The 72089-nt window shown below is 34.6% G+C and overlaps 6 protein-coding genes and 4 pseudogenes across 7 annotated transcripts; 3 read left to right on the plus strand and 7 right to left on the minus strand.

Moving 5' to 3' along the window:
- The first annotated feature begins 1121 nt into the window (after window positions 1-1121).
- Window positions 1122-3576, plus strand: LOC120144984 (serine/arginine-rich splicing factor RSZ21-like). 2 transcript variants are annotated; one of them, XM_039158905.1, is made up of 6 exons: window positions 1122-1283; window positions 1464-1565; window positions 1754-1842; window positions 2208-2433; window positions 2825-2947; window positions 3051-3576. In XM_039158905.1, the coding sequence occupies exons 2-6, from the start codon at window positions 1477-1479 to the stop codon at window positions 3055-3057; spliced, it is 534 nt and encodes a 177-aa protein (XP_039014836.1). In that variant the 5' UTR covers window positions 1122-1283; window positions 1464-1476; the 3' UTR covers window positions 3058-3576. The 2 variants fall into 2 exon arrangements, with proteins under 2 accessions (XP_039014836.1, XP_039014837.1); XM_039158906.1 differs by lacking the exon at window positions 1122-1283 and adding an exon at window positions 1288-1371.
- A 2257-nt stretch (window positions 3577-5833) lies between these two features.
- Window positions 5834-7671, plus strand: LOC120144983 (pentatricopeptide repeat-containing protein At3g21470-like). Its single transcript, XM_039158904.1, has one exon. The coding sequence runs from the start codon at window positions 5877-5879 to the stop codon at window positions 7536-7538; it is 1662 nt and encodes a 553-aa protein (XP_039014835.1). The 5' UTR covers window positions 5834-5876; the 3' UTR covers window positions 7539-7671.
- Window positions 7672-10298: 2627 nt separating this feature from the next.
- Window positions 10299-10973, minus strand: LOC120145420 (annotated as a pseudogene).
- A 14802-nt stretch (window positions 10974-25775) lies between these two features.
- On the minus strand, window positions 25776-28375 carry LOC120145215 (uncharacterized protein At4g28440-like). The gene is made up of 3 exons (XM_039159108.1): window positions 28271-28375; window positions 27599-27826; window positions 25776-26208 (listed from the first exon to the last, which is right to left on the minus strand). Exons 2-3 carry the CDS (start codon window positions 27816-27818, stop codon window positions 26018-26020), a joined length of 411 nt encoding a protein of 136 aa, XP_039015039.1. The 5' UTR covers window positions 27819-27826; window positions 28271-28375; the 3' UTR covers window positions 25776-26017.
- A 16283-nt stretch (window positions 28376-44658) lies between these two features.
- LOC120145421 lies at window positions 44659-48039 on the minus strand (annotated as a pseudogene).
- Window positions 48040-55024: 6985 nt separating this feature from the next.
- On the plus strand, window positions 55025-57135 carry LOC120145422 (the record flags this gene model as incomplete). The annotated part of the gene is made up of 6 exons (XM_039159252.1): window positions 55025-55124; window positions 55545-55663; window positions 55779-55943; window positions 56136-56258; window positions 56421-56564; window positions 56646-57135. Coding segments are annotated over 6 exons (1113 nt in total), but the record flags the coding sequence as incomplete, so codon positions are not given.
- Window positions 57136-57653: 518 nt separating this feature from the next.
- On the minus strand, window positions 57654-60079 carry LOC120145489 (ADP-ribosylation factor 2-B-like). The gene is made up of 7 exons (XM_039159311.1): window positions 60006-60079; window positions 59370-59540; window positions 58976-59046; window positions 58696-58815; window positions 57928-58046; window positions 57763-57844; window positions 57654-57686 (listed from the first exon to the last, which is right to left on the minus strand). Exons 2-7 carry the CDS (start codon window positions 59515-59517, stop codon window positions 57681-57683), a joined length of 546 nt encoding a protein of 181 aa, XP_039015242.1. The 5' UTR covers window positions 59518-59540; window positions 60006-60079; the 3' UTR covers window positions 57654-57680.
- Window positions 59918-64418, minus strand: LOC120145423 (annotated as a pseudogene).
- Window positions 64419-66375: 1957 nt separating this feature from the next.
- Window positions 66376-67353, minus strand: LOC120145425 (chlorophyll a-b binding protein 7, chloroplastic-like). The gene is made up of 5 exons (XM_039159253.1): window positions 67252-67353; window positions 66936-67121; window positions 66789-66826; window positions 66435-66703; window positions 66376-66393 (listed from the first exon to the last, which is right to left on the minus strand). The coding sequence occupies exons 1-5, from the start codon at window positions 67305-67307 to the stop codon at window positions 66376-66378; spliced, it is 567 nt and encodes a 188-aa protein (XP_039015184.1). The 5' UTR covers window positions 67308-67353.
- A 1612-nt stretch (window positions 67354-68965) lies between these two features.
- LOC120145458 overlaps window positions 68966-72089 on the minus strand; it is a 3698-nt pseudogene continuing 574 nt past the window's right edge.

Consider the following 72089-nt stretch of genomic DNA (forward strand, 5'->3'; position numbering starts at 1 on the left):
AGTGTGGTGACAAACTGAACCGTAGTCCCAACCCAAAACTAGTTTCTTGGCTTGGGCCGATTGCTTGGTGACAAACTGGAAAAGGTATACTAATTCCAACTTCCAAGAACAAGTTTGAGGTTCTTGCTGGTTTGGGTCCTGAAAATGTTGCTGAGGGGGTTGGGAGGAAGCATAGAGCTGCGTCTCTCGGTGTTGCTACTCTGCTGAATGGGATTAAAAGTAAAAAGAAGAAACAGTTGGGATTTTAATGAGGCTATGGTTACTGTTAAGGCATGAGGTTCCTCTTCAGCTCCTGTAACATTAGTGTTTGCTTTTGGAATGTTAGATGGTTCAATAATCCTCTGAAGTATAACAGCTACCCTTTACTCTTCATTCCTCCCTTCGTAGTATAAAGCGTATTTTCTCTCTCTCTCGGTTTTTAAAGTTTCGTCTTGATTAATTCGGATTGATTCAAGTTGTATATCTAGTTTTGGTAGGTGAGTCTCTCAATGGAGATTTTCTACATACAGAAAGACTCGAACTCGATACTTGTTTAAGCAATATTAAGTTGTTTACCACTTAAATCAATCCCGTTAATAGATAGGAAAATTTTAATATTTAATTTTATAAAACTTAAAATTATTCTTTATGACGGAAAAGCATGCAGTCTTAAAGAGCATGGATTTGAGTACCTTAATAGAGGATAAAATTGGTTCAACATCATAAGCGAGCTAATTATTTAGTCAAATGCGGTACAAAGTAAATTATTTAAAGATATACGATATTTGTTATAGTAACTTGAAACTCATCACATCAATATGATTAATTGTAATAAAATATTTTTATTTAAAATTTTTATCCCATAAATTTTAATAAAAATTATATTTTATTAAAACTTATCGTGTATCATGTGGACGTGACGTGTATCTCCTGCACTATAATATTTATTTTAGATCTTAAATTAATTTTAAAAATGATCTACTATGCTAATATTTTTATTCGTCTACCCTATTGAGTCAATTTTGCCTCAATAGAGATCGTTCGACCCGATCCAACAAAGCTAAAGGCCATATATTAGGTAGATCCGACCCGTTCCGATTCCTAGACCCAGGCCTTTTTACACGCTACATTGTTTTGCCCTTTAAAACCAAAAATCAATTTACAGTTTCATGTTCTAGGGTTTCTAATTAGTATCCAACGCTTTGAAATTGGGTGCAGCAGTGCCAAATTAATCGATCGTCCACTTCAATTTTTACTGTCTCCATCTATCCCTCATCGTAAAAACGCCCAATAAACATCTCAAGGCAACTCCTAATCATATTTTCTCCCTCAACTGCATATATTCCTTCGATCGTCTCCTACAAAAGCCCCTAATTTTTCTCTGACCTCTTTGTAACGATAATATTCCTAGGGTTTTCTATTTCTTGTTTCATTTTTAAGGATTTTTTTACTTATTTGTTGATGCTATTATTTATGTTGTGCAGTGATTTTTCGGGAATGTCTCGAGTTTATGTCGGGAATTTGGACCCTCGGGTTACTGAGAGGGATCTCGAAGACGAGTTTAGGATTTTCGGCGTTCTCCGCAAGTAAATATACTTTTATTTTTCTAAATGAAAAAAAAATTATTTTGATGGTGACCTAAATAATTGTGTTTTAGTGGAAGCAGTGTAGCTTTCGTTTTTTTTCTTGTGACATTCAAATCAAGTTTACGAATTGTTTTAATATGCATGTATATATATTGTTTGATTGATTAGTTTTGATGGAATGAATTCAGTGTCTGGGTAGCTAGAAGGCCACCAGGATATGCATTTATCGAGTTTGATGACCGCAGGGATGCTCTGGATGCAATTCGTGAATTGGATGGTGAGCATACTTCTTTTGTTCCCATTTTTACTATGAACCACGGTGTTTTTCATGTTCAATTCATCCATTTGCTGCATTTGGTTTTTGCTTGATTATATCTGTTTTCCCTCTCTTTATGTTGTGCATATGCTTTAAATCCATTAACAATCAAGCTTTGATATGCATGTTAAGAGAGATTTCTTATATGATTCTTCTTAACAAGCTGGGAATTGTTTACTAGTTGTTTCAGTCTCTATTGTTTGACTCTGCCCTTTTGTTATGTGCTTCTTAAAAATTAAAATCAATGATGGATTTCTGATCCATCCTGTTTTACTGACTTTGAGTTTGCTTACTTTTGTTTACTGTTTTTAATTTTCTCCTTGAAGGCAAGAATGGCTGGCGTGTGGAACTTTCTCACAATTCTAAAGGTGGTGGAGGCCGTGGTGGTGGGCGTCGTGGTGGCGGTGAGGATTTGAAGTGTTATGAGTGTGGTGAACCTGGTCACTTTGCTCGTGAATGTCGCTCGCGCGGTTCACGGGGCCTGGGGAATGGGCGTAGGCGAAGCCCCAGTCCTCGTCGCCGTAGGAGTCCAAGTTATGGATATGGACGCAGGTGTGTTTAATGGTTCTTACTTACATACACTAATTACATTTGAGGCTGTAGGAGGATAGTTTCTGCTGAATCAGGTTTGCAAAGCTGCCTGTACAATGCAATGGTACAATACATGTTATGCCTTTTCTTTTGCTAAGCGAAGCCTTTTCCCCCTTGATTGGTTATCAGTAAGAATATTCGTTAATGAATTTAGGATGTATAGATATATATATTTTCTTGGTTTTATAATTGAGGAAAACTTGAGTTGCACTTGTGCCTTGGTCTTTTTACTATTTTTCCTTTGTGTGTGTTTGGATTGTTATGATTGTCACCTGAACAAGTGTGCGCAGATTACTTACAAAATGTACTTACTACTTTTACTTGCTAATAAAACTTCTATATTATGTGCCAGGGGCGACAGTCCACATGGGAAAAGATCTCCTCGGCACCGCAGCATCTCACCTCATCGTGGTCGCAGCATCAGCAGGTCACCTCCATATCGTCATGCTCGTCGTGATTCACCTTATGCTAATGGGTATGTCATGCCCTACCAAATTACTTGAACCACATTTGATCTTATTTTTTATACTTGCAATGTAGTTCCGTATTTGACATGCTTTGTTTAAATTCTTTTGCAGAGATTAAAACAGGACCTTATCTGAGCAATTCTGGAATAGATCTATGGAAAAGATTATGTAATAATGTTTTAGGAGCTTCTGTGAGCAAAAGAGATTTATGTTATGCTTGTTTTGTGACAATAGGGCCTCGTTAGAACTTGTGGTTTTGCATGGCTTCCACTCTACAAAGTGTTTCAGCCTCCAAAACGGGTGCCTTGGACACCTTTCTATGATGGCTTGCTTTAAGCAGCATATGGAACTGGGAAGTCCCTTTCTTCATATTGTTATCTACTTCTATTTATCTGTTACCTTCATATGTTAACTTAGTTATTATGGTAAGTGTTTTTTTGTGATTGATGATTCTAAAGGATTTTTATGTTTGTTTGATTTGTGATTTTGAAGTAAACCAGCTTCCTTTCGCCCCTTTACTGCATCTTAGTGCACATGGTTTCCTCACTATTGCTTCTCTGCACCACCTCTTCTACTGGTCGTTGCTCCTGCATGTTGTAGAAGCTTGAGTTGCATGTTGAATTCGCTAATAGTAACAGTGTTGGTTGCAACCTTGTTTGTGGTATATGCATCTTCAACAAAGCTTCTATTTTTTTTTAAGACGATGAAGCCAGTAAATGGTCTACTGTTAGCTTCTCTGCACTTCATCATCTACTTCTATGATCTATGACTGCTTCATATTCAGCCCAAAACTGAATTGTGCAAGACCCCTCCATAGTAGCCCGTCTTCAACAAAGAGCTTGATCTAGCTTTGATCTTTTCTAACATTGTAGCTGATTTTGGAAGGTGTTAGTATTACTTTTATGTTGGTCTTGTCTAGTACTATTTGTTGATGCTGGCTAGGATGCTCATACAACCTGCAGCAACTACTTTGATGATCATCTTAAGTGATGGATTATCTGCAATTATCCGAAGGTAAGCATCAATTTGCTGGTCTACCTTGTATATTTGCTTGTTCGTATTGGTCCTTAATATCAAAGTCTTTTATTAGCTGATATGGTAATGTTAAATGGTTTAACATGCCATTAAGGTCCTTTCCTCTTGTAAATTTGATTGCTGCGTGTGCATACACTTGTGGAGATTCCAGTTGAATGTAATATAATGCTAGATATAGTTCTCAATGATTTTTAGTGGTGGTTACATTTTACCAGGTGAATTATTTCTACATTCACATTTTTACGATGGGAGAAGGTTACACAAATCAGGGTATCAAATAGCGTTCCGAAAACGCTATAGCGGCCGCGATATTGCGGTCGCGTCACCGTCCGAAACCGCTATTCATGGTTTTTGCGGTGGGTCATGGATTCACACCGATCGCTGTTGATTGCGCCCGAAATTTAACGGGAAATAGACGATTGCGCCGATAACGGGACGTAATCACCGTTATTCCAACCGTTACTGCAAAAAAAAACTTAAGGAAAGATGATTTTTTTGTGTTCATCGTCACCAAACTTGTATTTTTTTATTTCTTTCTAAATTTATGTTTTTTGTATGTGCACGTTGAGATTCAAAAGGAAAAAGAAAATGGCAAAGTAAAAAGGAAGAATGAATTTGTTTTGTGGGTTTCGTCGGAGTGAAATTCACTGTAATCGAAAAAAGGAATCTTTGTCGGAGCTTAAGATTGTTGAAGAAAGGAGAGAGCGTCTTGGGTTGGGATATAGTTTAGGATTAAATTATTTTAGGGTTTATTAGACTTAAAACAAAACATTTTGGACCTATTTTTTTTAAAGTAAATTATAAAATATATTTTTAAGAAATATATTAATTTTTCATCTTTTTACTTTTTAAAATTTATAATTTAATATATAGTTTAGAACGTAAAATTAATTTTTGTTTAATTTAATCTTAATTTCAATAATTTAAATAATTATGTGTTCACAATGTTATTATGAATTAATTATCTTATCCTATTATAATAATTTTAAAGTCTTTTATATGATTAAATTATATTATATATGTCCTTTTAGCTTAGAAAACATTCTAAAAGTCATTAAAAATGACTCCTTATAATTATAATTATTATGTTTTATGATAAGTTGTGTGAAATTTAAAATAATTCATGACAGCAGCACCTGCAGTGACCGCGATGGTATCTGTTATGTCCGCAATCGCAATAAACACGACGCGACTGAAAACACGACCGAGAGTGTTATTTAAATCTCTGATACAAATATCATTCTTTTCATTGAATGAATTTTGACTTTATGGTAGCTGAACTTATCAAAAATTTCTTTAAAGTTTTGTGGGGGATCGGATGTAATAAAAACAGATGATTAATGCTAGAGAGAAAGTAAAGGATGATTCGAATGTAGCCGAATTTTTGATGAAATGCATTGACTGAATATTCTTCAGCCGTAGCTAAACCAAGTATCAGATTAAGAAAAAAGAACACACGGTTCAAGATAGGCAAATTTATAGGAATGGACACGGCTTCCTCTAAAATTATGTTGAAAGAGAAGCTTGAGGCTATTGTTTTGGTGCTTCATTTTTTCTGATCAGCAATCGATAATTCATAATGAAATTATAGGCAAGCGACTGCGCTGCGATGATTTCCGCAAGTTATTTTTCCGTTTAAATTAGAAGGGATAAATCGTTTATATATGCCTCAATTTAAATGTTACCATCAACAAGCCTCATCTTCTTCACCCTGATTGGGACTCATCAATTACCGTACGTGTGGCCGATGAGCCTATTTCTAATGGTGAAATTCCCAACTGAATGGATTCAACTTTGTCTTCTTTACTTGTGGCCATGACTTTAGTCATGTACCCGGATTGTCAAAGATATCATCAATACATCCACAGTTGAGCATTTTCTAAAAAATTTGAACTATGAGACATGAGAAGAACAAAATTGCCTCAAAACCCACAACAAGCCATTAGAATTGTGGAAAATATAGCCAAGACCAGTTCAAACCAAAATCAACCCAGTTGGTCTTTCATCATAAGAAACCACCTTTCTGAAGGAAATCCCGATCAGGTGCTTTCTTTACACACCCAAATACGCCAACAGGGACTCTACATTTTAGGCCTTGTTCCTTTGATATTCAAGGCATGTGCTTCTGCTTCTGCTTCTGCTTCAGCCCAAACTTATGGAAAATCTTTGCATGCCGAGTCAATTAAATTTGGGGTATCCGCCGATTTACATATCTCCTCGTCATTGATTAGCATGTATTCGAGATGCAGCAATTTGATTGATTCCCGGAAGGTGTTTGATGAAATGCCCGAGAGAAATGTGGTGGCATGGAACGCGATGATCGGTGGGTATTTGAAAAACGGGGATAGAGAATCTGCATTGAATTTGTTTGAAAAGATGCCCATGGGAAGAAATTCAGTGACTTGGATAGAGATGATCGATGGGTTTGCAAAGAGTGGAGACACTTTAAGAGCAAGACAATTATTCGATAGAGTACCATTAGAGTTAAGTAACGTGGTGACTTGGACGGTGATGGTTGACGGGTACAATGCAAATGGAGAACTAGAAGCTGCAAGGGAGATCTTTGAAATGATGCCAGAAAGGAATTACTTTGTTTGGTCATCAATGATTTCTGGGTTTTGTAAGAGGGGTGATGTTAAGGAAGCTAGGGAATTTTTCGATCGAATCCCTGTTAGAAACTCGGTTAATTGGAATTCCATGATTTCAGGGTATGCACAGAATGGCTTCTGTGAGGAAGCTTTGGCAATGTTCAGGAAAATGCAGAACGAAGGTTTCGAACCCGATGAAGTTACCATCACAAGTGTTTTATCTGCTTGTGCACAGTTAGGTGAATTAGATGTTGGAAAAGAAATCCATTATCGTATTAAGACGAAGGGAATGAAGGCTAACCAGTTCGTTTCAAATGCATTATTGGATATGTATGCCAAATGCGGCGATTTAGGCCAAGCGAGGTTGATCTTCGAACGAATAAGTCACCGGAAAACCGCCTGCTGGAATTCCATGTTATCGGGATTTGCCATTCATGGAAAGTGCAGAGAAGCTCTAGAGTTTTTCAAAAGAATGGAAGAGTTGAATGAGATGCCGGATGCCATCACTTTCCTTTCGGTTCTATCAGCTTGCTCCCACGGCGGGTGTGTAGATGAAGGGCTGGAAATTTTCTCCAAGATGGAGACTTACGGCATTTTAGCAAGCATCAAACATTACGGTTGCTTAGTCGACCTTCTGGGGCGTGCCGGAAGATTGAAAGAAGCTTTCGGCCTTGTCAAGAGAATGCCGATGAAGCCGAATGATGTAGTTTGGGGGGCTCTGCTCGGTGCTTGCAAGATTCATGTGGACAATAACGTGTTAGAACAAGTGATGCAAGAAGTCGTTGGAACGGATAATGATTTGGATTCTGGGGATAATTCACATCATGTGCTGCTGTCAAATATCTATGCAGCTTCAGATAGATGGGAAAAGGCTGAAAAAATGAGGATGGCAATGGTGAACAAGGGGTTTCAAAAGATTCCAGGCCTCAGTTCAATTATACCCAATCATACGGAGAGGCAAGTCTTGCCCGTCTAGCTCAGTTGGTAGAGCACAAGGCTCTTAACCTTGTGGTCGTGAGATCGAGTCCCATTGAGGGTAATTCATAACGGAGGTTTTCCGCGGAAGCTGATCTCAACCTGACGTTGGGGCAGCCTACTACCCTACCTCCCCCTTACCCCATTACATATGGGAATAGAGTCAGCTAATACGGAGAGGCAAATTAATATAGGTAAGTGAAACAACCAATTAATGCATGAATAATATTACATAAAGTCTTGTACATTATAATATTCTTTTTATTAAAAAAATGACCAATTCAAGGATTCTTCACCGTAATCCTTAACTTCCTAGCTATTTGTGTCGCTTTAGGATGAACTGGTCGCTTGTTACCATCACTCTGTTCTACCTCTACCCAATTATTAACCTTAAATATCAATGACTGAACCAATTCCCTGCTTCAGTTTCTATCTGCTTCCCCAATGCTAATGTGTTGCTTAAGCTGCTCGATAATGGTTGTGTTTTCGTCATTCTCGCCAATAGCTTCATGGGGAAGCAATGCAAGGGGAGTTGCTTTGGGGTTAGGATTTGATCTTTGGACCTTATTCGAGTTCGTTTTCGGCTCGGAAAAGGCTACAATAGACTTGTGTAACGCAGCTCGCCTTTTTGATGAACTTAATAACTCTGGTTCCCGGATTTTATCCATGGAGTAGTGCGCAATTTCATGCAAGATCGTAGTACATCTTCACCCATATAGGGAAGCAGCTCGGCATAAACAGGGTGGTGGGATGAACTTTTCTTGTCCTGCAAGCAAACGAAGAATCAGTTAACATAAAATTGAGAGAATGATGAAAACAATTAAATGAACATCGATCATTGAAAAGGGGAACAATGTACCTACAGATGAGTTGAGAGGACTGATCAGAATCCGTAGCTGTCGATAGCAGACGCTTTTGCTCCGTTGAAACTTCGAAGCAGTCTAATACCTTACACTTGCATTAACACTAGCATTCCCATCTTTCCCTACCCTTCTTATAATCGGAGACATTATCGGATTTCTCACCGAATTAAACCGTTGTTTCAGCGGAGTACATTGATCGAAATCCAACGGAACCGGATTTGGAGCCAAAGGAGAAGAAATCTCGCCGCTCAAACTCCCATTAGGCCACCTTCCCCAAGAACATTTTCTATGTTTCTGCTCAACTTTTTCCTCCTTCCTTTTAAACCACATTAAAGGCTCTGGAGTTCCGACAATGGGGTGTCTTCCGAGAAAAGGATTTGCACCCTTAACGACTGGAACAGGGGAACCAGGCTCAAAACTATCAACATAAATGAACTCTCCAAGTTTCTTTTTGTTACTAAGAACAAAATCATCTTAGTCAGAAGGAAGACTAACGTAAATCAAATGAGAAGAATCCGTGACCTTGATGTAGAATCCATGTTTAGGCCAGAGAGAATCTCCGGTGACCTGCAAAGTGAGCTTCGATATTTGCCGGTCGGTTTCACTCTGGTGTTCATCCCATTAATGAACTTCAGCAGAATCCCAGGTTCCAATTTGCCATAATTTGAAATTCAGTGCATGAAAAGAGAAGGCGGGGGATGGTTTTGCAAACCGTGGAAAGCAAAAGGGTTCTTTTAAAAATTTTGGAAAATTTGGAACGTTGTGGCAACGGTCGTGTGGTGGAGCCGTCCCATTTGAATTATGCAAATTCGAAAGCTAAAAAGCAGGTAAGTGACGTCGTTTCATTAACTTTATACAGTCAGCCCAACGCCATGGATTTTAGATGAAATTAGAGATTTTAATGAAATTATATATTTTTTTAAAAATTCTAATTCTTGAAAAAAAAAAGAAATATTATAATATTTAAACAAAAAATTAATTATTAAATTTCTGAATTTAGTGAAAAAAGGATTTTAAAAGAAATAATATTCCATCATAATATTGTTAACAATGACAAAGTTAGAAATATTTTTTGTGTTGAATTTGAATTATAAATTTTATGAAAGTTTATATATAATTATATCACAGTTTTATATTGTAGTTTATAATTTTTTAAAAGGATTAAAGTTCAATTTTATAATTTTAAAAAGTTGAAGTATAATTTTATTATATATTAATTGATGTTTTATAAATTTAAAAAAAATATATAATTTCTTTAATTTACAATTTAGGTTTGGTATAGATTCATTATTTATGCATCATTACTGTCATAATTGTTCATGGTTGTTGAAATTGCTATTAACTATATCTTCGAAGTCTTTATTTAGATATCGTACTCCTTTAAATATCAACTCTGGATGTTACGAGAGTGGCTGAATATTTTTCGTACGTAATTGACTCTGGACTCCGATGATAATTTTGGTGTCTATATTTATAAATATATGATCGTATTTAATTCAAAACGATTAATAACAACTCTAATATCGCGAGTTTTTTTAACATATTTAAATTACCGCAAGATGAATCAAACATTATTATAAACCCTCAAACTCTTAAAAAAATAGATTCAAGTTTACATTCAAAAAGTAGAGTTTATTATTAGTAGTAGTAGAAAATAATGGCATGAACATCTAGGGAGGGAGGGATCTAGGTGAGAGTACTTGAAAATTTAAAATTATCATATATTTTATATTTTATTTATGTATTTTCTATTGAAAATTTATTTTTGTCCCTCTAGAATCTTATAAATTCAAATTCTTCTCTTGAAATTTTATAAGTTCAAGTTCATCCCTAACATAAAATCTTGTGTCTGGTCCAATGCACATCTACAAACATGCAGCTTTAATCTTCATCTTTTAGGGTTTAATTTGCAGTAGCTAAAGAAACTCTCACGACATCTGCAGTCTTTTCAACCTCTCACGCACTCTGAGATTTTCAATCCCAATTCTAGAATAAGCAGCCTGCAAAAAAAATAAATCCAATCAAATTACATTCCAATACATTTTCATATAAATAACCAAATCGATCAATGTCTTTACTTTGTACCTGAGAATGAACTGAAAGAATGATCCTATTGCCATCCTTTTGATACGTAACGCTCACAACTTCGGCTCCTTCTTCCTGAAGGGTAGTGATGATGTCGCATAACGCCGACGTTGTCGTCGCGATCAAATCGACTTCCATCGTGGATTCCGATTCCGATTCCGATTCCGTTATTTCGAGAACCGGTGATATTGTTGTTTCACTTTCCTTCGGTTGAATTCCTCCACACGTTCTTGCAGTTGTTTCACGTAGACCGTGGCATTCTTCACCAGCTCGGGCGTTGGCATCTGCAACAACATTCATCGATGGCGTAACCGATTATACGGAAAACCGAGCAAATATACGATCACAGCACAGTCGGGTAATGGTACCTTTTTAGGGCGAGGAGGAAGAAGACTGACGAGCGTCGAAAGGAGCGATCTCATTTCCGATCTCCGTTCTCGTTCGATCAAATTCCGGCTGGATTTCGATAATAGTGTTGGATCCGTCATGGTTCTTTCCAATGTGGTATCGGTTTCTAGCCGCTCACGTAGAAGGGAAAACGACGTATATGCAATTGCAACAGAACAACATATATGCTGGTGTTCTTATAGTACCGTACGAGCAAAGACTCGGTCTTTTTTCTTTATCGAAATCTCGTATCCCATTTCATATTGGATTACTTAATGATAATTTAGTGATAATTAATGTTAATATGCACTTTATGCACGCATGATACGCGGCAATTAGTGAAATTAAAACTTAGTCAAGCATTCTGCATCTCCGACATAGAACGACTTCCCTTGGGGTTTTCGTGGAAATTTAAGAAGTTTGTAATATAGCGGCCGCATAAACCCTAGACGGCTTTCAAATTTGACTTTTTATGCTTGCAGCTCGAATTTGCTGACAATTTTAAACCTTTTATTCCCACGTGTTAAAAAGATATTTTTTAGGCACATGTGTTAAAAAGCTATTTGAGTTAATCGGATATTCTGAATATTTATTATAAAAATAGCTTTATTTTAGTTCAATATATTATATTTACAAATATAAACCTTTAATAATCTTTATTATTATTATTATGTTGGTACGATATTCAACTATCAACTATAATAAAACTATTTATATTCTTTTATATAAGATTTATATTTAATGATTAAAAATAGTAGATATTATACTGTCACGAGACCTTCACAATGTTAGGAAATAAACCGAGTACGAGTAATTTCCTTATAACCAGATTAGTGAGAATGCGAAATAAAAGCGGAAAAATAATACCCGAAATTGATAACGGAGTTCAGCCAATTGTGCTTACGTCTCCGGGCTGCTGCAGATCTTTTACTAAGAGAAAATTTCCAGGTGTTTACACAACACACTTGAGAGAGAACTAGAAGATTTTGGGATGATTTTGAAGCTAAATGAGCTAGGGTATTTATAGTTGAAACTTAGGGACTAATCTTTGTAAATACCCTAAAGTTCAATGACTCAATTTTGTAATTATCCCTATTACAAAATAATAAAAAATTTAGCCCCCTATTATTATTATTTTCAAGCAGCCGCCGGCTGCTAATAATTTTGCAGCCCATGTGCTGCTTTGACCAACAATCTCCCACTTGAAGACTTATTTCAATCTGTCTTCACACCTCGATCGATGCAGCAGTATTTCTGGTTTTTTATTCTAGTATGCCAACTGAAGCTGAACACAACTTCAGTTTGTCCGTAGTCACCGTCTTTGTTAACATGTCTGCTGGATTTTGAGCTCCACTGATCTTTTCAAGTTTAAAAATCCCATCTTCCAGAAGAGACCGGATAAAATGATATCGCAATTGTATGTGCTTCGTTCTGGAATGAAAAGACGGATTCTTTGCTAGATGGATAGCACTTTGACTGTCGCAATACAAGACATTGTTTTCTTGTTTCTTGCCTAACTCTTCCAAGAAACTTTGGAGCCAAACCATCTCTTTGCTGGCTTCCGTAACAACGACATATTCTGCTTCAGTTGTGGAGAGAGCAACTATCTTCTGTAGTTGAGAAACCAAACTCACTGCGATTCCTCCTAGAGTATAGACATACCCTGTAGTGCTTCTTCTGATGTCGACATTTCCGACTAAGTCAGCATCTACATAGCCTGTCAATATCGTATCTCCACCTTTGAAACAAAGTGCTTTGTTTGTGGTACCCCGCAGATATATGAGGATCCATTTGATTGCTTCCCAGTGTACCTTGCCCGGATTATTCATGTACCTGCTAACAGCTCCCACTGCTTGAGCAATATCTGGTCTGGTACAAACCATGGCATACATTAGACTTCCAATTGCTGAGGCATACAGCACCTTCACCATGTGTGCACGTTCTTCCTCCGTCTTTGGTGACTGTTCTTTGGAGAGTCTAAAATGAACATCTAAAGGTGTACTTACTGGTTTAGCATCTTGCATGTTGAACCTGGAGAGTACTTTGTTGATGTACTCAGCCTGTGATAACTTCAAAGTCCTCGACTTTGTGTCTCTCTTGATCCTCATCCCAAGAATCTGCATTGCAGCGCCCAGATCCTTCATAGCAAACTGCTTTGACAATTTTTGCTTCAAGTTTATAATCTCTTGCATGTCTGAGCCTGCAACGAGCATGTCATCAACATACAACAATAAAATAATGAAGCTATTGTCGAACCTCTTGATGTAGCAACAATGATCTGCTTGGCATCTGGTAAAACCACTGCTACTCATGAAGCTATCGAACTTCTTGTACCACTGTCTAGGAGCTTGTTTTAAACCATACAAGCTCTTCCTTAACCTGCATACCAGGTTTTTCCTGCCTGCTTCTATGAAGCCTTCTGGTTGCCTCATATAGATTTCTTCCTCCAAATTACCATGAAGGAAAGCTGTCTTTACATCTAACTGCTCAAGATGTAAATTCTCTGCAGCTACAATTTTCAACACCAGTCTGATTGTAGACAGTTTTACGACTGGAGAGAAAATTTCATTGTAGTCAATACCTTCTTTTTGCTGAAAACCTTTGACTACCAATCTTGCTTTGTAGCATTTGCTCCCATCGTTCTCTTCTTTGATCCTGTAAATCCACTTGTTATGGAGCACTCTCTTGCCTGGTGGTAATTCAGCTAATTCCCACGTCTGATTTGACATAAGTGAGTCAATCTCATCTTTCATTGAAGACTCCCACTTGACTGAATCCTCCACCTGCATTGCTTCATCATAGCACTCTGGTTCACCATTGTCAGTCAGCAACAAGTAGTGCAAAGAAGGCGAATACCGTTGGGTTGGTTTAGGAATTCTGGAGGAGCGTCTCAGTTCTGGTGTGCCTGGTTCTTCTTGAACTGCTTCAGGATTGATCTGAACATGATCTCCAGAAATCTCCTCAAACTCAGCAAATTCCTTTGTTTCAGCTTTGGTATTTGAACTGCTTGATTCTACAGTTGACCTGTCTTTGTACATCACATTCTCATTGAAAATGGCATCTCTGCTTCTGATGATCTTCCGATTTTCATAGTCCCAAAACCGGTAACCGAACTCATCACCGCCATAACCAACAAAGGCACATTTGTTGGACTTAGCATCAAGTTTTGTTCTTTCACCAGAGTTTATGTGTACATAAGAAATACAACCAAACACTCTTAAGTGTGAAAGGTTTATTTCTTTCTTGCTCCAAACTTCCTCTGGTATTCTGCCATCCAAAGGAACTGAGGGCCCACGGTTGATCAAGTAAGCTGCAGTGTTGATTGCTTCAGCCCATAGAAATTTGGGCAAGCCGGCATGTATCCTCATACTTCTGGCACGTTCATTCAGAGTTCTGTTCATGCGCTCTGCTACACCATTATGTTGCGATGTCTTGGGAACTGTTGTCTCCATCTTGATCCCATTGTTTACGCAGAAATCTCTGAATCTACTGTCTCTGTACTCTCTTCCATTGTCAGACCTCAACCGCTTGACTTTCAAACCAGTCTCATTTTCCACCATGACCTTCCATTTTCTAAAGATATCGAAGACTTCTGATTTCTTCTTCAAAAAATAAACTCACACCTTCCTTGTTGAATCATAGATGAAGGTGACATAATATAGTGAGCCTGCAAGAGATGGAACTGGGGATGGTCCCCATACATCAGTATGAACCAATTCTAACCTTTCTGCCTTGGGTGTCTTGCCAATCTTTGCAAAACTGACTTTCTTTTGTTTGCCAAAGATGCAATCCTCGCATAGTCCGACATCTACATTCTTTAGATCCGGCAGCTTCCCTTTTGACAAAAGTGTCTTCATCCCTTTCTCGCTCATATGGCCAAGCCTTTGGTGCCATAGGTTTTATTTTCCATCAGCATCTGCTACTGCAATGATATTCTCTAAATTTGAGGTTACATAGAGAGTATCAGTCTTCTTACCACGAGCAATGACGAGTGCTCCTTTGGTAATCTTCCATTCACAGCCTGAAAAGGTTGTACTATATCCTTCTCCATCAAGCTGTCCAACAGAAATCAGATTTCTTTTAAGGCCAGGAATATGTCTCACTCTTGTCAGCTTCCAGGTGGTCTGGTTTGGCAGCTTTAGTCGGATGTCTCCTTTTCCGACGATCTTCAAGGTTTCATCATCAGCTAGATGAACCTTCCTAAAATCACCACTGACATAGTTCTCCATGATTTCTTGGCATGGGGTGGAGTGGAAAGATGCCCCTGAATCCAAGATCCATGATTCAATCGGACTGTTGACGTTTAAAATCATGGCATCACTTGTCTCCTCAGTCATGTTTGCAGATTCCTGTGCCCCGATATTTTTCTTCGGTGCTCGGCAATCTCTTTTGAAGTGACCCTTCTTGCCGCAATTATAACAGGTAAAATCATTATTTCCTGTTCTTGATTTTCCCCTTTTGGATTTTGATCTGCCACGATTTGAATTTCTTTCTGAAGTTCTCCCTCTAGACTCCGTGTTCAAGGTTGAGGAGGTTGATGCTTCACCCGATTCTCTCCGTCGAATTTCTTCGCTCAGTACCAGATCCCGAACATCGTCGAATTTTAATTTGATGTTTCCCGACGAACTGCTGACTGCTGTAACAGTAGCATTCCAACTGTCTGGTAGAGATGATAAGAGAATTAAAGCTCGAACTTCATCATCGAATTCAATTTCCACTGAACTCAACTGGGTTGTAATTGTGTTGAGTTCATTTAGGTGTTGTGTCACCGATGCCCCTTCCGTCATCCGCAAATTGAATAATCGCCTCATCAAATGAACTTTGTTTGAGGCTGATGGCTTCTCATACATACTGGAGAGAGCCGCCATAAGACCCGCCGTGGTCTTTTCCTTTGCTATGTTGAAAGCAACATTGCGGGATAACGTCAGTCGGATAACTCCGAGGGCTTGTCTGTCGAGAAGAGCCCAGTCTTCATTCTTCATGCCCTCTGGTTGCTTTCCTGAAAGAGGTTGATATAGATTTTTCTGGTATAGAAAATCTTCAATCTGCATCTTCTAAAAGCCAAAGTCCGCACCATCGAACTTTTTAATTTTCACCTTCCCTTCGTCTGTAGCCATCGCTCCCACTCGAATCTGGCTTCGTTTGGATCGTTTCTGACAATTTCTGCGAACCACCGTGTATTAGAACACTTCCGTCGACAAACTCGTATCGCCGACCGAATTTCACTATTCACGAAATTCACTATTCATATGAATAGTAACCTCGCAGAAAATTGACAAAATTCACAACCAAAAGCTCTGATTACCAGTTGTTAGGAAATAAACCGAGTACGAGTAATTTCCCTATAACCAGATTAGTGAGAATGCGAAATAAAAGCGGAAAAATAATACCCGAAATTGATAACGGAGTTCAGCCAATTGTGCTTACGTCTCCGGGATGCTGCAGATCTTTTACTAAGAGAAAATTTCCAGGTGTTTACACAACACACTTGAGAGAGAACTAGATGATTTTGGGATGATTTTGAAGCTAAATGAGCTAGGGTATTTATAGTTGAAACTTAGGGACTAATCTTTGTAAATACCCTAAAGTTCAATGACTCAATTTTGTAATTATCCCTATTACAAAATAATAAAAAATTTAGCCCCCTATTATTATTATTTTTTCAAGCAGCCGCCGACTGCTAATAATTTTGCAGCCCATGTGCTGCTTTGACCAACACACAATAGGGATGAACATAGGTAGGACGGGTGAGAGAAAAATTTGAAATTATCATATATTTTAGATTTTGTCTATATATTTTCTATCGAAAATATGTTTGTGTCTCTTAAAATTTTATAAATTCAAATTCGACTCTCAATACATAATCCTACGTTCATCCCTACTTCACAATAATTATAAAGAGCTAACTTAAAAGTATTTGTTTGTACACACTCTTAAAATGTCTTAATTCAATCATGTTTTTCTCTTTTTTCAAATCTTACTCTTCAATTTATCAAATATTCTTAATTTTAGTCTTCTTCAATCTCAATCTAACAATAAAATAATATACAATTCTTTTTATTTATTTATTTATTACTCAAAATCAAGCAATGTACCATACATATATTCAATTTTTATATTTATTCTCTTAGTTGTATTTAAGGTGTTTTCTTAATAAAATAATAAAAATAATACATTTTCACCAAAATTAATCATTTTTCTATGATTTATTTATGTAATATTGAATTAATTGTTTAAAGTAATAGAATATACTTCATTTTATAAAGGCATATTTTTTAGTATTCACTCAGGACCCGATAATATATGAGACGACTCTGCTATCCTATAGTCAGAACCATATAAAAAGATCAAAGTTGGTGTTTGTAATCACTTTAGATATATTATTATAATGATGGTGTTTATCCTTTATTATTTACAGTGTAATATTTATTTATATATTTATTTTTTCATGTTGTTTAATTGAATTTTATTAATATTTTTTTATACGATTTTATTTTATGGAATGAATAATATATATATATATATCAGTACAGAAGAGAAAAATGAATCAATTAAAAATTTATATTTTCAGGATAAGTCTTTCTTTTCAGTCACCCTACTCATCACGAATTAAGCTAAAATTCTTTGAATGAATACATTTTTGAAAAAAAATAATGGAATTAATATCATTTATTTTATTGATAATAAATAAAACTATATAACAGATTCTTAATAAATCATTCAAAGGTGTTAATTTTTTCGGAGGTATAATTAATAGTTTATATATAGTTTATTACCGCATATAATTTTAAAAATATCATTAAATTTAAAATAATCTTAATTATTAAACTTTTAAATAATATAAAATAATCATTAAATGTATCAAATTATTATAAATAATAATAATAATTTTAATATGTTTAATGAATATATTATATAATAGTTCAAAAAATAAATATTTTATAATAGTTCAAAAAATTTAATCAATCTTTTATGATAGTTCAATAAAACGATATAATATTTTCAAACAAATATTATTATTTCAAAATATACGTGTCAACTACCCAAGACAATGCTTTACATGATGGATCAACTTGTGGGGTAATACACCTGCGTAGTATTTTCTCGTACGTAATTATTAGTCGTATCTTGACCAAAAGATGCTTTTTTTAAGGACTAAAACAGTTAATTTATGAAACTTTTCTTTAATTGCATGTGCATACGTGTTAAATTTTGTATATTAATGATCAACCTACACCATGGATCAAACTTCTAAGGTTAATAATCAACCTACATAGTATTACTGTTTCGTTGATAATTACTTCTCGTGTCTTGATAAAGAAAAATATATTTAAGGGTAACTTTTGTTTATGTATTAGAACTAATTTATTATTTTTTATTGTATTTTCGTATTAATTTGACCCTTAAAGTTGTTTAATTACATCATTATATGTTCTATCCTAATTTAAAATCTTGAATTATAAAGCCTAAGTTAGGGTTGATGGTTTAGAGATTATAGGGTTATGATTTAGGGTTTATAAATTATAATTTAGGGTTTTGCGTTACAGGTAGGGTTATATAATGACGCAATTGAACAACTTTGAGGACTAAATTGATACGAAAATATGATATGGGAGAAAATGATAAATTGAGTCTACTATAGAGGGAAAACTTACCCTTTTACAAAAAAAAATATAATTAATAAATAATTTTTTAAATAATCCAATAAAATAATAATATAGTATCCATTGAATTTTTTTAATCAATTAATAATAACTATGTATTTAAATTTATGTTTTATAAAAAGAATAATATTCTCTTTCATAATTAAGATTACTCGATCGATTCTTAATGTAAAAAACTTTTATTTCATGATACATCCACAAGTGTTAAAAATTTATATTTTTCTTAATATATTTATGTATTCAAGTTAAAAGTTCTGAAATTTCCACATAAAACTTAATTCTTTTAAACAAAGATTTAACTTTTTATCTACTTAAATTAAGACAGTGTATTTTATTTTTATTTGATTATTTTGAAAAATATGATTAAGGGGTGTCAATCTCCCAAAGATCTTGTGTTTGATATGTGATAAATTTATAAATTAATATACCATAAAATTATATATGTAACTTTTAAAATGATAAAATTATGATTAAATACTTCAGGAAATTATAAAATTATAAATTTAATATATGATAAAAATTCATTATAACTTTTTAAAATTATAATTCAATTTTAGTTTTCTAAAAAAATATTCTGAGTTCACCCTTAGATTACATCCTTGGAACAGACACAGATATTATTCATATTAAGGGCATGGGAGGGGTTTGTTACCCTTTTACTATGGTGATAATTTTAGTCCCAATTAATATAAATATTTGTTAAACTAAATCCTTTTCCTCTCAATTTTAAATTAAATATTTATTAGATTTCAATTATCTTTAAAGTTAAACAATTCAATCTCTTTTGTTTTTTATTCTAAACACGTTTAGTATTTAAACTATCATTTTTGGTTCGTTTTAGTATTTAAACTTTTAATTTCTTTTCAAAATCATACTTAAAGTTTAGTTTTTGTTTCATTATAGTACTATTATTTAAAATTTAACGTTAAATTTTGAATAGGGATACTAGTTTAGGTATTAAAACTTATAGTTTAGATACTAAACACGTTAAATTTTTAATGGTATGTCACTAAAAATGAAATAAAAAATTAATGTTTGATATGATTTTAGAAAAAATTTAAATACTAAAACTGATTAAAATTAATAATTTAAATATTAAATTCGTAATTTTCCTTAAATTTAACCATGTTAACGGGGCTACTAACATGTGCTTAATTTGGCCGTCAAAGTTTGAATGAAAGGGCATTTCATGAACGTACTTGGACAATTATTGCACTATTCAAGACCCCATACGGAGGATCTTGAAAATGGGTTAACCCAATCAATGGGTTAACCCAATCAATGGGTGTACTCGTGTGAGGATATATATGAAATGATGCTGCCAATATATCTGCTGACTCAGCCAATCATCCAATTTTTTAATAATAGATAGATAAAAATAAATCTGATTATATCGATAAACGAATAAAAATAAAAGATCAAACTATTGAAAGATCATCAATAAACTTAAATAAAAAATCATGAAAACCTTATTAAAAAAATTTATTTCAGAAAAAACGTAACAAACTCAAAAATTGTGTATTCAAATATAATATAAGAATCCAAAAACATAAAAAATTTATAAGATAAACAATAAATGGCATCTTAATGGATTGTTATAACACCAAATTTAATCTTAAGGAATAAAATATATAAAAGTTTATTACAAAAAGTCTCATAAAAATATAATTATTATAAAGACAAAATACTAAATAATAAAATAACTGTCACGCATGGTCCCAAGTGGAGCATTGTAATATAGTCTGTGTCAATTAGGGATAATTGTAATAATAAGCTTCTACATATTATTTTTTCAATTAGATATCTATTTTTAATGAATAAAAATAATATTTTTATAAATGTATTTGTTTCGGGTCGGTCAGGCTTGGGTTTTATCTCAAAAAGTTGGGTCGAGTCAAGTTAAATCATCTCTAAACTCGATCGAATCAAATTTGTGAAAAATATATATTTTAAAATCAAGTCGAATTAACTAAAAATTCCGACCCGACTTAACTCGTACTCATCAGGGCTGAGGCACGGTTAAATCAGCATACATAGACTAAGATAATACGAACCTAACAAACGCACAATATACTAATTATATAATAGATTAATATTTAATATATTAATTATATATAATCAGACTCGTCTCAAAAAATATATAGATTCTATGCTACTTTATTAAAATAAGGCCTTAAATATATTTTATAATAAAATTAAAGTATAAAATATCAAAATTTAGAAAGATTAAAACTACGATGTACGTAAATAAAAAATTGTCCATTAAAAACTATAAATTTAATAATTCTTTAAGAAGATTATTTACAATCAAATTCATGAGATAATAAAAGAGAAAAATAGAAGTTTCTTTTTGTTAGTCTTATAAAAAAATAATTTTTTAAATTAATAGATTTTTTTAATATGAGGTTCCTAAATTTTAGAGTCATGTATGCCACATTTATCAATATAGAGACTATATTAAAAGTTACAAAATAGTCACTCGACTATTTAATATGTTCAAAATTTGTCATTTTCTGTTAAAAATTGACGACAACTTGAGCTAGAGATGTTAATCCTTTATTTGAGATATGATAAAATCTGATATCGAAATCTCAAACGACTATCATATCCAGACAGTAGACTAACATTCAACTCAGAATATCGTTAATTCTTTAGCTGAAAATGACGAGTTTATAACATAATGAATAGTCGGAGTAATCATTTTGTAACTTTTAATAGTCAATGGACTCAACAAAGCAACATCTTATGGTTAGAGGATTATTTTGTAACTTTTAATAGTTGAGTGACTCAATAAAATAGTGCCTTATATTCGACCTGGTTGACTAGATGTTCATCGAATCACTGATAAGATATTTAGAGTATATTCGAGCGCATCGAGTAAAAATATATAAAAATATATCAGTTAACTTAAGATTTGATTAACATTGATTTTAATCAAAGTATCATACAAGGAACACATGATTTTTTTTCAAGAGACGAACTTAAATTTATCAAATTTTAAGAGGATTAAAATATATTTTAAATAGAAACACATGAAAAAATCTAAAATATAAGATAATTTTAAATTTTCAAATCTCCGTCACACCTTATCTCGATCTATCCATGTATACGCATATCGATGCATACACCAAAAGATGAGAACGACCTGGATCACTTGAAAAAGTGTTTTTATTTTAACTCTAGATTGGTTAATCTGTAAATTTGTATGCCCAGACCGAACACATCACAAGAATGAACGTTGAGTCATGTTTGAATATCACAACATAATTGTACGCCCCACACGTTGGCCTAGGGGAGGGAAGAAACGTTGCTTCTGAGTTTCGTTAGATGATGTACTTAGGAGCATTCCGAATGACCAAAGAGTTTTCATAGGGGGAGACTTTAATGGCCATATAGGTAGTGAAATCGACGGGTATGACGGTGTTCATGGGGATTTCGGTTTTGGTAGTAGGAACGAGGAGGGGCGTACGTTGCTTGAATTTGCTACTGCACACGATATGGTGGTCAGTAACTCCTTTAACAAGAGAGATGTAAACTTGATTACATTCAATAGCGGGGGACATTGTACCCAAATCGACTACATCCTGGTTCGAAATCGGGACCGATGGACTTGCATTGACTGTAAGGTGTTCCCTGAAGAGGCATGTGCATCACAACACAGATTGTTGGTTTTGGACGAACTTACATGGAGCGTCAGCTGATGACTTTAGGAGTAAGGTTTTCTCTCATACAGGTTTCCGAGAGCTAAACAAAGATACAAGAAGGCAAAGTGGGAAGCCAAGAAAACAATGGCTAAAGCAAATGATAAGACATACGAGGAAATGTACAAGAGATTAGACAACAAGGAATGACAAAACAACATCCTCAGGTTTGCAAAATCCAGGGAGAATATGAAAAATGATATAGGTAGCATTAGGTTTATTAAAGACAACAATGGTGTTCTTTTAGTGAAAGATCATGATATTAAGAGGGTTTGGGGTAGTTACTTCTTTGGCTTATTAACGGTGCCTCTCCCTGTAGAGATAGTAACGCTGATGGGTCAGCCGACCATCATACTACGACCAATGATTGCCCTACAAGTAGGATTAGGATTGAGGAAGTCAAAATGGCCCTTAGAAAGATGGGGAGGGACAAAGTTGTCGGTCCATATCAAATTCCTATCACTGCGTGGTTAAACCTAGGAGAAGAGGGAGTTAAGTGGTTGACCAACATCTTTAATATTATTTTAGAGACTGCTAAGATGCCAGAGGAGTGGAGAGAGTCTATGGTGATATCAATCTATAAGAATAAAAGAGATCCACAACATTGTGGTAACTACAGAGGCATTAAACTACTCAGTCATACCATGAAGCTATGGGACGGAGTGATAAAGGCTAGGTTGAGATAGGTTACTAGGGTTTCGGAAAACCAATTTGGCTTTATGCCAGGTAGGTCTACTACGGAGGCGATTCATCTATTTCGACGGCTTATGGAGAAATATAGGGGGAAAAATAGAGATATTCACATGGCATTCATTGACCTTGAGGAGGCGTATGATAGCTTACCCCGCGACACGATCTGGAAGACCTTAGAAATGAGACGGATCCCAACTGCTTATATCCGAGCGATTCGTGATATGTACTGTAGATCTACTACATACGTCAGGACTACAGTTGGCGACACTAAGGCTTTCCCGGTGGAAATCAAACTCCACCAGGGGTCGGCTCTTAGCCCTTACATCTTTGCCTTGATTATGGACGACATCTTTTGTGCGACACCAGACGTTGTTCCATGGTGTATGCTTTTCGCTGACGACATTATCCTAGTTGTTGAAACAAAAAATGAGTTGAATAGTAGACTGGCTACTTGGAAGAGTGCTTTGGAAGAAAAAGGTCTAAGGATCAATATTGAAAAGACAGAGTATGTATGTTCAAACTTCAGTGGGAACCAAAACAATGAAGATGTAGAAGTATGCATCGAAGGACACATTCTCCCCTCAAAGGATTGTTTCAAGTACCTAGGGTCTATGATACATAAAGATGGGGGTGTTGATGATGACGTTACACACCGTATAAAGGTGGGATGGCTAAAGTAGAGGGTTGCTACTAGAGTTTTGTGTGACAAGAAAGTGCCGCTAAAACTTAAGGGAAAATTTTATAAAATAGCAATAAGACCGGCGATGTTGTATGGATCAGAATGTTGGGCAATCAAGAAGGATCACATAAGGAGGATGGAGGCCGATGAAATAAGAATGCTTCGACGGACATGTGGGTAGGACTCTGTGGGACATGACACCAAACTCTGCAATTATAATGTCCTTGGGGGTGGTGACTGTATCCGAAAAATTGAGGGAGGGAAGACTATGGTGGTTTGGGCATGTACTTAGGCGACAACCGTCGGATACGGTCAGGAGGGTATAGTCGATTACAGCCGATGGTACCAGAAGGAGATGACGACCAATGAGGAAGTGGGTAGACTGCTTGAGATCTAATTTGAAGGATTTAGCCCTTACCGAGGACATGACCTCTGATAGGAAAGTATGGAGACTTAAGACTAGGGTAGCCGAGTAGTGTGGGTCACCGCCATAGGGTATAACATCTTTGTCTTCTTTTTAATTGCCTTTGTAGTATTTTCTATGAACTCTACTTTTTATATGTTTCTGTCATTGGAATTTATGAAGTCTTAGAACTAGGGTAGGGAGTAGTGTTGCCTTAGTTTAGGTTTTAACCCTTTTGACTTTATTCTTTCTCGTAGCTTGCTAACGCTGACTCCTGTGTATCATTCTCTTCGTGTTTCCTCTTTTTAAATTTAGTTGGGACTTACGTATCTGTCTATATGCAGAGATTTTTACTCAGGGATTTATTTGCAGGGATTACTTCCCATTACACACGCGCATATAAAGACTGTTCAACTATTTATTTATTTATTTATACATGCATTGTATTTTATGTTTATTTTTAATTTTCTAACTGTCGGAGGTCTTTCCACGGAAGTTGCTCTCAACCTGGTGTTGGGGGCAGCCTACTACCCTACCTCCCCCTTACCCTATTACATATGAGAATATGGTTTTGTTGTTGTTCTTGTCATTAAAGTAGAGTGAAAATTGATATTATTTTCAAGGGTAAATTATGTCATTCCTCACTGAACTATTCTCTTTTTTATTTTACTCACCGTACTTTCAAATTTTTTATTTTGTTTACTAAACTTTACGGATTGAATCATTTTGCTCACTTTGCCTTAACTCAATGACGGTATGATGACAAGACACAATCATAAAAATGACGTCGTTTTAAAAAACTCAAATATACACCAAAACGACGTTTCGAATCCTCTTCTTTACAAATAAGGTGACCAATTACCACTGCTGGTCACCATGTCATTTTTCATTTTGGCCACCGTCTACCGTCGTTATGTTGGTCGTTCGATCTCAAAATTCATGCAACCCCTTAAGTCCAAATCTAGTGGTTGTTTCATCAGAAAATGTCCCTAAATCCATGAATATCAATTCAAATATTTCGACTTCCTCACTTTTATTCTCTAATCAGTGGACTTCAGAACAAGTTTCGATAAAATAAAGGTTGTATTCGGACTCAAGGTGTCGAAACGAAGTGACCAATGGAATTTGGGATCGAACGGCCACCGTCCAACCACCTTCTGTTTTAATTTTATAGTTGTGTGAACAAAATAAGAGAGAGTAAAGTTAAGGAACGATGTAATTTACTCTTTATATTTTCAATTATTTTATATTAAATAATAAAAAAAACACATTGTCACACTGTTAGAGAATTAGCAGCATAGTAAGCAAAATGATTCAATTTTTTAAAGTTCAATGAGTAAAATAGAAAAAATTAAAAGTACAGTATATATAAAATAAGAGAGATACGAGTAAAATTGGAGAGAGAGTAAAGTTCAGTGAGAAACTTTATAATTTACCCTATTTTAAAATGTAGACTTATGATATTGTGCAATTACAATACGCACTACCAAACATGATGTAAAGAATTACAATATAATTATAATATGCAGTTAAAAAAAATAGGAATTAAAAATTGCTTGAAACTACAATATGTGCGAAGGACCAAATTCTGATAAATTAGAGTATAAGGATGTAATTTGAAACAATTAGACAAGCAATATATAAAATAAGTTAAAGAATCATGCAGCCATACATTTCATCAAATTAAACTTCTCGAGTATGACATAACAGCCTAGAGAAAGAAGTAAATAACACATGAAAGTTCCAAAAGCTAGCTGTTTTTAACTCTAAATTGTACAGCCATCACAATACCTCCAACCGAAAAGCTTCTGCTGGATTTGGTGCAAAGACAACAAGCAACTTCGAGTACGTACAGTAGCTTCCAGATTTCTTCTTTCCTAAAACTCAACTTCCTCAAGCCTCTTTAAAGATGAGATGTCGTGTAGATCGGAATAATATGTGTACTGCCGTCGATTTTATTCTTGGGTTGTGATACAAAAGCAAAGAAAACACCATCCAGAAAGGGTCACTCTTCAACAACATTAACCAGTTCATATTCGATCAGTGAAAGATTATTATCTTCCTTCACCGAAAAACTAGCAGGTTCAGCGACCTCAACCCGACCCCACCTGTCCACTGCAAGCCTCATTGATCCCTTAAACATGTCAATTTTTGCATTACGAAATGTTACAGTGGTTCCCTCTTTCATTAAGTCCACTACAAAAAACACGACTGTACTGTTAGTTCTAGCTAACACTGGAAACAGATAAAACAAGTGGTCACCTTCACTAGTTTATAACACCACAAAATGAATACAATGATCAAGAAAGCATATTAATAATCATTAGGTGTGATCTATATATATAGGAAATTTCTCTTTCCTCTTCAAATTAATTTGGAAAAGTGGTGTTTGCATATTGTTAAGAAAGGGAGAAAACAAAAGATTACTGAATTTCATGTAAAATTGTGTCAGCAAAAAGCACTTAACACCTCAAATGTAATCTCTCAGAGAATGCACCAAAATAAAATCTGGCACCATAGCTGATGACATAAAATTTGCACCGACTGGACGTAAATGGAATTTAAGACATAGCCACAGAGAAGTAGTCATCGAATTATCCAAAATACCCAGCTAAACCCAGGTAGTCAAAAGACTATTTCTCATACATTCGGTATACTTAAGATGTGAACCATAGTGCTAGATGATGCTAATAAATTGTGGCTGTTAACTACAAGTCTAGAAGTGAGATAGTGAGAGAAATCTAGCATTTCTATTACTCCAGGTCACTCTTAGCAACAAAGGGCAAAGATCAAACATCATAGCTAATCCTGCTGATACCACCATCAACAATGTGTCGACGTATACATTGGGACAGTCCTTTAAGTGAAGAAGATAGGACCCATGGTGGAAAGTGTGCTAGGGTACTGGGAGATGGTATAGGAAGCAAAATTTGGGGTCATTTGATGAAGAAAAAAGATGGCGGAGAGGGCTAAGGAGAGAGGGGCTTTGAAGGTTCGAGTTGAACTTGAACCATTTTAGTGGGGATAGGAGTAGAGATTTGGGGAATTTACAAGGTGTCGTTCGGGAAAGACAAATGCATGTCAAAAGCCGGGATAATGGTCCACTGATAAGGTGCCACGTGGCATCGTAAAGAACTTGGGTTTTATTCAGAGTCTTTAAAATATTTTTTTTAATAGATGTCTAAATTTAACATCTTTTCACGGCAACCATTAAGACTGTTGTTGATTTGCTTCTTCACTTTAAATTTTTAAGTTAAAAAGAGAAGATTACGCATTAGTGGAGCATAGAGAACAGTTTACATTAGAGATTTCCCATACACTTTGACCGCTTTGTCAGATAAACTTGGCTAAAAGAATTTTACCAAATCTATGTTGTTACTTCTTTACATACAGAATGCAATAAAAACATATAACCAAATCAAACACAATTTACTTTTGTGACTACAAGTTAAACTCTATGAAGCCAATGCAACATTACACATCTAAAAGGAAAAGATAGAAAATACAATCACACAAACACTAACTGAATGCAAGACGGCAAGATGCATAAACAAATCTGCAATAGGAGAAATTATAAAGAATATACCTTGATCATTTCTGGCGGTAAAGATAATCATTCCTGTCTCGTCTCCAACCAAGCATTCAGCAATTCGCGTTTGACGAACTTGAGGACCATCAACACGAGCCTTCTGCAAAACCATTTTTGTACTAACAACCTTGACAGTAAGCGTGTGACCACTAGTGCCGGGACGAAGTTGATCCACCTTGGTGAAAACAGGTTTCCTCAACGGCTTTGATTCTGCCATTTCAGTACCTAGAGAAAAGCATAGAGAAATCGATCATCAGCAAAACTACAACTACAACAACAACAAAACAGCTTGGAAAAAAATTGCACCATATAAAATAAGTCACTCAGCCATCAGATAAGTGAGGGAATTACTTATTTCTTTCAACCCTAAAATGGTATGAAACTCTGCTTGATATTTTCACAAAATTTTATGACCCAAATAATTTGTTTTACAAAAAAGGAAACAATTCGATCTGTGCAACTCGAAATCCCGTCTATAAGAACAACCAAAACTTCAATCCTAGTCAATAATTATAGATACAACAGTAAAACCCCTAACTTTTGCCTAAAATTACAGATTTATATAGAGAAACACACAAACAACTGACCTACATGAATCAAATAAATTAAATTAAGGGTTAAAGAACAATGGCGAGAGTTGAAGAAAATAGATTTAGGGTTGGACGTTACCTTGGGAGATTTGGAGAGCGAAATCCAAGTAAGTGAGATAAGGAGAGAAGAGATCTGAAACAACGGTTTTCCAGTTTGTCTAGTCAAAGGCTTTCATACTCGCCCATCTCCACAGTTGATCGTATCCGTACACGTCATTGTATTCCTTTTACTGTTTTCTTAAACGGGAAACGGTGTTATATATATGGACTTTTAATTATTTCGTTTTTTAAGATAAACTAGTTCACAAATGTTTAAGTAACTTTTTTCATCTTTTATGTTTTAAAAGTCATAAATCGGTCATTAATATTAATTTTTGTTATAAATTGGTCACTCGACGTTAATTGACGTGACGAAAAACACAATTAGATCGTTATCTACTTACTTGGATTGCCACGGTGGAGAGTCAATTCAATGTTTCCAACTAGCAAAGGTTTTTAGCAAATCAGAAAGTTATTTTCCCTTCGCTTTTGCTCTCTAGTCACTTTCTCATGGACAAGAAACATGAACTTGATGGTTCTTAGCCTTTGTTTCCCTACGATTTTCATTCTGGATTTAGGTTTTCTTCCCATCTTATTAATTCCCTGGTTGAGTCTCAGTTGGATGCCTAGATTATACTCAAACAAAGAATGACGACGAAAAAGATTACTTCGCTGAGTTAACTCGTCAAATGGCTTACTCTACTATTTCCAACGACCATGTGTTTGTTTCTCACAACTTAAAGGTTGGTTAAATAACTTAACATAAATCTTCTGTTACCTATATCGATCAACCGAATAATGCCAAGAGGGGATGAATTGGTCTTTTTAAGAATTTGGTGGAAGCAATCAAAAAAATAAACTTTTTGCACACCAATTTAGAGTGGTTCGACTTTCTCAAACAAAATCTACATCCACTACCTTAGCATCCACAATAAGGATTTCTCAAGGCCAATAGATTTGCTTACCTTTAAGGACAAGGTGTAACCTTACAAAAACTTCAAGGTTTATACCCCAAAACCTTAAATACACACTCTCCCAAAGAGTAAATAGAAATGAAGTAAACAAAGTGAAAACCTCACAAGGCAAATATGTTTGCACAATTTAAGCACTCACCTAATACACCCTTGAGTAAATAAAGTGTACCTCACAAGTGTGATTACAATAAAGAATTTTGACAAAATAAACACAAAATAAAACTTTGATGTTGGTAGGTTGGTTCAATATGTTTCTTGTTGACCTTGGAATGCTTTAACCTTTAATTTACACCTTCTCCATTAATTCTAGCCATTTGGAGCCGTTAGGGATCATTATATATGTTACATACAACCAAAAACAACATTTAATGCACAAGGGATCGATCCTTTTGTGAAAGGGATCGATCATTTTTTCAAAGAATCCGACCGTTGTAAGAAAATGATCGATCTTTTAATAGAAGGGATTGATCATTTTCATTAAGAGATCGATCCTTTTGGTGAAGGGATCGATTCTTTTACTCGAGGGATCGATCCCAAACCTACTGGAATATAAGAGATCGATCCTTTTACATGGGGATCGATCCTTTGGTCAAACAAATCAATTCTTTTTCTAAGAGATCGATCCTTTGATCTAGAAATGCTTGGAAACTTAACTTTAAAATGCAAAAATGATCGAATATGATTTTGAAAATGTTCAAGTAAGTTAAAAAAACAATTAAAACATATTTTTCAAGTAAATTTAGACTTTGAATATTTTTGATAAAGTTTTGATCAATTCACTTAAGTCCAAAATCAATTTTACAAATTATTGTTATATTAAAATCTTAATTCACAATATCCCCTTTTTTATATAATAAAACTTCTTTAATTTTTTTTGAAAAATGCTCCACCTTAGAAAAATAATAAAAGGATATATAAATAAAAAACTTTAAGCTCCAATTTTAGTTATTTTTTTTTCATTTTACATATACTTATCCTCCTTTTTGTTATATAAAAAAAAAATCCACAATGTTAGAAACAATATAACAAGGAGATAAAGTAAAAAAATAAAAATAAAGCTAGAAACAATTAAACACATGAAGAATATATATGAAGCATCAAGGTACTTTAATATAAATAGATAAATCCATACAAGATATAGAGTACCAAAGTCATAAAAATTCAAATATCCAAACAAAACATTCAAGTACCAAATAACATCAAAGATCCAAATAACATAAATGTAGCAAAGTCTAAAAATATAATAATGAAATGATATGATATGTATGCATAAACTAAGATGATGATGATGATGAAGGGAAAGAAAATTCGTCAAGCTGACGTTGAATTGCGCGAACCTCCTCAATTATACGAGCCTCAGGGGCATCCTGACAACACTCGATCCCATCAAAACAAGAGTCGACATGTTCTCAAAGAAAATCAAAAGACTGAAGCTTCTTCTCCTCAAATCATCAGAAAATATGCGGGAATTTTGGGTCTACGGCGCTCTCTCAGGCTCCTTGCCAACATCATTATCATGAGCCCTATCCATGTCTCATCATCTATATGTTCTCCTTGACGACTACGAACCCAATGCATGAATCCCTGAGACTCCTCCGAGTAGCCGATCTTCACCATGGTGTCGTAACCAATGGTCTTCTCATCGGAAGGGAAAGTGTCGGGCTCGTAAGAAGTGTCAATGTCAAGAAGCTCAAAAAAGTAGTTGATGTACATCACAGTCAAACCTTCGATTTAATGATAATCGCGATATCATTGAAGATCATGCTAGCAAGGTGAAGCTCATGACTTTGTTGGATGCAATACATCCACCAATAGTCGCTCTCACGAATAGTAGAGAATTTTTTGCCTCGAGCACGTATGCAATGAGAGATAACGAGATGTAGCAAACGGTCGTTTAGGGAGAAAAATGTAGCTCTATTTTTCTAAGACTCATCTCGGGAGGAAAATGGCATTTTCATTATCATTGTCGGTAAAAGTAAGGTCGAAAGTTTGAGCAATGAAGTCAACAGTGATGGTAACATGATGAACTATAAGATACAAAATAATGGTCCGATAGATGGTGTTATAATGAGTAGCGGATAACACACGAGCATTCCAGTAAAAAGCTCGAACCAAAGAGTGATAGGTAGGGTTATGAAAGTTTAAAAAATATACAGTTTCTTATCTTTCAAATTTTGCTCGTAAGGAAAATCCATTTTTTCTAAAAATTTAAAGTTGATTTTTTGGTTTCTTTGATTGGTTGATAATCGAAAAAGGAGTCAAAACACTCACGAGCTTTGGCGCCAAGAAGGGGTGAATTGTCCTTTTTTAAAATTTAGTAGAAGAAATAAAAAAAATAAACTTTTGTACACCGGTTTAGAGTTGTAACACCCTAAACTCGATTGGGGCTAAAGAACCACACTGGGCTGCCAAGGCAACCCATGATCCTCAAACCTATTCATTTTCTTTTCATGGGTACTAATGGTATCATAATAAAATATAAATAATTGTTATAAAAACATTTTACAAAACTGGAGCTCTGACGCATGATTTAAATCAAAATAATACATCTTGAAGTTTACAACTCAAATACATAAGTAAGGTTCTATGAATACACATGCCCACTAAAGTTACAATGTAGTACTCTGTCGGAGATACTGGAAGTCATGCGGCGATAGTGCTCTACGAACTGCTCAAGCTACGGACCTGCCAACGAAAAATATTCGAAGGCTAAGCTTGTAAAGCTTAGCAGTATAATCACTAATCTAGAGCAGTATAAGAATTCTATAAACTAAAGCATGCCAAAGACATAGTACTAAGAAATAGGTACGAGCATGATTCCAATCAGTGGTACCTACGTAAGGTCCTTAAATTCTATATCTCGAATTTACTTCTCATGCTTCCCTTAGTCTTCGCTAAGGTCCCCGCCATGAGTATACAAAAACTAAGTTTTTAACCTCATTATCATCCTATAATGCATCACCATACCAAACACAATAACGGTACCCAATATCATAGAGATATCAGTACTATCACTCAACAATAAGTAAACATCATGGTGTAGCTCGGGGTCACATAGCATCACAAAACTCACACCTCTGTTTGATAAATAGAAGTACCTTGGGTAGACCTAGGTCACACAACATCAACATCTCCCAAGTATCTCAGGCGAGGTCTAGGTCACATAGCAGCAGCACCTCCCAATACCTTAGGCTAGGTTCGAGTCACAAAGTATCGACACCTTGTCTAGCTAGTTTACTCCTTTTGAGTACTCGAAACGTGTCTGAGTCACATAGCATCAGTACCACGTTCAACTAGCGACTAAAGTGCATCTTGCTCTGATTTGGATATATCCGCATATTCTATGCACACAAGACTACCGTCTTATTGCTAAAGTAACTCGGGTGTCTTCACCGTTTCTTGAGCGACACAAAGGCATAAGTCTTATGAAATCTTATTTCATAAGGTTTTTATGGCTATCACACAATTAATGTTATCACCTCATTATTATTATAAGGTATTCATATAGAGTTATGCCTTAACACACATCAACTGATGCCATACTACAGCAGGTGAAGTAGCTCAATCACTCGCTACTGAACTTATTGAAGTTAGGTGAGCCCATATCCCCTTCACCCACGACTATCTCGTTCGTCCTCAACATTATGGGTCTCTTTAACTTTTTGGGCTCAGTTTGGGATTGGGGCTGAGACTTAGGTACTTGCTCGGGCACCATATCGTGTAGATTAGGTTAGTATTCTCTGGCTTGGGTGTACTGCCTTGTTGAGTGATATTTGGAAATATCATGGCATCTTCAGATACTGGCAAGATCACGTCCAGGATGACTGGAAGATTAAAGAAAAATGTGGGAGTATCTCTTATGAACAGGTGCCATGATTGCGTCTTGTTGCTTGACATAGGTAAAGAAATCACTTCATCTATATTTGTTCCATCTTCTTCTTTATTGATTCCTCGATTGCATCTAGCTTTGCCGTGGCATATTGGTTTACAACACTCTATGAAGTTCTCATGCCCTTGTCCTTGGCTTTGTCTTTGTTTAATCCCAATATTACGAGTAGTTTTGTATTATTATTGTCTTTCAACCCAGGTGATTTCATCAAATTCATCCTCCAAACACCCTTCGTCCTAAGTGGTTGCAACATCCATGAGGGTTTTACCCTTGGCAAAACATGTGTGGGACTTTGTTTATCTAAAAACTAATATTAATATTAAAATAAAGAAATAAAATTAAAAAATGAACAAAAACACTCACGACAAAAGAAACTCTATAACATAAATTAAGAGGGTTGAGGATGCAAACTCCAAAACATCGTAAATTGTTATGGCATTTTTGTCGCGTACGATTAGAGCACCAATATAGACTAAATGCTCCACACATAAACATCGCCACCTTCATGTAAGCCGATAGAACCCAATTTGTAGGACCTTGCAATATCCTCTCTCCCTCTTGAATGTCCCTCTACATAAAGCTAACTGGTAGTGGAATAAGATCTCTTTTTGTTCCCTTTTCTGTGGCATCTTTTAATTGATGTGGCATCTTTTAATTGATTGGGCAACAAAGTCTTTGAAGAAGTAGGGGTCATTCCAGTGACAGTAGCAAACATCATGCATCAACATGTTCTTTCCCTGGCTATTCAAGTACGAAAGTAAAAAACCACTAACGAGAAAATTGACAATGTCAGCATACCACGACAATACAGTGGCAAATAATAATTTCTCATTAGAGAATTTTTTTCTTAATCTCCATTTTATTACTTAGTTCTTTCACAGTTTCTAGCCTAGAAAAATGGGTAACTACTTGGGGTTTAGGATGAGTAAATTCAATGAAATCCAAAGGTTTAAATTTCGTATATGGTCTAGCTATAAGTAAGCTAGACTGACTCATCTCCTTTGAAATATCCTTAATCTCATCTTTGTCTTCTTCATCGAGCTTCAAGTGATCACCAGTGCTTGAAAAATTATCGTGGTAGAATTCTGAAGCTTTCATTTGGTCATCAACTCCTGCTAGTGGGGTTTTCTCTTTTTTCGTGACATTATTTTGCCTGTCATCATTATGATTACTCATTGAACCTTCAACTTTGTTCTCCAGCAAATATGAGTCCTCTTGCAATTGAAATTCTTCATGCACAATCGCATAGATGGGTTCTTCGAATGTTCCCCCCAAACATAGCATCTTTGTAGATTTGGGTACCACTCCCTGAAGTGAATGTATTAAATTGCTCCTTACCTTTAGACTTAGTGACTTCAGTATCACTAGGCAATCTGTCTGGTTGGTATTTTTGTAATGCCATGGTAATTTGACCCACTTGCATTTCCAAAGCTCTCAATGAAAAGTTATGACTTTGCAACCATGCCCTTTGACTTTGTAATAATTCTTCTTGACTCTTAATAGATGTGTTGTGATCTTGTAATAGAGCCTTTGTAGTTGCCATAAAGTCTTGCATAGTGGCCTCTAGAGAACTTGTATTAAGTAAAGATATTGTCCCCTTATTAAAAGTATGTCATGGCATATTCGTTTGAAAGGCTGGGGGCTCATCCATATATTATTGTTGAGCGAGGTGAAAAACATTACGAGCTCCTTATTTTTTTTATAAGAAATTGAGATACTGACTCCATCCTTGGTTGTAGGTGTTAGAGTAAGGGTTGTTATTGCCTCCATTGAAGCTTCCCACATAGTTGATGGATTTTTTATTGTTCAGGCATTCACATTCATGGTGATTGCCACGACATAACAGACATGTTGAGTTAGCAACCTTTACTTCTTTCATCTCATTAGAATGTTGCAAATTCTTCAACATATTAGTAATGGAAGAGAGTTGGGACGACATTGAATCTTTAGCTTCTTACTTGAATAACCCAGATGTCTTCCTTCTAGTTCCAAACCTTGAAGAGGGAAATTGGTAATCGTGGTTAGCAATTCAATCAAGAATGTCAAATGCCTCTTCAGGTGATTTTTAAACCAAAGTTCCATTTTTTGAGGCATCTAACATCATCCTCGTGGGTGCATTGGCTCCATTGTAGAACATCATGACTCGGGTCCAATCGTGGAATCCATGGTTAGTAGATTTGCGAAGCAATTCTTTATAGAGGTCTCAACACTTATACATTGACTCGTTATTAGCTTGATGAAAATATGCTATGAAATTCCTAATATGGCTATTCATATTGGGTGGATTATGCCATAGCAAGTTTTTTTTTTTTGCAAAAGTCAGTCCAAGACCTTATCGAGCCGGAAGGTAATCCATTGAGCCATGCCCTGGCGTGATCCTTCAAAGAATATGGAAATAAATTCAAATTAAGCATATCTTCATGCACATCTTGTTTTCGAAATGAGTCACCTACCTTCAAAAATGCTCGAACATGTTGCCTTACATCCTCATGAGGAGCACCACCAAACTGTCCAATCAAGTCCAACATGTTGAACATAACTGGTTTGAGCTCAAATTGGGTTGCCTGAATCTTAGGAGCTACAATAGCAGGTTTTAAGTCGTCCAACGTGTGAGCTAAGTGATCTCTAATAGTTCGTGATCGAGCAGCATTCCCAACATTTGGAATTGGCATGACATTTAAAATTGTAAGATCCTTCACCTGATTTTAAACAACATATTCAATATGAAATAATGGTTATTTAAGTCTTTTACGGGTCTTGCGACAACGTAACACCTGAAAAAGGTAAACATAAAAAATAAGTAAATATATACAAATAGAAGAAATAAAAAGGTGCAACAACTAAACTCAACATCGTCAATTGGCAATCCCCATCAACAGCTCTAAAAACTTGTTGCGTGTTGTGAGTACTATAAAATTATACGCAATTAATGTGCAAGTATACACAATCGAACAAGTAATACAATGATAAGTGAGTATCGTCTCCACAGGGATTGAAAGGATCTTGAGTAAAGTTTATGCACTACTCTAAAGTAATTAAGTATAGCTAATGATATTCACAAATGATTATACCGAGGCAAATGAAATGTGTATATATGGTGGAAGGATAGTAATGTGAATGAGTAACAAAAGGAAATGTCATGGCAAAGGAAAATGGTAAATATAGAAAATAAATGAAATAACTTGATAATCCTCACACGGGAAACTACTTTGGGAATGAGTGATGGGGAATGATTTAAGGATACTAAACCTATCTCTCTAGCAAATTTAATCTATCTAAGCTTCACTTGCTCGATGGAGTTTGCTGAAAGTGCTCTCGTTGTATCTAGTCAAAGGAATCTAATAGAATATAATGTCACATCATCTCCTCTCAGTCTCAACTATGGCAGCCTACGCTATTAATAAAAACTACTCCTCTTAGTCGTTGAAATCCTATCTTAGTCTCTCTCAAGCACTAAGGGATTAGGATATAGTACTACTATGTCGGGTTTAAGCTTAAGTAAACTAATAAACCTCATTGATTATGTGGATCTTACTTGTGTTTCTCTTGAATACTCCAAGAATTAATGACTAAGTTTCTCTCGAACACTTAGCTTTCATCTAAGTAATGGACACTCACATGCCTTCTACAAACTTAGAAGATGAAGCCTTCATAAGCAAAACAAGTAAATGTGAAAGATAAATTTTAATCTACCATTAAAACAAAATCAAACATCCATAAAATCAACCCCACCAAATAAGGATAGCTCATGGTGGGGCTCGAAGTATCCATTAAATAAAATAAGAAAATCATTTGTTCCAAACAACCCTAAAATAATGAAAGAAAACAGCAAAGGGATTGAGGAAAAAGCCTTCGATGCGCGCTACCGGAGCTCCCATCGGCCACCACGAACCGCCTTAGCTCGCTAGCTCCTCTCATACGCCTAGTTTGCCACTCCCTCGAGCTTCACCAATGGAGGAACACCCAAAAAAATGGAGAAAGAAAAACGGTGGAGAAGATGATGATTTTTCTAGCTTGGTAACCTCTCTTTCTCTCTCACTTGTGTGGTGTCCTTTTATAATAAAAATATTTAAGGGTATTATTGGGAATTTTACACTCAAAATACCCATCATACCCTCAAATTCATTCATTGGGCGTTAAGCTTATCTTTACATGTGGTAGTGGACCCCTTTAGGCGGTTACAACCAGCAGACACGTGCTTTGACAATTGTCCTTTGTGAAATCTTTTTGTTCTTTTCTGTGCCATAAATACCAAGGCATTTCAATATGTTCAGCTATGTGTGATGTCACGACATTTCTTCCTAGCTCACCCTTTTTGCTTTTTATTTCATATACATCACTAAAAACCACATCTTCCTCCTCATACAACACCTTAATAAAATAAAATAACACAACCACCACAATGCAATTATATACAGTACATACATCTAAAATGACCTATATGGACCCTTAAACAAACAATAACTTAGTGACAATGCCTTAAAAGTAGCCTTTTTACGGAGTTATTATTTCTTCAAACCAATAAAGATACAAGGATATTCTACATAAGTATGTTATAAGAAGTAAGAGGGACGAAATTTGAGACTTAATAAAATTAAGAAAATGAATCTGATAACCACTTGAGGTTATGGAAGCTTGGAGAGGGAAGGATAGGAGAAAAATAAGACCATGAAGAGTTGTGTGGGAGGAACCCACGTCCAAAACACAATAAAACCCCCAAAGCCAGCTTCCATTTCACTCAAGGTCTAATTGCAGTTTTGGTCCTTTACATTTATCTCATATTTAAAAATCCCCTTTTATGACTAATTGGGCCTCAAAGCCAACCCAATTAAGCCCAACAACTTAATTTGTTTACCTCACAAGGCAAATATGTTTGCACAATTTAAGCATTCACCCAATACACACTTGAGCAAAAACAATGTAGCTCACATGTGGTTACAATAAAGAATTTTGACAAAATAAGCACAAACAAAACTTTGATGTTGGTAGGTTGGTTCAATATGTTTCTTGTTGACTTGGGAAGCTTTGACCTTTACTTTATACATTTTTTAATTATAGCCGTTTTGAGCTATTGGGAATCATTAAGCTATTAATACAACCAAAACAATATTTAATGTACAAGAGATTGATCATTTTCAAATAATTCTACGTTATAAGAAAGGGATCGATCATTTAATCCAAGGGATCGATACTTTTATAAGGGGATCGATCATTTGTTAAAGGGATCGATTTTTTTCTAAGAGATCGATCCTTAAGCCAAAAAAGCTTGGAAACTTAACTTTAAACATGAAACGATCGAGTATGTTTTTGAAAAGGTTCATCTAAGTTGAAAAACATATAAAATATATTTTGAAGTAAAATTGGACTTTGAATTATTTTTGATAATTTTTTGATCAATTCACTTAAGTCCAAAATCAATTTTACAATTATTGTTATATCAAAATCTTAATTCAACAACTTTATATAAATTTGTTTAGTTAGCGATTATGTGCTATTCTGGTTCATTTGATTTGATTTTCTAGGGTTGGGTCTATTCCAGTTCACCTTTATCCATCTTTTTTCGTTATGGAGTGTTGCAGTTGCAAGCAAAGGGTCTGTTTATGAAAACTTTAATTGTCAATCTCCATTTTGTCACCGTCGGGAACGTGAGATCTACTGCATATAGCGACAGGGGAAGTCCAAATGATGCAAATGGATAAAGAATCTTACAGTGGATTCAGTAACAGAGTCCCTTGGGTTCACCAGCAAGAAAAACCCTCTTAATATATTGATGTCTCTGGCTTTTACGCTCTTTACGACAAGTTGTAGGCTGCTAAAGTAAAATAAACCTCAAATGAGCTAAAAATGCTTTGATAAGGTTTTCCCCCTCCGCCACGCTCTTTACGACAAGTTGTAGGCTGCTAAAGTAAAATAAACCTCAAAATGAGCTAAAAAAGCTTTTGATAAGGTTTTCCCCTCCGCCATGGTACTGATCTTGTTGTTTTCTTTTTGTATTTGTAGTTTCAGTAACTGAAGAACAATAGCTGATGGAACTAAAAAACTCAATGTCATCTAGATCAAGCATTCTCATTTGTACCCAAGCTTATATAGACATAAATCAAGACAAGAAGTCAAAAAGAGGATATGAATGAAAATGAATAAATTAGGGTTAGGAATTTGGGTTTTATTTAAAGGGGAAGAGGTGACCGTTGGAAACATTGATTGACTCTCCACCATGGCAATCCAAGTAACAGATAATAGTCCAACTTAAATTTTCGGCACACCTTTTAACGATTATTAACATCGAGTGACCAATTTGTAATAAATGAAAATGTTAGTATTCGATTTGTGACTTTTTAAACATCAGTGGTAAAATTGATAACTTACTCAAATATTAGTGACCATTTGCGTAGTTTGTCTTTTTTATGGAGAAAGAATATGATTATTCCGGATCAAACTTTTAATATAATAATGTGAAACTAAAATTCTTAAAATTTATATATTTGGATTTTCCTTTAATATTACATGATAATTATAAAATAGTATATTTTAGCATTTTTATAATTGATTAGTAATACACATATTTTATAAAACGTAATTGTTCAAACTTAAAACCTCTAAAAAGAATAACATTCTCTTTTATTGATAAATTAATTAATGAATGTCATATATCTGACTAATATGAGTTATCGAGATTATTTTATATTATTTATTTAGCATTTTTATAATTGATTAGTAATACACATATTTTATAAAACGTAATTGTTCAAACTTAAAACCTCTAAAAAGAATAACATTCTCTTTTATTGATAAATTAATTAATGAATGTCATTATATCTGACTAATATGAGTTATCGAGATTATTTTATATTATTTACTAACAATATGCGTATATAATAAACAGTTATTACAATAAATTTTAACTTTTTGTTCATTAAAATTTTAACCATATACAACCTCATATATATTTGTAATACTTATATTATAGTATTATTTATAAAATTTTATATTTCCTTGCGATTTGGGTAATTATGCAACAATTGATCAGGATGACATTTATTTGTAATAATGTTGGTATTCTCTGTTCTGGACCTTCTGATTGAATTCAGATACACGATTTTACGTTTCTAGATAATTCCCCACTATGTTCGGTTCTAGTTTGCGATTCGATATGCGGTTTTGCGTTTGTATATAATATCTCACTATGTTCAGTTATGGTTTACAATTCTAAGTGGTCTTTTCATATCTTAATATTCTTTCGTGATTCATTTGCCTATCCGATCAGATTTATTTGTATCAATTTTCGTTCGAGTCTTTTGTGCCAATATTATAGTAAAATATACAAAATCTGCATTTAGTTTACAATAACAATTATAATCATTTTATAATTTTGAATATTTTATTTCTTAATAAAACTAACCGTTTTATAAAAATAATAATATATATTGAAATAAATAATTGTCAGTTTAATCATTTTAATTTTTATTATATATTTTTTTACTTATCGAATGGATTCAAATGTAATAGAATAATGGAAACATTAATAAACTTGGAAATTAAGAAGCAGTTTATATAAAACAGTTACAGAATTTTCTGTTTGTTTCGGATAAACAAAACATTTTAAAAAATGAATAAATATTGATTTAATATTGTTACAGAACAAATTAAATGAAAAAATAATTTAATCCTAAAATGGATGAACATTTCTGCTGAGTCCATTGACGTTGGTGAAGAAACCTGCCGTATCGGCAAATACGACCGCCGTTTAACACCTTCCCTCATGGCTCTGTTCGAGACGTAAAGCTTCTCGTGAGGCGACAACGACGCCGTTTTCTCACTCTTCTCTTTCTTCCCATTCGGCGGTTTCTCTCCCGCAACCTTCACCTTGGCTTTCTTCCTCCTCCGTCTCCTTCTTCTTCTCGGTTCTCGCCGCCGAAGCGGAGAAAGGAAACGGAGGTTCAACAAGACGAACGCGTCTTTCCGTCGCTGTTACTCCGGAGCATCAGATCTCGTACCCTCCGAAGCTTCGAGAATCCCGTGGAGTTGCTCTTCTTACACGTGTCCGCGACGTCGCCTCCACGGTTATCCTATCACCTCTCTTCCACTCGCAGTACGGTCCCACCGCCGGTTCCAACGCGTCCGGCGAATCTTCCACGAAAAGCTTCCTCAGAGGCTGCCGTGGCGGTGACACGTCACCGCCTTTCGATTTCGAAGCTGAGCCGTTTTCATCGGCGGCGAAGAGAAGATCTTGGTTGAATAACGGGAAACGTCGTCGTCAGAAACAGGTGAAACGTCGGCATTTACACAAACAAACGAAAATCGTCGTCTTCCTCCGCCGTTCCGTTTCTTCGAGCTGTATTTGAATCCAAAATCGTTGCTAAACTCGTCGTCGTCGGAATACTTATTAAAGCTTGGCGATAAAGACAGAGAAGATTCCATGGCTTGCAACTTCAACCAAAGCACAGTAACCTCAAAATCAAAAGGATGAATTGAAGATTATATTGTGGATTTGAAGCTGTGGGGCGTTAATAAATCAATCATGAACGCGGAAATATTAGAGGAAAAGTAGGTAAAAGCGGGCGACATTCTAAATGAACATAAACAGAAACGGTAACAATGACGATTCTATGTCCGAATTTTCGTCGAGTTACCTACTTGCAATTTGAATTTGGGTAAATTACACAAGCCATCACTCAACTTTCTAATCATTCCTATTCGGTTAATGAATTACTTTAAGATTTGATCACTGGACTTTTTAAATTGCTCTTGTTTTAGTTACTCGGTCGTTTATTTGTCCAACTATGTATGACTTGGTATTTTATTATTATTTTTTAGATTGAAACGTAATGGTCATCGTGTCAATGGTCGTTAAACTAAAAGTTTTAAATTTGCCAACCTTGATCATTGAATTTGATTTCGACTTCCATTTCACGTGAATTCATAAATTCAATCAAATTTTAACCTTAAATCACAATTCAAATCTTAAACTCATTTTTTGGCCTCAATGCTCTCGTGGTTGGATGGAGAACCCAATAGTGAAAAGATGAACCCTGATGAATAGAATAATATATCTCAAAATTCTAGTGATCTAACAGTTGAATGTTGAGATAAGTGAATGAGAATGTCAAAACTTTTGGATGTTTTAAGGCTTTTGTGGAGTTTATATGAGAAACTTTAACTGAAATACTTGTAGAGGAAGAAAATATTAGTTGAATGATATTATTGTTGATCGAAAGTTATGTCGGACAGTGACAATTTAATAGATTAAAGTTTGTTAGACAGCAAATTTGTGAAGTTCAAGGTATTTTTCGATTAAATGGACATTGAATTCGTATTTGGAAGAGTGAGGCGCATTTGGTGGGAAATTTTGGGATTCATTGGCCTCTAGCTTCGGTGATTGGTGATAGTTAGAACGACGATCGACACAATGGTTGAAATCTAAGTTTGTTTCAAGTTAAGGGGTAAAAAGATAGAGAAAAAGAAATGAATAAGAAGAAGAAATGAGGGGAAAAGGACAAATTAGCTTTTTATAAGGATTCAAACAAACATTAATTTGGTTTAAAATTGATTTTCTATAGAGGATCCAAATATTAAGTCCCTTGACTATTTAAAAATGATCCTCCAATAATAGAATGTTATTTTGTTAAGTATTTCGACTATTAAAAATTACAAAATGACCACCTGACTATTCATTATGTTCCAAATTCGTCCTTTTCCATTGAAAAGTTGACAGTATTCTGAGCTGAATGTTAATCTACTAACTGCGATATGATAAAATTTGTTCATAGAATCTCAAACGACTATCATATCTCGATCATTATATTAATCTCTAGCTTAGACAACCACCAGTCTTTTAACAGAAAAGGACGGGTTTGGAATATAATAAATAGTCAAGTTACCATTTTGTAACTTTTAATAGTAGGACTTAACAAAATACCATTCTTTGGTCAGATGATCATTTTGTAACTTTTAATAGTTGAGGGACTTAATAAAGTAATACCCTATAGTTGAGGACCATTAGTGTACTCTATCCATAAAAAATTACTTAAAAATAGGAAGGGAATTTATTTAATTTTTTAAAAAAAATACGAAATCTATTTAAAAATACTAAAATAGCACGTGGGAGAATCTAGATGCATAGCGTTGGTTTGACTGAATGACACGGTCACACGCAGGTAACATTGACCAATAACTACCCTGTGGAAAGTCCAATGTCAACGTTGGTACATATGGTTTATGGTATTCCCACGGCACAAAGCTCCATAAACAAGAAGGAATATGTACAGTGGATAATGATATGAATCAATCCGACTTACTTGTTAATGGATGATTATTATTTTTTAAAATTTTAAGTTCAAATTAAATATTTGTTGGAGTATTTAAATATTTATTGTTCAAATAATAATGGTAATATCAAAAATTAAGAAAATAAAAAATAACAAAGAAAAACTAAACAAATTTTATAAATTTTTTTGATGTGTTGAATACACATATTAACTGCCTCGTCTTTGACACGTATCACACTTGCAAGGGCGGAGCATAGTGAGGGCCCAAAGGGCCTTCGGTTCTTGTTAAATTTGTATGTTTGATGTAATTTTGGTCTAATAATATTTTGTTTCATGTAAAATAAATATTTAAATTAAAAAATATAAAAATTTATTAATATTTAATCAAGTATGATCGAACAAAGAATGATAACCCCGTGTTCACAAAATTTTTGGTTTAATAACAATTTAAGTCGTTGTAAGTCTTAATATTACACAAATTAAGTGTTATCTTGTGAATTTTGAGTTTTTCTTTTCTTTTTATAAATCTAGGGTGAATACCCCCTAACAATGAACGCTCATACTCCCACATGAGCAGTGCTCGAACTCGAGACTTCAAGTATAACAACAATCCCTTAATCACTAAAGTTGCTTAGTTCAACTGAATTTTGAGTTTAAATACTTAACAAGTCTTTATATTTTTTAAAATCTAATATTTGGCCCCTGTCAATATTTAGTTATAGTTCCATCCCTGCACACTTGTTTATTCTTTTTAGACAATATTCATTTTTTATTAGTTTTTTTTTTCATTTCAAGTTTATGTATTGGTAGGAATCCAATAAAAATAGTCCATAATCTCTAGATCAAATGACTAAAAATTCTCAGTTGACATCTTTCTTTTTTCTTAAGTTATGGGTTCAATACTAATTAGAAGCAAAAATTCTTATTTTTCTCCCTTAAATATAATTTGTTCAGGAAAAAATCCAACAAAAATATGTCACATGAATTGTATTTTTCTGAAATCATACCACATAAATAAAAGCATATCCAATCATACTTCCATTAGATTTGGATGTCACGCCCACGTATATAAAAGTACTTTCAGTCCTTCACAATATTTCTCGAGTTTCAATCAAATGATACTATTTTAACAAATACTTGGAGTTAAATGTCATTTTAGTATTTGATTTTAAAAAAAGTGGTTAAAAAGCCACCCTAAAAAGCCGAATCCAAATTGTTTTTTGTTGTGAAAGTATTCATGCTGTCGATGCAGTTGTATTGGTTCCTATTCAAAGAATTACAACACGTGTCAATATCTAAAGTATGCATTCACGGTCTGAGAGAAAATGCATCCACGGCCTTTCGTTTCTTCTACTTTCCACCGCTGCAACCTTGAAGTTCCTGCGCACACGAATATCACTTTGACCAAAAGAATAAGAGTTAATTGCAACATTACCCTCAAACTATGAATCTTATTTTAATTTGGTCCTTAAACTTTTGAACATTTTAATTTCATCCCTAAATTATCATTCCCTTTATAAATTGGACTCCAAACTTTTGAGAATTCCGATATCATCCTAAAACTATGATCCTTATTCTAAATTAGTCCCCAAGCTTTTGAACATTCTAATAGTATCCCCCTAAATCATTCAAAACTTCAAAGTTGAAATCATAATATCTAAAAGTTTGAGGATCGATATAGAATGAGGGCTATAGTTTGTAGATGGATTTGGCATGTTCAGAAGTTTATGGTCTAATTCAAAATAAAAGAATAGTTTGAAGATAAAATTAGAATATCTAAAATTTAGGTTCTAATTTGAAACGAGAATCATAATTTAAGGATATATGATGTAATTAACTCAAAAAATAACAATAATTACGTAGTTATTTCCATGCAATAAATAAAGGAAAACTTATGTCAAAAGAAGCCAATCACAATACCATGTTAACTACCCCTTCATGGTGACTTATTCAATATACCAAAACAGTTATAATAGTATGACTATGACAAAACATAATCAGTCATATAATATTTATACTTGGGAAACAAGTAAACCCCAAAAGGTGCCACAAAACAATTAAAGTATTAAACAAAGTGGGAATTGTCAAACACTTCGATGGACCATTCCGACATGGATGGCTACAAAAAGACAATAAAAAAAAATAGCTCGTGGTCGTGGAGGAAAAGTGTAGGATGCTTTCAAATTGGGATATGCTACTCTCATTATACAAAAAGGTTTTAAGACCCCACCAGCTAATATAGCATTACATTGCAAATAGTTCAATCTTGCACACCAAGTAGTTGAACCCAAAAGTACTATATGCATGACTTATAGTACAAAATAAATATATAAAGTATATTAGAGATCAATAAACTATAATAAAATTATTATTTTAATCATTAAAATTTTAAAAATTATAAAATTTTCAAAATTGTTATAAAATGATCATTAAACTTTATCAAATTGTTATAAAGATAATTATTAAATTTATCAAACTTTTATTCTTATTAAAATGTTGCAATGATCATTTTGTATTAATTCAAAATTTTAATGATTATTTTATAATTTTTGAAAGAAATTATCAAAACGATAATTTGAGTATAGTTCAATAAGTTCTAATGTATTTTATTTTATAAGATAAACAAAGAAAACATAAGAGGGGCAGAAAACGGAAATTGTAAATATACAGATAAAAAACAATTTGCACCTTGTTTGTGTACTGGTTGAATATAGTAGATAACAACTGGCGTCCAGCAATTTCTCTAATCCTTTCTACCAATTGTGCTTTTGTAATCTTTTTCTCCTTGTAAAAAAACCAAAACAAGTAAAAAAAAATTAATTAGCATTCAGATATGAGAAAATGATAGAAATATACATACATATATAAAGCACTTACTTGAAAATCTTTATAATATTTCTCAAGGGAAGCCATTTCTGAAGAACCTAAACACCTTGAGAGCATGGGCATCAATGTGTCAAACCCCAGCCATCTAGGATTGAGGGTACCTCCATCTGCCAGTCCTTTGGAGACGCACAAATCATGAAATCAATATGGCTAAATACTATAGGAAGAGATGAGATATACCGATATAACAATGACATGGATAACAATTGCAAATACTGTTACAAGCATCAAACTTTTTTCGATGTTTTCGTCGTTTATCATAATTAGTGTGTGCCTAGTTAGAGGTCTAAGAAATTTGCATATAATTCAATTTATCACTTACCTCTTAAGAAAGCTTTTTCCATCTATTACCTAAATCATGATGCACACACTACAGAAATGACACCTTTGCTAAGCTACTTACCTTTTACTTGGGCCTCAAAACTGATGATATAACAAGGGAGGATGTGGGAATTAATGGAAGGACTCCAAATGATGTATTTTCTGGGAGTTGATAGATCATCTACTCCCGAATTGAACTCCGGCGAACTTGGATGAAGCTGAACATTACAATCACCGGTCACCACCTCTTGCTTTCCCAATATAACGCGGCATAACAACAAATGCCTCAACCCGGTATCATCAACCTTTGAAGACAACACACTGCAAAATCTTCTTTCTTATATCATCTTTCAAAACTCAGTTGGAATTATAGCTCCTATATTGGCCATATTTGTTTCCTCATTGAATTCTCATATTTTGGAACTCAAATGGTATTCGTTGCAACTTTATACAAGTGGGAAAACAATTTATAAGTTGATAAGAAAGAGTTTGATATGGAAGTAACTATTAGAGACAAATTAATTAAATTTTCGTTGATTCTTTTCAACACCTTTCATATACTTATATAGTGTGGTGTTATCTTACTTTATTCTTGACGAGGAAGTATCCTCTAATTTATTCTTAACGAGGAAGCATCAAATACGGATCCCTAATTAGTCGCTTCATAATTAGATGTTGATACGTATAAGCATAAGTTAATACAACTACTCTCTAATCCTCGTAACATTCCAATCAAACACAACGAATTTATCAAAGAAACAGGTATTTGAAAGCAGCAAAATCTTTAATGAGAAAAATTAAATTGATTCAAAAAGTTTGTAATAAATAATAATTAGTAGTATATGATAATTTGAAATTATCAACAAAGCAATCAGAGAACAGTTGAGGGAAAAAAGGCTAACCTGGCAAAGGAAAACTTTGCAGCAGCCAAACAAACGCTATTTCTAGAAAATAATAGATTTTCAGGTGTCCTAAATACCAGAAATCCGCATCACAATCTCGCAGATCTCTTCCCTGGAACCACTATACCAAGCGTACTTGACATTCGCATCTCCGCCGCATTTTCCGGCCACGGCCTTCTTCAGAATCTGGAAGTTTTCGGCCCGAGCTTTCGCCGGGAGAGTAGAATGGGGGATTTTATTAATCGCGACGATTTTTATCTTCTTGCTCAAATTTTCTTCCATTCCAGCGAAGAAAGCCTTTGCGATGATCAAATACTCACCGTTTGATTCATGCAGCTTTATCAAATCGTTTATGAGAAAAATATCGAAACAATAACCTGAAACAATCTCGTCGCCTTCCGACGCAGCAGCGCGTGGAATTTCATCTTTATCTTTAGCACCATTCATCGCCGACTCTTGATAACCTTCTTCAGCAATTTCATCTAGCAACTCCATTAACGATCACCGGAGGATGAAGAAAATAGGTTTTCTCTCTTTACTGAAGAAATCTCAGAAAATGAAGTTACACTGCAAAGTCGGTTACCCTTTTAGAAGTTCATGGATTTTCATGAAGTTTGATAATAAATACCCGTCCTAGAGGGTCCATGGTATGAGTCTAGGAATGACCACCACCGGATTAGGGTAGGTTTTTAGTTGATTTGATAATAATAAAATTTAATTTAAATTTATTTTTTATTTATTTTATCATATTTGATATTAAAAATTAATAAAATATAACATGTGATGAAAAAATAAAAAAAAATAATAATCCACATCATCTTAAAGTGGGTAAAAAATTCACTTGTCTAAAGTTCAGTAAGCACATTGCAAAAATTGAAAGTGAGGTGAGTGAAATAGAAAAGAGAAAAAAGTTCAGTGATTAAAATGTAATTACCCTTAAAAATCAACATTATGTGTGTCACCATAAAGATAATACCACATCATCGCTAAAACTATTTTTTAAACGACAAAGTATAAAAAAAGAAACCAAATCTAAAATAGGTATGGTCTTGAAAATACTAAAATTTGGTACCAAACTAAAACAAAAGTAATAGTTTAAGTGTTAAATATGTAATTTATCCTTTTTATTAGTCAGATGGTTACAAGGTAATATATGTGCATAACTTTCTTAATCAATTGAAAACACACATACACCTTGTAGACTCGTCTGTTCGAACACAACATCTTTAGGAAGAATATCATTTTATTTTACTACTAAGTTCTAATATGTAACATTAATATGTCTAAAAAGAATGTGTCTAGAGTAAACATCGCACATCAAATATATCACTAATAGCACACATTAAAATACACCATTAAATAATTGTCCTTATTAAGAAAGATACCCATACGTGAGTAATCCTTCATAAAAGTTTTATTTTAATTTTAATATAATTATACTTAGATCATATATTTTTATTCAAATTCGTGATTAATATAAAAATTTAATTTTACTTTAAAAGTAAACTTAAAACTGTTAAAATTTCTTCTATCGCCGATAATAACAATGTAAAAAATTTACTGTCAGTAACCCATTATTTACTCAAAAATCTATTATAAATGTGAATTTATTAACACAATTTAACTTTGATATATGATCCTCGATTTATGGATGTAAATTTAAATTCTAACTAGTCAACTAATTTATCAAGTGACCTCAAAGATATAAAGAAAGGTTATTTTTGTTAGACATTTTGGTCTCTAATGTTTCATTTTGGGGTAAAGAGACCCCTTTTTAGATGGAAAATATTTATTAATAAACGGTTAACACTCTAAAATAAGAGTGTGTTTACTCTAAAATAAAGCGTCGGGGATCAAAATACCCTAGAGAAAAGAATAAGAGGCGAAGTAGTTATTCAGTCAAACGTATGGGTCTTTTTGCCTTAAAATGAAACATTAGGAGTTAAAATGTTGAAAAAAAATTGAACAGGGGTCAAATGACCATTTTGATAAACATTGAGATAATTTTTTATATTACATATTATTATTAGAGGTCGAACTTTTAAATTTGTCCTATGCCACAAAAATCTCAGAAACATAACTGATAAAAATTACTATTTATCTAAAAATAATAATTGTATTTGAATTAAAACTAAACTTTTTTTATGGTATTAATCATAGAGAGGTTCTTGAATTTTTTATATTTTCTTAATAAGAGTAATTTTTTGGTGGTGTAATTTAATGTATGATATTAGTGGTGTATTTAGATGTGTAACGTTTATCCTATAATTTTATATTTTAAAATTATATTTAATAATCAATGTTGATTAATTAGATGAATTTATAAAATTTCAAAATTTTATAATTTGATTCAATGAAAAAAGTTAGAGATTTATTTGATTTTAAAAAAACGTGAGAACTTTAATACCATCAAACATTTTTTAAATAATTTGGGTGATTACAATTAGGATCGATTGAGTCGATTGCTAGTTGAAATGTGCTCAACTCGTGCTTGTTAAAAATTTTGTTTCTTGACTCGACTTGTTTATCGTTAAATTCGTTAAAATTTTTCTTGCCTCTTGCTTGTTAGAAAAACTTGTTGCTCAACCCGTTGCTAGTTATGCTCACTAAAAATTTTACCTTATTTTAAACTATAGATAAAATCTACCAATACTATATTGAGCTTAATGTAAACTGTCAAATTTTTTTAAAAGGTCTCGTTTTTGAATAATTTGATGACCGGTTAAAAATAAAACGTGATTCGATAAATCACCACCAACATTTGATTAGGGTGTGATTGGACACCTAAAAAGTATATGTCATTTTAAAAAATATTCATTTTAATTAAAACAAAAAATTTGCGGTTTGCGTTATCAAAAAGTTGAGTACGGGAGTCGGTTACGCGTGGGGAAGGATTAACACCCCTACAATGCCCTAAATCGGTACCTAGTCGATTAATTAGTTGCTTTTGCAATGAAATTTAGGAATTCGAGTCTAATTTAATTTAAGATCTCATACAAGTAATATTCTTTGAATTTTACGACGAAACACAATAATATTTTCGAGCGCTCGATTTGTGATTGACTTGCTTAATAAGCATCCTTAATTTATAGATAAAGTTAATTTGAGTAAAGTAGAAAAATAATAAAAGTTGGCTGACTAATGTTGTAATTTACCCTTTAGACTATATATTGTGTTAGTTAATAGAGAAAATAACTTCAGTGACCAAAAATCCCAGATATATACGATTTTGATCAACTTTTTTGGATTTGCGAAAATGACCAACAAAATCGCAATGCGATCTCTAATTCGCATTGCGATCTCCACTATTGCAAATTCGCGTTGCATTTCGCGTTGCGATAATGAAAAATCGCATTGCGATAGTTGAAAATCGCGTTGCGATAGTCTACAGTTGTCGTTGCGATTTCCAAATTCGTTGCGATAGTTTAAAAAAAGATTTGTTTCTTAAGAATTTTCTCTAAAAAGATAGTATCGCGCGGACGTGTCGAAGACACGTATGACCACGACCACGACCACGACCACGACCACGAGACGAGACGAGAGGACGGCGGCGGCGGAACGCGAGAGTCCCTCTGTTCTCTATCACTCACAAGGAAGTGGAAAGCCAAGCCTTAATACCATTCTCAATAGTGTTTCCAATACTATGTGAGATTGAGCATTACCAACACTTGTTTCCAATACAATGTGATTTTCAGGAAACAATTAACAATCATGCACTTAAAACAACTGAATCAGCAACCAATTGCATTAGTATTATACGATTAAATATGTCATAATTAAAAGTCAATCTACAATCAATCGCGATTATTGCAATTTTAAGCAAAACATTCAAAAATAATCACTATTTAAGGCTCAATCCCACATAGTATTGGGAACAAGTGTTAATGCTCAAATCCCATAGTATTGGAAACACTATGGGAATGGTATTTAAGGCTTGGCTTTCCACTTCCTTGTTGAGTGATAGAGAACAAGGGGGGACTCGCGCGCGTCGTCGCCGTCCGTCTCGTCTCGTCTCGGGTCGTGGTCGTGGTAATACGTGTCTTCGACACGTCCGCGCGGATACTATCTTTTTAGAGAAAATTCTTAAGAAACAAATTTTTTTTTTAACTATCGCAACGAATTTGGAAAATCGCAACGACATTGTAGACTGTCGCAACGCGAAATGGAAAATCGCAATGCGATTTTCAACTATAGCAAAGCGAAATGGAAAATCGCAACGCGATTTCACTATCGAACGCGAAATGCAACGCGAATTTGCGATAGTGGAGATCGCAATGCGAATTAGATCGCATTGCGATTTGTTGGTCATTTTCGCAAATCCAAAAAAAGTTGGTCAAAATCGTATATTATCTGAGATTTTTGTCACTGAAGTTATTTTCTCTAGTTAATATGCGAAATAATTAAATATTTAAAAAATGAAGACCCGTATGGGTGATTTATCCGACCCCATTTGGCATGAAACCTGAAAGCCCAAGTTATTTGACCCAGCAGCAGATCAGGCCTTTTAGCAGTGGAAATAATCTACCCAAATTGATGAGATATCTTTCACTTCCAACTCTAATTAGTGTAATAATGACTTGTAGGATCATGCCCTAATTTCTAGGAAAAGATCCCAAAAGTGACTAAAATTGGCTTTTTTTTCATGTTTACTACGGGTAGTAATGTTATCCGATAGTATAATTAAGATTAATATGTCGCGAATTTTATCAATAATCAGTTGGTCTAGTGGAATGAGAAATTAGGTTCCTTAAACAAGATTAGGAATTCGAATCTTGACATTTACAAATACAACAAACTGGATTGGGAGGGTCGCTCTCACCTTTGCAGTGTCTGATCTGGCATCGAACATAACCCTATATTCACATAATCTAAGCAATCTATATTCTTCTCTCTAACCTTAGTGTTAATATAATCTAAGCAATCTATATTCTTCTCTCTAACCTTAGTGTTAATTATATCCTTATAAGTATTAACAATTTCATCAGCAGAATGGGCTTGACCTCTAAAATGACGGAAATTACTCTCCTCTCAGATGCCACATAATCTAAGCAATCTATATTTCTCTCTAACCTTAGTGTTAATTATATCCTTTATAAGTATTAACAATTTCATCAGCAGAATGGGCTTGACCTCTAAAATGACGGAAATTACTCTCCTCTCAGATGCAAAAGATGTGAGCACTCCAAGCCTATGTTTTGAAAATCGGATCGGACCGGTCGGTTTAATCGGTTTAATTGGGAACCGTTGTTTAGTCCGGTTCAATCTAAACCGGTTGAACCGTTATTAGTGAACCGGTCAGAATCGCTGAACCGTTCGAACCGGACCGGCTGAAAATCGGGAAAAACTGGGATTTTATTTTTATTTTTAAAAAAAAATTAAACCAAACAACGTCGTTTGTTAAACGAGCCAAGTCGAACACGAGTATTGTTGAGCTCTACTCGAACTTGAAAACTTTAAAAGTAAGCTCAACTCAACTCAACTCACAAGCTGAAAATTATCAAGTTCAACTCAAACTCGAAATATAATATTGAAACTTGAACTCAAAAAGGCTTGAACTCAAAAAAATTAGAAGCTCGATTGAAGCCTAAAATTCGAGCTTGATTGAAGTGAAAGAATAGTTAACTCAATGCTCAACAAAAGGCTCCATGATTTTGAATGCCAAATTACCTCTATTATTTATAGAAGTTAGTTGTGATGCGCTTCTATGTTTCTTAGCAATGTGAGATTGTTTTGTTCTCATATTTTTACTCTTTAGACTTTTGGGATGTTCTTCTATGTTTCTTAGCCATGTGGGATTGTTTTTAAAAAAAATTAAACCAAACAATATCATTTTGTTATGATTTTTTAACCCCAAATTTATTTTTTAATTATAGTTATATAATTATATTTATTATTTAATATGTTTTACCTTAAATATTATGTTGTAGTTAATTTGAATCATTTTGTTTCACTTGATTTTATGGTTTTTAACTTATATATGTTATGACTTGCTTTGAATATGACTTGTGGTATAAAAAATTATTTTTATTAAATATTTTTGGTATTTTTTTAATTTTTTAAATAATTATGACGTCGTCCGGTTCTTCCGACCGGTCGGACCGGTTCGACCGGTTAAACCAGTAAACCGATAACATGACCGATTCGCTAACCGGTCCGGTTTTAAAAACCATGTCCAAGCAAGTTCCGGGATAAACATCAGCAAAGATTTACCCTTTAACCCAGCATAAGCCCAAGCTAGCTCGAGATCCCCGTCGAGGACATCCCTCGTAAACCGGAATAGATACAGTTAAACTCTATAAATTAATAATGTCAGGATCGGAGAAATTATTAATTTAGAGTTTATCGTAAATTAATAATTATTAATTTAAAGAGTTTTTAAGTAATTATACTATAATACCAAACAAAAAAGCAAATTAGTCTATGCTCTTAGAATTACGTTGCAAGAAATGAGTTAAATTAATAATGAGCTCCAAATAGACTTGAACTTTAAAAGAAAACAGACAACTATTGAATCATATTTCAATAGAGTGTAATATATTTTTTTCAGTTTATATGAATTATTAATTTATGATTTTCTTGGGACCGAAAATTATAAAGGGATCTCACGAAAAATTATTATCTTATTATTTTATCGAGTTTTTCAATTTTTTACATTGGCCCAAGTCGGGAATGGACAAATTTATTATTTTAGAGAGTTTATTAATTTACCGAGTATTAACTTAAAGAGTTTCTACTGTATGTAACTTACGTAAATTGTTATAAACGTAATATTTTTAAAGGTTTAAGGGTAACATTTGTCATTGTAGTAAACTTAATTTATTATTTTTGTCCGTGACATATTTTCGCATCAATTTAATCATCTAAGTTACTCGATTGTACCATTATATACGCTACCCCTAACTTAAAATCCTAAATTATAAACGCTAAACAATTTATAATTTAGAGTTTTAAGTTAGGGGTAGGATATAGAATGATGCAATCGAACAATTTGGAGGACTAAATTGATGCGAAAATACGACAGGAACAAAAGTGATAAACTGAGTTTACTGCATGGACAAAAATTACCCTTTTACCTATTTTAAATTTCAACTTAAAATGGTACACAGTTTACCCTAAAAATTACTCTCGTTGTAAGTTTTTTTAGTTATAATTAATTTTTATCTTTTTTTTATTTTATACTGATCGATTGTATAATTATTTTTTATATTCTTTTACAAATGAGGTATAATAACTAAATTCTTAATTTAGTAGAACTATATAAAGATAAGATAAGATATGACTTTATTTGGTTATTAAATCTGAAGTTCGTTTTGTAGTCGTCACTTGCGTCAACATTCTACGTACTTGGAGATAGACACGGGCAGGTTTGTCCGTCTCAAATTCACTTTAAATTTTAAGATGGAGCGTATTTTTATATTATACGAATAATTATAATATTATAATAAATATTTTTCAACTTTTTTAATCCTAAATTCGACTCATCCCAATAAATTGGGTAGAAATCTAATTCATAATCACATGCTCCCGGTAAATCCCGTCTTCTCTATTTGTCTTTGATTTTCATTGCACAAGCTGTTCCATTTCTACTTGGGATTTTCCCCTGTTTTTGGGGTTTTTCTGGTTTATACCTTTATCCTTTCTCCATTACTTTTAATAGGCAGGTATGTGGATTTACATTTGTTGAAGGAGATTCTTGAGCTTAGCTGCAAAAACCATGAAATACTGCTGAAAATTTGATTAAAGATGCATGGGGTAATCCTGTAAGAGTGTCTGTATTTGTGTGACTTGTTGATTTTTAACTATGGGTTTTATTTGATCTTATCTTCTGTATATAGAATCATGGCGAAAAACTGAGTCTTTGCTCCGTGGGGTAGCGAGATTACATTTAAATTCAATGAATAAGCTTGTGTTCTATGCTATATTATTCATACATGTACTTATTCAATGTTATAAGCTTGTGTTCTATCTTTAGTTTCTCTTCTTTTTGTGTTTCATTGTATTAAATTGTGGTTGCGGGTATTGCGGACGTTACGTCGTGATTTATTTCTTAAAAGTAATTTAACAGGTGATATGGAAGGGGAAAAGGGAAGCATAGATGTTCCCAGGAGTGACAGGAATGGAAAACACAAGGTGTTTGATAAAGTATTTTCTGCCCTTTTTGTTCAGCTTCCAAACAAGCTTCAAAATCATCTTAAGGTTAGTCATTTCTAGGATGAAAAGTGGAATTCTTTTATTGGAATGCCATGTTGATGGATGGATCTTTTTGTATATCAAAGCTTGAACGGAAATTCCCTTCTTGTTTTTGCCTCGGTCACAGCTCGATAAGTTAGCAAAAGATAACGATGAATTAAAATCTGAGAACCCTTCTTTTGGGGAAGAGAAGGGCCCATCTGCTGGATCGAGTGTCGATCTCGAGAAACAATTGCAAGCTTGGAGAGAAAATCCTTCATGGGACAATCAACCTCCTGAAATTAAGGTAAACCGGGAAGTTTTACTGTCTCCTTCTCAAGAGCTATGTTATCCGAACTCTTCATATACGGTTTTGAACACCAGATCAGTTGAAAACATGAGCTCTTATAGCAGCAATATTTCATTCATAAAGGCAAAGTTAAAGATAACCTTAGGATCTATCAATTTGCAAAGAATTAGGGTATGTTGTTCTTGGCAGGTCGGTGTACCGAAAGGTTCTCTATGCAGCCTTAAGACAAAACTTGATGTCGGGTTGCCCCCGGATGCAGTGTATGATATTTTAACTGATCCTGATAGCAAGAGAATTTTCAAGAACATTAAGGTGAGAGCCGCCCGTACATGTTAAACTGAAATAGTAGATGCAAAGTTTTCTACTTACGAGCATGACTTCCGATTTGATGCAGTGGCATCTCCCAGCTTCGATGCTTGAAGCAGTTTTGGAAATTTCTCTATATTTATTTCATAAACTCATGTTTTGCTTCAGGAAGTGATATCTAGAAAGGTACTAGTTGATGAAGGACAAAGGCAGTTGGTTGAGGTGGAGCAAGCAGCTTTGTGGAGATTCCTTTGGTGGTCAGGGACCATTTCTGTTCGTGTTCTTGTGGATCAAAACCGAGAAGATCACTCGGTAAGGATTTTCCTTTTTCTGAATTACCATGCACTAGTTATGAGCACGTAACTCTTGGTTCTAATGATGAATGGTAAACAGATGAAATTCAAACAAGTAAACACGGGATTCATGAAGAAGTTTGAAGGTAGGTGGAGAATAGAGCCTGTTTTTGTGGATGAGGAAATCTGTTATCCTTTCAAACCTAAAACGTTGGCTGAGTATTGTTCGTGCAGTGGCGGCAAAGGAAGGATCGGGTCAAAGGTGAACTTGGACCAACTGGTTCAACCAGCCATTGCCCCTCCCCCACCCATTTCTTGGTATCTAAGGGGAATAACTGCCAAGACCACTGAAATGCTGATAAATGATCTACTTGCTGAAGCTGCTAGACTCACGGGTGGCCATCGACCTGTCTCCGAAAACTCGAAGGAGCGTAGATTATCTAACAAAAGAAACGAGGATGACCCGGTTGAGCACATATGCAACATTAAAGAAAGATGGAGCCTACATAGGAGAAACACAAAGCAGCATCGTAAGAAGCTTTTGAATGCAGAATCATTTTGATTGGTTCAGTTTCATCTGTAGTCTGTTGCATCTGTAGTCTGTTGCATCAATGTTTTTCATATGATCAAGTTACTTGAAAAGATTCATATGGCTTCTGCGAGTTCAATGTTAGTGAATCAATGGATTAGAACAAGAGCATCGACATTCGACTTGATTAGGGTTATCCGAAGTTTGAACCCGGATCTAGGTGTAAACTAATAACCACACCAACAACTAGTTGACACTTTAGATAATAGTTTTAGTCGAACGTAAAAATCGAATTAAATCATATTCTTGTTTTGCAAAATATGCAAAAGCAGATTTGTAGAAGTTCGGCAATTCATAGAAATGTAATTAACCAATTGCAAAGAAGTTTTGATTACAGAAAAGAAGCATCACATCCAACCAAACCATCTTTTAGTTACAATATACAAACCACAAGGTCCTAACTAATAATAACCGAAAAAGCAGAAAAGCATAATAATCCAACTGTCGCGGTCGAAATGACGATAATAATAATAATAACTGAAAAATAGATAACATTCACCCCTGCATCCAGAATTTTTGATACTGCAAAGTACCTTCTTAATAACTTCAGGCCTGCAAAATTGCATACGAACATAAGAGAACGGTACTATCGTACATGAAGATAAATGGTGCAAGTTTATCTTCTTGCCTTGCTAGCTATGTTGTTGGACAGCCAATCCAGGCCCTCGTAAAGCCCTTCACCGGATGTTGCACAGGTGCTCTGGATGTACCTGAGAAGAAGAGCAAGGTGCATCCGTGATAATGAATGAGAAGCTAGTGACTGAAGTGGGAAAAGACGATGCGAAAAGCTTACCAGTGACGGTTTCGAAGGGAGTTGAGACCAAGCTTATCAGTTATTTCAGCAGCATTCATTGCGTTTGGAAGATCCTGCTTGTTTGCAAATACTAGTACTACAGCATCTCGCAGCTCATCCTGGAAATTAGTGAACTAGTTAGCCATGACAATCTGTCAAAATCAGCCCGAAAGCAGAAGATTCAACTCAGGCTCTTAAGTTTACCCTCAATATTCCAGTACCTCTCTACTTTCATTGATCTTATTGGTATAGGTATTGACAATATAAACGTAAAGAAAGTCATAACATTAAACTACATTTGATGAACAAATATCTTGAACAAATATCTTGAACAAAAACCGTAGCATATAATGTACAGACAAATTTTATTGAAAATAGCCAGTCATTAGCTTTAAAGTTGTAGTTTCATAAGGTGTTTCAACACCCACATTCACTCTAGCACTTGTGCAACAGTCTTTACGATTGACAGCTCAAGCAGCAAGAGAAATCGAGTCCTCTATGCTAGGAATATCTTGAAACAATTAATAACGAATCAAGTTAAGAAGAAAACTCTTTGACTACTAGGGGCAAACAGTGGACATCTGATTACCATATAGGATCCTCGACCCTTAAGCACAATACAAGGCTACCCTTTTGTTTGTGTAGGGCTCTTAAATCTAACATTTATGAAGGGAGAAACAATAGCATCCAAAGCCAAATATAACGGCAATACAGTGCATGCATAAAAAATAACCATAGAGACAAGAGGTTTAAATGTAACAAGCATACCTCATTCAACATTCTATGCAATTCATCCCTGGCCTCAGCAACCCGGTCTCTGTCGTTGCTGTCAACCACGAAGATGAGACCCTGTGTATTCTGGAAGTAATGCCTCCACAATGGACGAATCTGCATGATTAATTATCAAAAAACTAGGGCGTTATTGATTAGCCATTACTTGGATGTCTCAAAATGTAAAGATCATTAACTATTACTGCATCAAAAAGTAAACAGTAATTTGCGAAATTGCTGAAAAAAATGGGAAAACATAAAAGGGGAAAACTCATGCCTTGTCCTGACCACCAACATCCCACACGGTGAAACTAATGTTCTTATATTCCACGGTCTCCACGTTAAATCCTACAAAGAATAAGAAAACATGATTAGTTAACATAAAGCATGAACACAGATAAAAATAATCACAAACAAGAAGATAAAGAAATCACAATATGAAATGACTACTTGATTTAAAGAGGTAAAAACAAATAGTTACATAGAAATCTAAACTCATAATTCAAAAATAAGATAAAGATCATCACAATTTATTTGAATATATCAAATCCTACAGCTACTCTATTACAAGCAGCCAATAACAACAGAACAATTATGATGACTCTACTATAGAACTAGAGATAACCACCAAAACCAAAGATTTAAAAAAAGGGATTTGAAAGAGCTCTCACCGATGGTTGGAATGGTTGTAACAATTTCTCCAAGCTTGAGCTTGTACAAGATGGTGGTCTTACCGGCTGCATCAAGGCCCACCATCAAAATTCGCATCTCCTTCTTGGCAAACAGCCGGCTAAAAAGCTTCGCAAATGACAGCCCCATTTCTCTTCCTTAATTACCAATCCCTTAATATTATGAAAATTTTCATTTATCATTTCCAAAAAAAAGAAAAGGAAAAACTCAAGCCTTCCATTTTCCTATCAATAAACAGGTTTCATGAAATAAATCTGAAAAGAAGGGGTTCTAAGAATCAATTCCATTAAGTCACTTGCATATTCCCTTGAGAAATCACAAATATATAAATATAGACAAACAACAGATCTAGACTAATTCATCAGAGAAGATTTCAGATCAGACAGGAAAGCAACAAGTTCTCAAAATTCGACAGGCAAGGCATGAAGAAATCAAGCATTTTCAGGGCGAGAATCGTCCTTAACCTACGAGTTTAAAGGACAAGGAAACGATTTCAACAAAATCCTCGCATCTAAAACGAAGAGAGAAACTACTGGCGCGTTGGATTGATCTCTTTACATAAATCGCTTGCAACATATCGAACAGCAAAATCTAAAAGCAGATTTGAATGATTATACCTTTGGAGATAATTGCAGATGGATGCGAGAGAGCTTGAGACCAACGCCAATTAAATGTGGGAATGGAATTGCAACTCAGAAATGTCCATTTAGGTTATTTATTCGTTTATTTTTAAAGGAAAAGGCGCGCTGCCGCCACACCTTATTCTTTTCCCCATTCTTCACCAGAAAATAACGAATATGCCACTGTGCGTAAAATTTCGTGTATTACTTCCAATCCTTTATTGACACCTAATTGTTCTCTTACAATCTGCGTGCGTCCAGACCCAACATGGCTTGCTTATTTGTTTGGTTAAACTACAAATTTGGTAATTGAATTTTACTCTCTCTCCTATTTCACTCATTGTGCTTTTAACCTATTCAATTTCTTTACTGAACTTAATACATTGGAGTTCTTTGGTCACTCAACCGTTTTCTCACTGATGACGCTATAAATGGGATGTTATATAAATGCAAAATGATATCGTTTTGATGAAAATTTTATTTTTTAAAAATGACATCGATTTATCTCCTTTAACTATTTAACGACGAAATGACAAAAAATAAACGTATTAAATTCAGTGAGGAATTGAAAACTTTTAAAGTTTAGAGTAAAATAGGAGAGAGTAAAATACAATGATGAAATTTGTAATTTACCCTATTTGTTTTCATTATTATAACTGAAGTTTTCAAAGTCATGTAAAATAATTATGAAGTTTAAAAAAACTTTGTGCTTATTATAAAATTGTAATAATCATTTAATAATAGTTGGATAAATTTAATTATTATTATTTTTGAATTAATCCAATCAATTGATTGACTAATTAAAACAAATAGTCATTTTTTTAATTATTGTTCTGTTCTTCATTGAAACTGGTAGCATGCGTAAGGCTTTTAATTCCACTGTTTCAACCTTAGTTCGTAAGGTTACTAACCCCAATAAATGCATTGCTATTCAACCTATTTCTTGCTGTTCTATCATTTATAAATGCGCGACAAAGATCCTTGGAAACATGCTAAAAATATGCTATTCATTGCGACTGTACTTCCCTCATTGGAGAAGCATCGTTTAGGGAGTATATACCTGTGCCAAAGAACGGGATGGTATAAATTCCAGCATGCCCTCATCTTGTCCAGTTGACAGTACCTTATATGGAGTTAAGTGCAGATCCAGATTTTCCAACTTCAGTAATCTATCCATAAGTGACACCATTTGAACAACCTACAGGAACCATACACCAGCTACATTAACCACATGAATGATTGTCTACACCTTTTCTGATCTTTCTACTAGAATTTTGTCAATTACCAATTGAACTTGCCGAATATCATCACCCTTCTTAAATTTGACCATGCATTCTCCACCGTTGGCTGTTCGAAAAGTCAGTCGCAAAGGGTGTAATGCACTTTTGAATATTGATGACTCTGAAGGCACAATTCCAGTGATAAGGACACTTGGAGCCAAGGGTGACCGAATTGGCTGAAACAATATTGAAATATGGTTATGGTGGCTCTGTAAAACCAAGTAGACACTTGTTCATAGGAGCCTTGGAAAGTTGTAGAACGAAAATTCATGTCAAAGAAATACCTCATCAAAATAAGTAAGTTCACTAAGAAGACCGCAAATGAGCTGTCTAAACTTTTCAATCTTCTTTTGTGTATTGCCACGCACATTCCTCACATCTCTCACTATAGAACACAACTGGGCTGTCAGTTCTGTCTGACGCACCAAGCTCTGCCACTTTTTAAAACCATCCTCTTCTCCATTTACACCGGCTGTCAACTGTAAGCACGCTGTCAACAGTACATTCACACAAGCATAATCCAACATACAGCGTTGCACGAGGAATTGAGAAAGCCGAGATTTATCTGTGCATTCAAATCGAAGTGCCTGAACTAGTTGAAGCAAATAACATTGAAGCTCATCATCATCTGCTCTTTCAAGAACACTAACAGCATATGCACGAACCTGTTAAGAATGATCAATACTCGGACAATCAATATTTCAGAACAAAGATGTTACAGATTATCCAATTCAATCTACACTTTAGACAAAATGCTAAAGGATACTTCAGCTAGACTCTTTCTGGATCAGCCAAGAATGAAGTAAGAGATTTTGTTACAAGCAGTAGACTGTGCAAATTTCATTGTGCCCCAACATCAAATGTAACTGACATAAACTAGACATTGTGTGGGCATGCACTCAGTTTGTGACATTAGGATCCTAAACAAAAAAGACATTCTAGTAAGAGAGCAGCAGTTTTATAACCCGTAAAGAGAAAAGTGTAGGGGAAAGGAAGTAGAATGTGGAGAAAGTCAAACTCACTAGAAATATTTAGAAGGAAATTAAGTTGGCGAAAAACCAACTCTGGTGCATTATAATGTAGTAAAAAACCAACCCAAGATCTAAGGGCATCTTACACAGTTACCTATTATAACAGAAGTTCCAAAAGATATCCCCACAAAAACCAGCCTAATCTTACCACATACCTCTTCACTTTCAAAAAGTGGAGATAGAAGCTCCAATGCATCGCTGGCGTCAATCATCTCCCACTTGCCCATAAGTTCTATTGCCTGCTTTGCTTCCTGCAGACGAATGAACCTAACTCTTAAAGTATAATCATTTTTGTTTAATTAGAATAGTTTCTATCTATTTTTGGTTCAGCATCTATATTAAACAAACAAACAGTAGGTAGAGCCACAAAAGGTTATCACTCAGACCTGCAAATCTGAGCTTAATGTGCATTAATGCCTACCAATTACAGAAAAAGGATCCTTTTAGGAATTATTATACACCAGAACAAGTTTCTTTCTTCTGCAGTCCTTTCCTAACATCTTTCTATAATTTCAAAATATTATATGGTTTATCTGATAAAAAAGAACAGAATTCATAAAATAGGATATAAAGAATGGAGACTCTATGACACTCCTTAGATACTCTAGTATTAAAATAAAAGGTGAAAAACGGATCGAAACAGAATTCATATAATATGAAAAGATTCAAGGTAGACTCTATGGCGCCACATATTTTGATGAGAAAACATAATCGAATCAGAAGATGCCTCAAAGATGAATTAGAAGAAACTGAAAGTTTAAGACAAGGGAGATACAAGAATAATCAAGGAGCAGTTTTCCATGCATTAGACCAGAAGCAGGAATTCACAAGAAAGCAAGAACAAAAGGTAAACGCAAACCTGAACATCACTCCATTCAACACATCGAAGAAACTTCGTGAGGGCCCTCAGACATCAGTGAGAAGCGAAATTTCCAAAGGAGCTGCCTCTCATCTCCACTCAAAGCTCTTGTAGGTGGATATTTCAAAATTCTTCGTGTTATCCTTACAATTAAAGACAAAAACAAAATTCAGTTGAAGGAAATCTTAGAAGAATACACATCGTAGGAATGACAAAACCAGCAATGACAATTTTCATAGTGTTGTTGGTCCCACATGCCCACCAAACTTCAGCAAACACTTGCTACAAAACTATAGATTTCCATGCAGAATCAGACAAATTGATGTAACATTCTATCTCAATGATAGTATGCATGCTAGAAAGAAACAACCAGGCTAACTGAAAATTTTGGAGGATAGGAGAAGCTTCAAGATGTTTTTAAACTTTCTTTCATTAGATCTTGGCTTGAGGTCCCTGACAATGATTCCACGAGTTAAACTCCTTGCAAGCTTCAATTGCTTGTGCTCAGAAGGGTTTATCTTTCCTACTTCAGGGTCCCACACAATGGCCAGTTCATTTGATGAAGCTATTGGAGATGGTAACCAGAAATTGGCCCGATTCCTGCAAAACAAAAGAAAGTTAGGACTATTCTTGTAGGAAGATACAAAATTACACAAAGGTTAATACAATTTCCTTTATATTATGGTTGAATAGATGAAATTGAGAGCCTGCTATATAAATAAAATGCACGAACTGCGTTCAAACAAATAAATGGACTGACTACGAACAAATTAGTCAAGATTCAACATGCCTATACATTTGAAAGGATATAAGAAGATAAATTTCAAATTCTTAAATGCATAAGGTATTTCACATTCACTTCAAAGGTCAGTACCAAATAAATTATATGATGATCATAGATCAGGGTCATACCTGAAAAACAACTCGATGTTCGAAACTACAGAAATCAACAACTAAGTATAAATGAGAGCTTCCATTTTTCAGGCTTTCCCTTTCTTTGATTTTTTCCATAGCCTTGGATGTGAGTCGATCTAGCCAATCAACAGGTTGAATCTGTCCTCTTTCATACTTATTTGCAAGCTTTTCCAGGCGCTCCAACTCTCCACGCATGCCTGGGAACCTATATTGAGATATTATCATATACATTAAAAAGTGAAACTATATAACCAAATACTAAACCAGAAACATTATGCATCATCGAGCAGAACCTTTCCAGGAGTACTTGTTGGATACGATCCATCTGCTTGTTTCCTAACCACAGCCTAAGCTTCTGTTTCCCTGTTTTGAGTTGCATTTTGTTGTTGAATAGAAGAATCGTAGCTCCTCCAATTAATCCATCATCTTGTCCGCATGAAAGATCCCAAACCTCAAGATTCCAGGAGATTGGCAATAAGTAAAAGGCCAAACCAGGGAATGTAGAAATATTATTTTTTAAAGAAGATGGAAGAAAATAAAGGTTATTATAAAAAGGATAATAACATTGGTTTCAGAAATTCACATAAAAAAGGCTAAAATCTCCATGCAAGCAATAATCTAAATTTATAAGTTTAAATCTTGAGCACTGATAAATCAGTTGAGTAGCACACATCCATGTAACACCTCAGGGGCATTCCAACTCAATCTCAAGATCAAATACCTAATCTCTAGAAGCTAACTTTTTGCAGGCTGTGTTTAGACTAAGATATATTGGTGACCAATAATTTAAAAGCTTTGAGAAAATCTAAATCTATAGGTCTCAGAACTTAAGGTTAAAATAATAGTAATAATAAAAATACTAATAACCCCTAACATCAGTGGCATTCATGCTACGAGAGGTACCATCAAAGTCACCTGAACAAAAAGAGACACAAGGTTTTGCCTCGCATGCCGAGAAAGAATCAAATGAGGAAGTTATGACAGAAGGTGTTAGAGTACAAAAATAATATTCCCTGGCTCCTTTTTTTCACTTGTGACTCAAATACAAACTCATATTACCAGCCCACAAAAACAGAATTCAACTTGAACACATCCATTCATTACAATGGGAAAGCAAGCAACAATTTTTTCCTACTCACCGTCAAAGCAAGTTGTGAGTATGCAGTTAAGTCCCGATATTTAGTACTCAAAGTTATCAGTTCATTCCAGCAATACAACGGTCCAGCAGACTCCAACCAGGTATCAATTTTTTAAGAAATTGAAAGTTTAGGTACTAAAACGAACTAAAACTGATAGTTTAGGTACGAAACGTGTAAAGTTTTTTATGACGAGTATTAAAATGAAAACTACACGTTAAGTGTGGTTTTGAAAAAAATTAAAAGTTTAAATAATAAAACGGACTAAAACTGATAATTTAGATATTAAATGTGCAATGTATCCGAAAACTAACCAAACCACTCAAAAATAATAAAAGATACAAATGAACATTAAATTCAGTAGAGGCTTATTAAATATTTAATCTAAAAATTTTAAAAGTAAAATTGAATCCAATTTAAGTTTAAATCGATAAGAACCTAAAATTTCGATCATTGTTTCGACTTACAACAGTTCTTGTTATGAGCATTTAGGATCAAATTTTGAAAACAATTTTAATTTAATTTTTAATGATATACGTTTGATTAATCTAAGAGTGATCATAAAGTAATATATTTGAAAAACTCTAAACTCATTTAACAATATACGATCTTAACATATAGTTTGCTCGAATGCGATACCTTTAGGGATAACAATCATCCCTTAACCATTCGGTTAATTTGGTTCATATAATTTTAAATGATATGTTAAAATAATAGGTAAAATAAGTAAATTACCTCTCTATTATAAAATATTTTCCTCGATTATAAAAATTTAAAGGATTAATTTATTTTTCTTTTAATAATCTGATATAATTATAATGTAATTTCTGTTCAGAATTTTATTAATATATAGATAATGAATATACACTCTATAAATATAATTGCTTAAACTAAAAACATATAGAAAAAATAATATTTTCTTTTATTACTGAACTGATTTAACGAGTATAAGTTAATTAAACTTGAAGTTATATTAGATTGATTAACCAGAACAAAAACATTCACTGCAGTCTAATTTCATAAAAAGGTATTTGTACATCACAGAACATAGGCATTAAATTTATCTACCATACAAACTAGACAAAGGGTGTATGACCGTCCAAGTTTTCCCGACATTTTAATGGCGTTTAGGGTTCTTTCTTCCTCTCACTTAGGGGTGAAAGCCTGCAACAAGAGAAAACAACATTTAATCTAAAGAGAAAAACAATGGGATCTGTGCTTACGCACCCCGGTTTGAGAATGTCTGCCCATCTTCTCCCTTCGGCCCAGCCGATGAAAATAAGCTCGACGATGAAGAGAGTCGTGGTGTCGGTGAAGTATTCCTCGGTGCCTGCCGAGTACCATGAAGGAGTGTTTAGGATACCGATCTTTGTTAAGAACTCTGGGATGAAAATGCCTGCAGCTCCCAACATTGCCCACCTGCAATGCACTAGCTCCGCCTGTACGTTCCATCTCAATGTCTCGGGGTCAGATCCTGTTAGAGAAAACAAAATATTATTATGACCTGAATTCGAATAGTTACGTCTTGAGAATATGTGCCCACGCAATTAAGATCTCACCGAGGCCGAGAGGATCGAAGCCGAAGTCACCAGGGAGACTGCAACAAAAGGGTCCAAATGAAACGTTAAAAGAATTGTCACTATGAGTACATATGGGGCACTGAAAATGCAGGTAGGGCCAAAAACGGTGGTCTTAAGTGACCGAACCTCCCATCCAGCCATGGAGGAGGAACGCTTCCGGGGAACCAAAGGGGCCTGTCGAAATCAGCGGCGGCGCAAACCGGAACCGCTGACACGGCGGCGCGTTTTGCGTACTTTCTCACTGATCTAACCTTCTTTCCGGTTAGGAAAGACGCCTTTGTTGTTCCCGCGACTGATCCAGTCTTCTGGGAACTGAAACATGTTCACAACAACAATCAAAACACAATAAAGATCAACATAATTCACAACAAATAACATGAAAAAACATGTAAACCATCATCGTTTTAATGACATTTGAAGTTAGGGTTTGATTTTAACTTGCCTGGGGGATGAGATGCCAACAGCAGCAATAGCCGAGGAAGCATAAACGGAGGCCATTCTTGGTTGGAGGAATTTTTCGTTTGGATATGTTAATGTATGAAGGGGCTTATCTTAGAGGATTAGGGGAGTAGATATGGAAGAAGCTTGTGGGTTGCCATGTGTCAAGCAGAATCTGATACCAAGGCCTTAGTGGATGCTTGCGCTTATTCGGATTAAATCTCCAATTGGTGGTTCACTTTGCATGTTTGTGTGGCTGATGTATGAGAATCCAAAAAAAGATGTTGCCATGTGTCAAGCAGAATCTGATACCAAGGCCTTAGTGGATGCTTGCTTATTCGGATTAAATCTCCAATTGGTGGTTCACTTTGCATGTTTGTGTGGCTGATGTATGAGAATCCAAAAAAAGATCAATGGCAGTGCATGGTATTGGCTAGCTGTAGGAATACACATGGGATTAGCGTAGGAATGATGACAGTTTGAGTTAGATATTAAGATTGACTGATATATGAGATATTATGAATCCAGAATATCAAATGATTATTATATCTAGTCATCAGTTAATGTTCAGCTCAAACTACCAATATTTTAATGAAAAAAGAATGAGTTTAGAACACAATTAAAATCGGGACCATTTTATAACTTTTAATAGGAATTAACATATATTAGATATTGCTATTTTCCGGTTACAAACTCGGAATCTGATAGCATTGTTTAGTGCTAGGGAAAAAAATTAAACCAAGGAACCAAAACATCCCAGAGACTCACACTTAAACCAATGAACCAAACCTTGAATCCAAATAGTTGTACGTGTCCGACAAATTCTTAGCTGTTGGTTCGAGCCTCGTCGACTAATTTCTGAGCCTTCTTTGCTGCCTTATCGGACAGAAATTTTTTATCCGAACAACAATATATATATCATCGTCTAATTCGCAATTTACTTTTATAGAATTATACACTAAATACATTAAATATAAATCTACATCACCTTAGTAATTATAAACAAGAAGATGATCAGGAACGTCCTTGCATTTCTAATATACGGGGTCGACGGTGGTGGCGACGGTGGATCGTAACGGACCGGAATTCTGTTTAGCATACTCATAAAACTAGCGCATGGATCGCGGCCACCCTCACCAAACCTACGTTCTTCAGGCTGTGTTTGTTGTTCTCAAACTCTACCTTCTAAAACAATGATATTGATAATACATTACGGGAAAAAAGAATCCATAAGCTTAACTTAAAAGCATAAAAGAGAAAAAAATGGAAGATGAATGCCTTTTCCATGGCTGCAAGCTTCTTTGATCGAAGATCGTTAGGGCTTTAGTTTCCGTTTTTGTTTTTCAGTTCATTAGAAATGCGCTTAGTGCGTGGGACTTGAATTTTTTGCAACGAACAAAGATGGAATAACTATCCAATCCGGTGGATATTTAATCTGGACCGTTTAAATTGACATTAAGTGAATTAATTAAAAAAGTATAAATAAATAGCATATTCAGTTCCTTAAACTGTATCTGCTCAAATAAAGAGTTTACCTTTCAAAACAATGGAATAACGTTTTGTTCCTGCTAAAATAAAGATTTAATCTTTCGAAACAGTCGAATAAAAACGGTATCGTTTTGTATCTGCTAAAATAAGGAAATTTGCAAATTATATAAAAATACAACCTCCATGTCCAAGTGAACTCTTACTCTGATACCTTTTAACCATTTTCAATCCACAACTCTGTAATGTGTGTTTCTAGGCTAACATCATTCGATCTGAATAAGAGTTACACTGTCACCTATGTTAAATCTTTTTTCAGACTGTTCGAACACACGTCGACATTCTCTCTTTTTTTTTCTGTTCGGAATCCCACACTTCCGAGTCGGAGTTAGGCTCAGGCCTTAACAAAGAGAAGGGTTATAACTGTCTATGATAGAGGAACAGGATCAGTCCCTATTCAACTATAGAGCTTGCATTTGCAGTTCGGTTTCATGATAAAGCTCACCTCTCAAAGGGATATCCCCTAGGGATAAACAGCTGCGGCTATTTTCTCCCGAAGATTGAATTCCTTCGCTATCAATGGCCTTACATCTTCGACTCCAACCAGGCTCTCCAAAAACGGAAGGAGTAAAAGCAGTTCTTGATCTGAACGGTCATCGAACCAGCTCTCGATCGGTATTCCGTTGTCCACTTGGAATCCAAATGCCTAAGAAAGCATACATCCATCTCGGTTAAATTTCAGAAACAATGCTTATCGTGTCTTTATACATGGCACAACATCATAAGAGGTTGTCATCATGATATTAAGACTAAACATAGGCATATCCATTCGACATGCGTGAGAAGGATTGAACTACACTCGGCTTTCAACTCTCCTCGAGAAAAAAAAAATATTAACTGCTTCTCAAAATGCAGATTGCAGACTACGGCAGGTTTCATCAAAACTTGTGAGAAAAGTGTGGTCGACTACACATGTAATACCTAATAGGCATGCATATTGATGTATCTATTTGTCTTCTATGCTAAACCTATCAGAACCATAGCTAAGATTATTTTTTAAAAGCTAATACCATGTCATACGTGCTGTGTCCATTATTGAATTGAAAATAACTATTTTCCTTTTTTCAACCTTCTTTTTCAGTACTCAGAAGAAGCGCTAATGCAAAGTCCCAGCAAGAGAGGAGTTCTGAAAGTACCTGCGGAGAGTTGTCAATAATGATTACACGTGCCAGATCACGGCCAAGGACGGACAAATCCTTGAGGTAATTGCCATCCACAAAAACACATGATTCTCGGAAAACACGATGGCGAAATACTCTCCTCTTTGGATCAAGCACATTCAGAAGTTGCTCAGCATATATGCCTTGACTTGCTGTAAATATAATTATCTCAAAAAGACCGGAAACTCGTTCCATAAAATCTCTTAGGTGAGGACGGCATCTAACATAAACAGTGTGTTCCTGGAATTAAAATTTACAGGAAATGTGAAGTCTGCATCATCGCAAGGTTCTAGTGAGGAATGAACCAAAGTTTCTGCCAAAGCAATACGATTGAGTCAATACCAAAGGGTAATCATTACCAATTATAAGCAGAAAATTCAATGCTAAAAAATGTAAAATATAGATAAACCTAACAAATATTAAGGAACTCTAATGAAACTTAAAAAATAAGCATAAAAATACTGCCAAAACCGAAACTGTAAACATAAAAATTCATCTAATTGAATTATCCAAAAGTATTTTCACCATCCAAGTCCAAGACTAGAGTTGTAGGTGGGCAACTTCGTGTCTGCTTGGGAAGCAGCACAGGCCGAAAAGCAGGAATAATAGATGACAAGTCTGGTAAGTTCTTTATAAACAAATAAGGATCAAAGTCATCAAACTCCTCGTAGTATTCATCCTCCACACAGACATCAGTTGACATAGAATCTTGACCATGCTCGTCAATACATTCCAATTTTGAGTTTTTCATGGCCATATATATGGCTGAAACCTCAGATGAAACGACAGCTCCAGAATCTGCAGTACAAATCACAGAATTCGTGTCTACAAGCATCTCCTCTCCAGAAGTAGACTTAAGAGTTTCTCCAGTATGAGCATCCATATCAACCTCTGACGTAGTCATACAGATACATCATGCATGGATTAAGATAACAAAATATCATAAAAGAAAGAAAGCACAAAAAAAGTACCATAATGACACACAGAGACGTATATATAACCTACCTGCACATGCAATCTCAGATCCGCGAATTTTAGGTATGTGGAAGCCTGGAGAAAATATAGTACCGGTCATATGGTGTTCAGTGTCCTGCAACAGAATTAAAGAAGTAAGCAAATTCTGAACAGCATACAGCTAACTAAAATTAAACAGAGCTAAGCAAATTACCTCATGGTCTACATGAACACCATTAGTCACATCAGATCCAAGACACGCATCAGAAGCAGCATCATGCGGCAAGCCATATCTAGCATTTAAATTTGTATCCTCAACAGGCACTTCATTATGTTTTGGGAGTGTCCTGGCTGAAATTTGATAAATTTTACTATTTAACTAACATAGCAGATCTTACTGTTAAAAACAGACATTGACTTGGAAACCACATAAGATTAAACCTACTGAAAGTTTTTAATGGTGCCAAAATCAAGAACATGTAAAAGCATTATCTCTGCAATATTTTCCTTTTAATCAAACAAGTTCTGAGATAAAATTAGCAACATATTACATACCAGGTTTCTGCTTCCTAACAGAAGATGTAATTAGCTCCGTTACTTTCTTCTCTGGACCTTGTACCTTCTTCTGAGACCTTGAAGCCTTGGGACTGGCATGATTTCGGGAAGCAATTCTTCCAGAAATTCGTTTCTTTGTTTGCATTGGACCAGGCGTTTTGTCCCAATTCTCAGGATACTATCAATGCCCAATGTCATTGAATTAAATAATTTAAGTTCACGGGGTTATGACTCAAATTTAAAGCATTCAAAATACAATAAAACTTTTAGAAATAAAATGAACTATTCCCATACCATGTTCTGACAGTTTAATGCAGACTGAAACAATTAAAATAACAACCATGTCAAACCTCTAGCTTAAATCCTTAAACTTATTTAGATTACACAAAACAGTCACCTTTTACTCATTTTAAAATTGCTTCAATTCAAAACCGGTCATACCCAGAACTCTCCACCTAATTTAAGTGCACAAAAATGCAGGTTGTCATTTCTGGGATCTTAACTTACCACACTAAATCCCCTAAAGAATTCAAATTTCCAACAACATTCAAACAAAATTCAACATGCTTACAATGCACCCAAAATAATACAAATTACTAATGTGAAACCATCTTCAGTGAAAATAAAA

The sequence above is a fragment of the Hibiscus syriacus genome, unplaced genomic scaffold, assembly GCF_006381635.1.
Source record: "Hibiscus syriacus cultivar Baekdansim isolate YM2019G1 unplaced genomic scaffold, ASM638163v2 tig00110893_pilon, whole genome shotgun sequence".
NCBI classification, from domain to species: Eukaryota; Viridiplantae; Streptophyta; class Magnoliopsida; order Malvales; family Malvaceae; genus Hibiscus; species Hibiscus syriacus.

Bases quoted from the DNA above. Each gene is read 5' to 3' on its own strand.
- LOC120144984 (XM_039158905.1), top strand. From the start codon at position 1,477: ATGTCTCGAGTTTATGTCGGGAATTTGGACCCTCGGGTTACTGAGAGG. The intron at 1,566-1,753 runs GTAAATATACTT...GAATGAATTCAG, and splicing joins ATTTTCGGCGTTCTCCGCAA to TGTCTGGGTAGCTAGAAGGC. The intron at 2,434-2,824 runs GTGTGTTTAATG...ATTATGTGCCAG, and splicing joins AGTTATGGATATGGACGCAG to GGGCGACAGTCCACATGGGA.
- LOC120144983 (XM_039158904.1), top strand. From the start codon at position 5,877: ATGAGAAGAACAAAATTGCCTCAAAACCCACAACAAGCCATTAGAATT.
- LOC120145215 (XM_039159108.1), bottom strand. From the start codon at position 27,818: ATGGCAGAATCAAAGCCGTTGAGGAAACCTGTTTTCACCAAGGTGGAT. The intron at 26,209-27,598 runs GTATATTCTTTA...TGTTTTTTGTAG, and splicing joins TACCGCCAGAAATGATCAAG to TGGACTTAATGAAAGAGGGA.
- LOC120145489 (XM_039159311.1), bottom strand. From the start codon at position 59,517: ATGGGGCTGTCATTTGCGAAGCTTTTTAGCCGGCTGTTTGCCAAGAAG. The intron at 58,816-58,975 runs GCATGAGTTTTC...TTAATCATGCAG, and splicing joins ATGTTGGTGGTCAGGACAAG to ATTCGTCCATTGTGGAGGCA. The intron at 57,845-57,927 runs GTAAGCTTTTCG...TCTTCTTCTCAG, and splicing joins TCCCTTCGAAACCGTCACTG to GTACATCCAGAGCACCTGTG.
- LOC120145425 (XM_039159253.1), bottom strand. From the start codon at position 67,307: ATGGCCTCCGTTTATGCTTCCTCGGCTATTGCTGCTGTTGGCATCTCA. The intron at 66,827-66,935 runs GTTCGGTCACTT...CTTTTGTTGCAG, and splicing joins CCTCCATGGCTGGATGGGAG to TCTCCCTGGTGACTTCGGCT. The intron at 66,704-66,788 runs GTGAGATCTTAA...TTTCTCTAACAG, and splicing joins CTTCGATCCTCTCGGCCTCG to GATCTGACCCCGAGACATTG.